Genomic DNA, 72,089 nt, shown 5'->3' with positions numbered 1-72,089 from the left:
CGGCAGATTACGCCGATGAGCTTTGTGTGTATCCGGCAGATAGCGCCGATGAGCTTTGTGTGTATCCGGCAGATGGCGCCGATGAGCATTGTGTGTATCCGGCAGATAGCGCCGATGAGCTTTGTGTGTATCCGGCAGATGGCGCCGATGAGCTTTGTGTGTATCCGGCAGATAGCGCCGATGAGCTTTGTGTGTATCCTGCAGTTAGCGCCAATGAGCTTGTGTGTATCCGGCGGATAGCGCCGATGAACTTTAAAAAAATAAATGTATTCGGCAGAAGCTATAGTCTGCCGAGTACATTAAGATTTTTTTACTTAGACGTTGCTTGATGGATTATTTTGTGGAAAAAAAAAAGAAAAATGCTTAAATTCATTGGTTTTAATTGTACTTTGCTTGAGATCTTTCTTGGTCAGGACTGACCGAGCGGTGAGACCCAGATTTTAGGTCAGGTGTGACCGAGCGATGTGATACTGTGCTGTGTGTTTTGTTCCAGAATGCATACCCACACACGTGGACGTGTGTAACGCAGGACGGCCGTGTCGTAGCGTGAGGTGGCTCCGCCACCAATTCGTAAACAATATTGTTATTTTTGTATTAACGCGTTAATCCCGCGGGTAGTCGCATGTAGACATTAGATTTGTAGTATCAATCATAGGTAGGTATAAAGTCACGAAATATGACAGTTGTAATTGATTAAATTTTGATTGTAGGTAACATTTGAGTGTTTATCATGCCATGTTATTTAAATGGCAACAATATGAAAGAATGATAAAGTTGGCTTACTTGACAATCATATCCGCTTGTTCCTATTTTCTGATTGGTCGTCAATTATGGTGTAAACATTGTTAAATAAGGTTTAAGTTGCCTAACCTGTGAAAGCATATCAATCATGTTTGAGTTTTATGATTTAATAATCATTGTTGTGAATTATTCTGTAATTCCTTTTCTTTATGAGTCTTTTGGAACGTCAAGTAGTTAACTTGGGTGAGTTCGGCACGAGGTGGCAGCATTGTTATTAACTTGAAATTATCGTTATGTTGGCAACCGAATTGTCACGTTGGTGGAAAACGGAAATGTGACCGAACTGCTGTGAGGTGGTCGGACATTCATTCTTGATTGGACCGTACTGGGTAAAGGTCGTGAATTCTAGATGGAACCGCGCTGGAGAAAGGTTGTAGATACTTGATCGGAGAGTTGTAGACGTTGACCACACTCGTGCCTAATTCGCCGCGTTCCCGAAGGCTTATACCTGTAGGACAATTCTGATAGTTTATTGAGTCTTATCGTTCTAACTAAGTGTTCTATTCCAAGTGTTATTTGACAACTTTAATTACATTACTAGTTAATTAGAAGTTTACGTTTGTAATAAAGTCGAGCTACTGTTTTAGTGTTGTCGAGTTTGTCGGGCTAGTGGTGTAGGATCCGAACCGGTGAAGCTTATTTCAAAATAAAGTCTTAACCGTTTTCATGTTGTTTCTTATTTTAGAGCAATCCGTCTTTATTAGAGCAATCCTTATTGATTTTTGGCACTGAGTAATAAATTAAGGTTAGGTTAGGAATGGTCAACGTATTTCCGATTTTATTTCATGCATTGGTAGCATACGAGTGTAGCTGTGACGTAAGTAATACATGAACCTCATGGACCTCTGGTTGTAAAAAGGTACATTTCTTTAAATTCACTTTCAATCCAGCTTGTTCCAGTCTTTCAAACACCGTACGTAATGTTTCAAGGTGTTCTTTGTCATTTTTCCCTGTAACTGCAATGTCGTCAAAATAGACTGCTACATTTGGCATTCCCTCAAGAAGCTTTTCAAGATAATGTTGGAATATTGACGGGGCCGTTGATATGCCAAAGGGCATTCGGTTGTAGACATAGTATCCTTTATGTGTCGATATTGTCAGGAACTGTTTAGAATCAGACTCGATTTCAAATTGTAAATATGCATCCTTTAGATCAATTTTCGAAAATTTTTCGCCTTCCGCTAGATTCTGACGAAGTTGATCAAATAAAGGAATGGGGTGAGCGTGTGTTATTAGAACCGGATTCAGCGTACTACGGAAGTCACCGCAGATTCTGATCTGGCCATTGGGTTTCACTACGTTAACAGTCGGTGTTGCCCACTGAATCGGTGTTATGTTTGGGTCTACTTTGGTTATGATTCCTTCTTCAACCAAACGATCTAGTTCAAGTTCAATATTTTTCTTCATTGAAAATTTAATCGATCTGGCCGGAATGTGTTTTGGTTGTGCATTGGGCTTGACATGTATGTTTACCTGATAATTTTTAACTTTCCCAAGTTTGCCGTCGAAAAGAGTAGAGTGTTTGTCCAACATCTGTTTAAGCGTTATGGATTCCTGTCGAGTTTTCTTAATGGAATAGACTGGTTTAGGAAAGTCCATCTGGAACATCTCGCTCCACTGTAGTAGGCCAAACAACATAGGGTCAGCTGACTTCATTACAACAACAGGAAGTATTTTTTCCTCGTCTTCAATTCGTACAGTAACGTTTGTTAGACCCTTCGCTTTAAGTCTTGTGTTTCCATATGCTCGCAACCCTGGAGCTTTCATAAGCGGAGGTGCTCCGATACGTGCCCGGAATCGAGTACTGATAATTGAATATAGTGAGCCAGGGTCCCAGTCCATCGTGCAGGGGGTTTCGTTAATGAAAACGTCAATTTTCTTACTGTCCTTACTTTTCTATTTCTTTATTTGACATACGACGTCGGTTTCGTCTCCGCTGTCATCTGAGTCTGAAAATTGTGATGAACTGTCCTCGTCGTGTTTAAGTTTATGCAACTTGTTTTTCTTGGTATATGTTCCATGTTTGAAATGACGGTTAGGTAAGCATGCTTTGCCTGACTTGATGCAGCAGTCCTCAAAATGGCCTGGTGTGTTGCACCGCTTGCATGTATGTGCTTTGGCAGAACAATGGTTAAGGGGGTGTCTTTCAGGTTCACCGCATCTTAAACATTGATGGGTTTGTAATTTTCGCGGTGACATGTTATGGTCCGGTTGATGGTGTTTTTTAATCTTATTGACTTTGACGTGTATATCTGCATCACTTTCTGCTCTTTCCCGCGACTGTGCAACGCTAAAAATTTGAGCGAAAGTCACTTCTTTCAGTCTACCGTCTTGAGTTTCTTGCAGGTCTGGCCATTTTTGTTTTAGGTCTATCTGTAGTTGTTCGTGGTTAAGCCCGGTTGCAAATCGGTCACGTAGTTGTCTTTCTAATATGTCATCGCTATAACCACAATCTCTACTTATCTCTTTCAGCCTGGCGTAATGTTCCATAGATTCGTTGTCTTTTCTCATACAGTTCCAAAAATCCGTCAATGCTCTGTATCTAGTGCGTTTGATCCTGAATAGGTCGAGTAGTTTGTTTTTAATATCTGCGTATGTACTGCTTTCGAAATGTGGTGTAAGGGCAACTTTTATTTCGTGAAAAGTTTCCGGTGAGAGACAGGTGAATAAAAGTTCCTTCTGTATAACTCGTGCGTCCTCACCCCAAAGTTTGCATTTCGTTTCGAAATAGTCAATAAAATTTTCAACTGCGGTGTCTTCCGGGTTGAATTTGTCGCTTTTAAATCCGTTGTAAGCATTGTTCTTGTTACCGTTAGTGTTCGAAGAGCTGGTAGACTCCGTTCCGTTTGTCGTCGGTGTGGGAGTTCTGGCTGCTGCGTTTTGCTGTAGTGTCAGCAGTAATTGTAATATGTCTGAGATTTGTTTTTGTTGTGTAGCTTACAGTGCAAGGAATTTGTCAAATTGTTCGCTGTTCATTTTCTGACGATTTTTAAATTCTCGTCGCCACTGTTATACAGGGTGTCCCAAGACCATGGGACATGAAGGGAAAGTACCTAAAATATCACAGATAGGATATATTGCTGAAAGAAGACTTTATTTTATTTGTAAAACTTGGTAAAACTGCATTCAAAAAAAAATTTTTTTTTTTTTTAATGTATGGACAAATTTTAAGGCTAAGCAGTCTGCCATGTAAAATGTTAAAATTCATGGTCTTCCTTTTATCTCCGACACTATGTTATTTAGAGAAAGATAATCTTTATGATGAAGCCTATCGATCGGTATGACAAAATTACAGGATGTTTTTTTTTTCTCGTGTAGCGGGTTTGATTCCCGGTTTAACCATGTAATTATTTAAAAATCTATGAATGGAGTTTTACTTAGTTTTAAAAATAAAATAAAGTCTTCTTGTAGCAAAATACCCTATCTACGATATTTAAGGTACTTTCCGTTCATGTCCCATAGTCTTGGGACACCCTGTATATTAAATAATTAACATTATAATTAACATTGTTTTATTGTTGACAATAAGTGACAAGACGTAAACATGATATATGATATATGACAGTCATGACATGACATAATGAATGTTCTCTATGATCAAAGATGAGTTATTTACAATGAGGTTGTAACACTGTCCTGAAAGCCCTACTCCATACGTCCTCGGGTAAAGACCGCGCAAGGCTCATGGCAGTGTCCCGGCCCGAGTTTGGACAATGGTTACATGCATACCCATCACCAAACACAGGCACATTCATCGACCCGCAAACCCTCCGAATCGCAGCAGGACTCCGAGTTAGGGCTGATGTAAGTAAGTAAGTAAGTAAGTAAATATTCTTTATTGCACCACAAGGATAACAGATTACAAATAGCAGACATTAAACATAGGTAGCAACAGGCGGTCTTATCGCTGTAAGCGATCTCTACCAGACAACCTTAGGGTAGCAGGAAATAAAGAATAGACATTTTGAAAATGGTAGTGCAAGAAATAATTAAAGGAATAGGAAAATTACACATACACTAAGTTAAATAATTATATACACCAATATTAAAAATAAAATATAAAAATAAATAAATAAAAATAAAATATCATGTACACAAACATACACATATAAGTATTAATAATACATACACAAATGCATACACACATACATATATACATAACATAACATAACATACACAGCAGCAAATTAAGGCAGAGATAGGTAATGATTCTTTAGTAAAGTTTTGAAGCTTTCAAGTGATTTAGCACACCTAATCTCTAACGGCAGGCCGTTCCACAGCCGAACCGCTCGAAACGTGAAGGAGTCATTGTAAAACTTTGTAGAGGAAGGAGGAGGAGCAAGTTGATATTTCCGTGAAGGTCTGACGGAGGACAGATAATGAAAACGCTCTTTAAGATAGGAAGGAGTAGAGGGGTTGAAAAGAATATTATAGAGAAGAGCTAAAATATGAGAATTACGGCGGAGACGAATAGGGAGCCACTTGAGCTGGGCGCGAAAGTTGGAAATGTGGTCAAATTTGCGCAGTCCAAATATGAATCTAATACAAAGGTTTTGAAGGCGTTCGAGTTTATTAAGCTGGTCCTCATTAAGATCTGGATAACAAGTGTCTGCATAGTCTAAAATTGGCATAAGAAGCGATTGTGATAGCGCAATTTTGGTCGCGATAGGCAAGAAGTTTCGTAATCGGCGAAGTGAACCCATTGACGCAAACACCTTCCTGCTTACCTCGTTAATCTGAGGAACCCAAGATAAATGACAGTCTATTAAAACCCCAAGATTCCCAAGAAACCCCAAGATGTGTGTGTTGACCACAGCTGCACCTCTTGCGGGGCCGCAGTTGATCGTCTCGGGCACCACGGACTATCCTGCTCTTCGGGCGCCGGTCGGCTGTCCCGTCACGCGGCACTCAACGACATCTTAAGGCGATCGCTCGTCAGCGCCGGCGTCCCAGCTGCTTTAGAACCCCAGATCGCGCGGGACGACGGCAAGCGCCCTGATGGGATGTCGTTGATTCCCTGGAGGATGGGCGTGCGCTGGTGTGGGACGCTACCTGCACCGATACGCTGGCAGCGTCCTACATTTCAGCCACCACTAAAAATGCCGGGGCGGCGGCTGACGCCCGAGAGCGTTTTTAAAAAAAATATATAGCTGTCTCGGCACCAATTAGGAATTTGTAGCTTTTGGTGTCGAGACACTCGGTCCGTGGGGTGGCGGTGCGCGCGGGCTCTGCAGAGAACTGGGCAGGTGGTTGAGGGAGTCAACGGGGGACCCCCGCGCGGGCAGTTTTCTCGCGCAAAAAATTGCAATAGCAATACAGCGCGGGAATGCTGCCTGCGTGATGGGTACCTTGCCACGTGGGCAAGGTTTATTATTTTAGGTTTTATTTTTAGGTAGTTTTAATAGAGGAAAACCACTTTAATTAGGTAAAAGTGTGTTTATTCCGTGGATGACATAATAAGAGTGAAGTAGAACAGTCAAAAGTAATTTCAAAAATACGTTGCTACACAAACAACCAGTAGGTAATATCTATGATATAGAACATGTAGTTTACATAGGTTCCAACACCACCCCTTAAACTATATGTTCATAGTAATATAATATCTAATACACATTACTATAAATTACCTACTAAGTACGAAGCATATAGAAGTCTCTAACGAAACGCTGGAACCTTTCTATACATAGAGGCTTTGTTAAAGCATCGGCCAGCATGTCGTCAGTACGCATGTACTTAATAACTATGACACCATTTTCAACTATCTCGCGAATGAAATGATGTCGGACGTCGATATGCTTTGTCCTTGCATGAAACATGTGGTTCTCAGACAATTTAATTGCAGATTGATTGTCATTGTAAACCACCACTTTGACATTCAACTTCAAACATTCAGACATGAATGCCCTAATAAACAATGCCTCCTTACAAGCGTCGGATAAAGCCATGTACTCACTTTCCGTGCTGCTCAAGGCAATTGTACGTTGTTTACGACTTTCCCAGGAGACCAAAGAATTGCCTAATCTAAATACATAACCGGTATAAGACCGACGATCGACTACACAAGCCGCCCAGTCTGCGTCCGCTGACCCTGTCATGTTCAACCCACTCTTCTCATATTTGATGCTGTAGTCCAATGTACCCTTCAAGTACCGAAGCACTCGCTTCGCAGCCTTCCAATGAGTTTCCGAGTAGCAATCGTTAAACTGACTTAACATACTTACAGCATGCGCGATGTCAGGACGCGTACAGACCGCGGTGTACATAAGGCAACCGATCAAGTTTCTATACTCGTAGTCTCCAGTCTTCTCAGCTTTCTCAAGTTTCAAGCCAACTTCCATCGGTGTCTTGGCAGGCTTACAGTCACTCATCTTAAACCTTTCCAAAACCTTCTTGATGTAACCAGACTGATCTAGAATAATTTTCCCATCTTTCCGGCTGACGTGTATTCCTAATACACAATTTGCAGGCCCAAGATCTTTCATAACAAACTGTTTCATCATCTCCTCTTTCACCGCCTTTTTCTCAGTTTGATTATTGCTGAATATCAAAATGTCATCGACATAAAGGCCGAGAATGACAATTCCATTGTTATTCGATCTGACGTATACACACGGCTCGGATGCCAGCCTCTTAAACTTCAACTTTTTCACAAGAACGTCGTTTATCTTCTCATTCCATGATCTACTCGCTTGTTTTAATCCGTAGACAGCCTTCAGCAAACAAAACGCTTTCCCTTTGCCGCTCTCTACCCCGAAGCCTTCAGGAATTTCCATATAAACCTCTTCTTTCAAGTCTCCGTTAAGAAAAGCTGTCTTGACGTCCATATGATCAACTTCCATATCATATTCTGCCGCCAGTGCCAAAAGTAGTCTTATTGTGGAGTATCTCACGACGGGTGAGAATGTTTCGAAATAATCTACTCCATACTTTTGTGTAAATCCCTTCGCAACTAATCGAGCCTTGTATTGCAGGAGCTCTCCATTTAGACCTCTCTTTTTCTTAAATATCCACTTGCACTTGACAGGTTTCTTTCCCTTCGGCAAGTCCACAAGCTCCAGACATTTATTATCTATGAAAGACTGATACTCATCTTGCATAGCTCCCTTCCACTGCGTAGACTCAGGACCGTCGAGTGCCTCGCGCACGGTAGTGGGCGTTTCCGCGCCGCAACTCGCGTCAGTGGTGAATACCGCACAAAACCCATTTTCGAAGTCGCTCCGTCCTCTCGATTCCTCCGAATCCCAAGATGACGAACCAGGAGCGTAATCTTCATCCGATGTACTCGATTCCTCAGTGTCAGTATCTTCCGTGTCCTGATTCTCGTTGACAAGTGCTGGCTCTTCCGTGACGTCAACGCGTTCCGCCGCCTGCACTCCTACATTTTTAGATTCATTAGTAATGATCATGTACGGTGTCGGCTCGTTGACCACAGGTTGTTGAACCTGGTCTTTGTAGAATTTGTCCTCTACAAACACGACATTACGCGAAAATATGCACTTCGAAGGATGAGCGGGATCTATGAGCCGATATCCTTTCGTATTCTCGCAGGAACTAACAAAAATGTACGGTTTACATTTCGGATCAAGTTTCTTGCGATCCTCCACGACAGAGTAAGCAACACAACCAAAAATTCGTAAATGGTTCAGATTTACCTTCGATCCCGACCACTTCTCCTCCGGAGTCACGCCTAACACTGCCTTGGTTGGCGATCTGTTCTTCAGGTAAACAGCGGTGTTCATTGCTTCTGCCCAGTATTTCTGATCCAAGCCAGCTCCCTGCAACATACACCTCGCAGCCTCAACAATCGTGCGATTCGCCCTTTCAACTACTGAATTTTGCTGAGGGCTATGTGGAACTGTCAGCTGGTGTCTGATGCCATGCTGCTTCAGAAATACATCGAACTTTTTGTTCACAAATTCACCTCCCCGGTCACTACGCAGAATCTTAATAGTTTTATTTGTTTGATTCTCGACTAGGGCCTTGAATTCTAAAAACTTATCAAAAACTTCGTCTTTTGATTTAATAAAATAACTAAAAGTCTTACGCGAAAAATCATCTATAAAAAGTAGCATATATCTCGAACCTCCGTACGATGTTTGCGGCATAGGCCCGCAAACGTCAGTATGTATGAGCCCTAAGACTTCAGTCGCTCTCGTAAACGATTTCTTCGGAAAAGGTAACTTAGGGGCTTTTCCCTCAATGCATGTAACACATTGTTTAAAATCCGAGATATTGAAATCAATGCCGTTGGCCATACCTGATTTTAGTAGGTTCATGCTCCTTGAATTAAGATGTGCGAGACGACGATGCCATACATCTTGAGAAATCGCACGCCCAGTCCCCACGTTCGCCGCGACATGTTCAGCGGACGCAGACTCAGACGATCTCGGTTTACTATTACGCGAATTCGACACGGTTTGTAATTTGTATAAACCATTTTCACATTTCGCAATAGCAAATAAAACATTTCCAAAATAAATATTACAAACATCAGAAACAAAAACAATTTTAAAACCTTTTGACGCTAAGACACTGACAGATATCAAATTACATGACAAGCTCGGAATATTAACTACGTTACAAAGAGTTTTTATACCGTCTTTAACATGCAGTTCGGTACTGCCACGACCCGCACTACAAATTTTTTCGCCGTTCGCCACCGTGACTTCCAAGCTCGTATCCGGAACGAAGTCGTCCAGGATGTCCCTCCGGTTGCAGAAATGGCTCGACGCACCCGAGTCGACGTACCAAAAATCCTTCTGCACGTCCACCGACAGCGCGCTCAGCATACTTGCCATTTCTTTGGCAACGGGTCCCTTCGTCTTCCTGTTTTCTGGACAATTCTTGGAAATGTGACCAAGCTTTTTGCAGCGGTAACATTTTATCGCCTTATCGTCACGTCGTTTCGCCACCATCACAGAACCACCGCTAGTGTCCGTTCCGTTGGTTCGACGCTGATGTTCTTGCAATAACTTTTGCTTTACCAGCTCGCTCGACAATTTCACACTGCAGTTCTCTAGCGCCATTATCAGTGGGTCGTAGTCGGATGTGAGCCCACTTAACATGATCACAGCTAGGAACTCGTCGTTCAGCGGAGCTTCGATGTCGGTTAGTTGCTGAGCGACATCACATATCTTCATTAGATATACTTCCATACTGGAATACTCTTGCAGCTTCATCCCGAACAACTGCCGCATCAAACCCAGTCTCCGGCAAAGATCCCTGTCTTCGTATGCAGCCTGAAGACTCATATACGCCTCCCGTGCGGTAGTTGCGTTACGCACGTGCGTAATCACTGATGGGTTTATGCTCAGACAGATGCGAGCCAGTGCTTTCTGTTGCTTCTTTGTATCTTCGCAATTAGGTTTCTTACCGTCATCGCTTTCGACGCATTCCCACAAATCTTCCTGGATCAGGATCATCTTGATCATGAATTTCCATGACCCGTAGTTCCCCATACCATTTAATTTTTCAATGGCAGGAACAACAGCCGCCCCCGAACTGGACGTCGCCATCACGATTTTGGGATTTCGTGCGTACAACTTTCACGATATAAAGAACAACGCACAGTAACACTCCACAGACGCTTTCTTTACATTAAAGCGACTGTAACCTAACGGTATGCTACCATAATAGAGGAAAACCACTTTAATTAGGTAAAAGTGTGTTTATTCCGTGGATGACATAATAAGAGTGAAGTAGAACAGTCAAAAGTAATTTCAAAAATACGTTGCTACACAAACAACCAGTAGGTAATATCTATGATATAGAACATGTAGTTTACATAGGTTCCAACAAGTTTTAGTTTATTATTTTAAGTTTTATTTTTAGGTAGTTTTAGTTTATTTCTTTAAGTTTTATTTTGTAAGTAGGTTATGTTCATAAACGATTGTTTTTTTTTAAGTATTAATTAATTAAATAAAGATATCACATTTATTATAACATACTTTGAATACAATGCTTATTTCCGATAATAAATAAATAGTATAACGCAAATTCTTTCTAAAGCACAGAATAAAAAAAGTACAATAAATTAGATCTATCATTTACCAGAAAAGTAGATAAGGTTAGTTCTAACCTTGTGACCCCTACACACAATACGCTGTGACCCTTAATACTTATTTGTTATACAAGGGAGCAAAGTTGTATTTTAACCGAGTGTGGAATTGCAACACGAACTAGCGAATGGATTCTAGGGTTTAACTACGAGCTAGCGAATGGACTCTATGGTTGAACCACGAGCGAAGCGAGTGGTTCGAAAATAGAATCCTGAGCGAAGCGAGTAGTTCAAAAATAGAATCCTGAGCGTAGAGAGTGTTGCAATACACACGAGGTAAAATAACTTTGCATCCCGTGTGTAACACATAACTTTTCACCTCACTAAAGCGAGGAAACACGCAATATAACCACAAAATTAAAATTTTGAAAAAACCCCCGACTGCGATATAGTGGACCGATTTTAATGAAACATGGCTAAGAACACTCCCGACTAACTCGGCTTTCAGACAAAAAAAAAATCAAAATCGGTTCATCCGTTCGAGAGCTACAATGCCACAGACAGACACACACACACACAGACAGACAGACAGACAAACAGACAGACATACACACAGACAGACACGTCAAACTTATAACACCCCTTCGTTTTTGCGTCGGGGGTTAAAAAACAACTGGAATATAATTGCACAGAAATAAGTCAATTTGCGTTTATTACAATTTCCACTATGCACCAACCGACACCACAAAAGTTTCAAATTAAGAATCAAGAAGAAAAATCTATTTGGATGCGTTCCGTTTCACGTGTTTTGAGATTGCAATGTTACTTAAGGTGCGTTCTGAATAAGTACAGAGGAAAAGTCAAAAATACAATTTTTTGTATGTTAAATTGTTTGAATTTAGTGTTTTTAGTCGGATACAATTCGATATGAAATTATTTTTACGTTCACATCACATGATTTGTTAAGACAATTTAAGCACATGGAGAAAATTGTCCCGTCTGGGACATGGCTTTACAAGAATTTATATTTAAAAAAGTAACTAATGACACGTTCGGATTTCAAATATTCTTTGCACTCTTGTGGATAAAATGCGATTTTGCTAACTGTTTTTAAAGAATAAAAAAGTCCTTTCCGAGCTAGTGAGGTGAAAACATATGTACTGCTATCAGAAAAGTAGGTTAGGTTAGGATAGAACTGTGATCCCCCCGCAGGTTGCTCACCTTGTCGTGGTGGAGGGGCTTAGTAACCATGGCTTGGTCACCCACGGTGAAGCGAAGAAGCAACCAGGGCCGGCTTGTTGATGGGCGAGCTGGCCCGAGGAGTGATTATATCCTTTAAATATATACCAAATGTTGTTATATCAAAAAAAAGTTATACCAATCATTATACACCACGTAGCGAGTGGTTTAAAAAGTGGAATCTTGAGCGTTGCGAGGGTTTCAAGGCACATTATCCTTCGTACGGCACGTTAAACATTGCCACCGAGTTTGAAACCGACGTAGTGCCTAGAACTGTTTTCCAACTAGGTGGCACCCCCCAGTGTAAACGCACCCTTAACAAATGACGTAATAAGTGTTGTGTGCAATCCTGCTTTTGACAAAAGTAACATAGTGGGTAGCTCCGATCTCGCCACGGTGACGTCGCCCGCGCCGCCGACCCCCCCTGCGCCCGTCCTCAGCAGCCGCGCGTACCGAGCAAGCGCCCGCAGTATGCGTCGCGCTCTCGACATGTAAAGGCGGGGTGTCGCTACTCTTGAGAAAGGTTCTCGAAATTGAACCGAAACATGTCGAACGCTATATCGACTTAATACGTGAGTAACCCGCTTAAAATATTTTTAAATATGTATGAGTCTCACAGGAGTTTTATAGTTAAAGTTACTTTATTTAACTTTTGTCGTGATGATTTTATCATGGAATCCATTTTTGCTAGGTAGTGGAGCCGGATGATCAAAAACTGCTCTATTGCAGATTTTATGATTAAAATCTGATGGTTGCATGAATCAGTTTCGAATCCACCAGTAACATCCTTGAAAGAAGAAATATACCCGAAGCATTTATTTGCAATATATGCAAGATTCTGTTTCCTAGTTAGGGATTTCCCAGGGTTAGTCTTTATAATATTAGTCAGTACCGCTTCTGACTTCAGGCACAACTTGAATAAACTTACTGACGGATATACCAGTCCACCAAAGTCTTTCAAGCAAATCAATTTATGGAAATAATATTTTTCATTAGCTAACATAATTCGACTACAATGCTCACAGTGTAGCCTTCAATTTTTTGGCAACAAAACCAGATATATAGCCTACTACTTGGTCTACCATGTCAGGGAGATTCACTTCGAAATCGAGCATGCTTGAAAATATATCGCAATTATTTTCAGACACTCGATCGTCGTCCACATTGATGCTCGGTTGATTTTCTAATTCAGGGGTATCGTTGCGAAAGCCTATGCAACTTTCGTTTATTTTTTTCTGTACAGTTCAATATAGGTATGTCTGTCAGGGGAATGCAGTTGCCTGTGAATTTACTTCCTAATTCCATATTTAATAAAGTTTTTTTATATATACCTTTAAACTGACGTGCGTTGGGATTGTTATTGCAGCGTCCATGATTACGTATTACCCCAAAAAACAGCTCTAAATGATCCTGACTAAATTTATAAGGCAGACTAAACTGAAGAACCATTTTGTCTACCACCAGATCATTGAACATTTGTTTAAAGCTTTCAATGCAAATTAACAGTCCTAAAAATCCTGTTTTCACTCTTGTTTCGGTGACTTTTTTTTCAGTTGACGTAACTGATAATATTTTTTTTCCATTAACTATTCGTGATGTCTGATTGCGTACTTTTATTGTAAGTCCGAGGATATATTTCTTTGCAGAATCAAGAAACTTGTATAAGTTTTGAGCATCCTTCAAGCAAACTGGTAGTAAAGTAATGAGCGAATCATAACCAATATTGTAATTTTTATTTAATTTATTATTTTAATCATTTATCAAAAATATAACGGCCTTCGTTATCTACTACTTGTCTCCATCGTTCTGGTAAAGAATGAATAGCATCGGCGAAGAAGTTCTTAGGTTTAGATTCAAAAAACTCAGCTATGTACTGTCGTAGATGGGCTTGATCATCGAACTTTTTTTCATTCAAGGCATTGCTTAGCGATCTGAACAATGCGTAATCCGTAGGTGCCAAGTCTGGAGAGTACGGTGGATGAGGTATCACTTTCCAACCTAGCTCCAATAGCTTTAGCCGAGTCACTTTTGCAATGTGTGGGCGAGCATTGTCGTGTAAGAAAAAAACTTTAGCATGCTGTGGACGATTCTGAGAGATTTTTTGGTTTAAATTTTCAAGCTGATTACAGTATACTGATGCGGTAACAGTCATTCCATTTGGTAGGAGTTCCCAGTGAATAATACCATGAATATCCCACCAAACGGACAGCATAACTTTTTTCGGGTGAGGCTCTGTTTTTTAACCGTCGCCTCATATCTCAAGAAGGACGGTTATCAAGTCGTCTGTATGTTTTTTTATTTTTTTATTTTTTATGTTTGTTCCTCGATATCTCCGTCGTTCCTGGACCGATTTTGAAAAATTTTTTTTGATTGAATGTATATACATACAGATTGGTCCCATTTTTCTCAGAACCCAGTTCTGATGATGGGATCCTGGAGAAATCGAGGGAACTCCTCAAATCTGAAAGGCATACATATGGTGATTTTTGTGTTAATAAAGGAACAGCATGCATTTAGGTACGGAACAGTGACATTTGGTGCAGTGGAACTGCTGATGATGGCCAGAACGGAACTCTTCAAATCTGAACGGCATGCTTATAGTGACTTGGGTATTTTTATACGAACAGCATGCACTTTCGTACAGAACAGTGACATTTGGTGCAGTGGAATTTCTGATGATGGTCAGAACCGAACTCCTCAAATCTGAACGGCACGCTTATAGTGACTTTGGTATTTTTATAAGAACAGCATGCACTTTCGTCCAGAACAGTGATATTTGGTGCAGTGGAACTGCTGATGATGGCCAGAACCAAACTCCTCAAATCTGAACGGCACGCTTATAGTGACTTTGCCATTTTTATAAGAACAGCATGCACTTTCGTCCAGAATAGTGACATTTGGTGCAGTGGAATTTCTGATGATGGTCAGAACCGAACTCCTCAAATCTGAACGGCACGCTTATAGTGACTTTGGTATTTTTATAAGAACATCATGCACTTTCGTTCAGAACAGTGACATTTGGTGCAGTGGAACTGCTGATGATGGCCAGAACCAAACTCCTCAAATCTGAACGGCACGCTTATAGTGACTTTGCCATTTTTATAAGAACAGCATGCACTTTCATCCAGAACAGTGACATTTGGTGCAGTGGAATTTCTGATGATGGTCAGAACCGAACTCCTCAAATCTGAACGGCATACTTATAGTGACTTTGGTATTTTTATAAGAACAACATGCACTTTCGTCCAGAACAGTGACATTTGGTGCAGTGGAACTGCTGATGATGGCCAGAACCAAACTCCTCAAACCTGAACGGCACACTCATAGTGACTTTGGTATTTTTGTAAGAAAAGCATGCATTTAAGTTCAGAACAGTGACATTTATTTAGTTATGTTTGTTAAGCATATGTTTTGAAGTCAAAGTTTGTCAAGCTTCGATTTCTTATAATATAATCGGATTCATGAGGAATTGAGGAAACTCCTCAAACCTTAACGTTATACGTATATTCATTTGTGTTTCCATCTAATAATTAAAGCATTAAAAGCAGTTTTAAAAAATACTTACACATTTCTACATAATCCAACATTCGCAAGTAGCTTTCACTAGAACCCGAAAGGCGACGGTTTTTTTTTTCTTAAAAATTATGGTGCCTCTATTCCTTTTTCGTTTGGAGCTAGCCACTGCCGTTTGCGTGTGTGATTTATATATAAGACCCATTTTTCATCTCCAGTGATAAGATGGTCCAACCAGTTGAATGTGCGGCGAAAAGACAGAAGTTGTATGCAGATATCGGCACGGCGGTTTAGTTGATGTCTATCAAGTTCGTGCGGTATCCAAACACTGTATTTGTAGTTTTTTTCCAACTCGTGTAAATGTGTTTCTATGGTGACATGAGAGCAGCCTAAGTCGGTAGCAAGAGTACGACTCGTTAGCCTCGGATCTCCTTCAATTAAGGTTTGAAGTCAGAAGTAGGCTGCCAACAAGGCGATCCCCTGGGGCCAGCAATTTTTAGTTTAGCTATAAATCCTATCATCCAAAATTTGAAATCTAAATTTAATGTTTGGTACTTGGATGACGGGACCCTAGGAGGTGACGCCGACACTGTTCTATCTGATCTTAATGTGATTATTGAAAGATTTAAATCCATTGGCTTACAACTAAATTTTGATAAGTGCGAATTATTCATTCAAAATTCCTGTTTTAACAATGATGACATTGATGACGTTATTCAAAAATTCAACTCTCTCGCGCCTAATATTAAGTTACTCGACAAGAGTAATCTTTGCCTCCTAGGATCCCCCATCTTTGAGGAAAACTTTCCTAATTATGTTCAAAATTGCGTTTCCAAATTCGAAGAACACTCTCATCGTTTACTCCAAATTAGCCCTCACTACGCGTTGACTATTATAAAGTTTTGCCTATTCGTCCCGAAATTAACTTATGTGCTTCGCTGCTGCACCTTTGGAAAAATCAAAATCTTCTCTCACAAATAGATATTTTGGTTAAAATTAACCTAGAATCTGTCTTAAATATAAAATTCAGCGAGCATTCTTGGACCCAGGGATCCCTTCCCATCCGGCATGGTGGGTTAGGGATCCGCAAAATTTCCAGTGTGGCATTACCAGCTTTTTTGTCGTCAGCTCATAGCTCGTCCAGTCTCGTAGGAAAAATCCTCCGAACAAACTGTGAGGCTGCGGGCTTGGCTGACGCCAAACATGCTTGGTCAATTGCTTGCCCCGGTCAAAATTACCCCGAACATCCAAATTCTCAAAGGAGCTGGGACGACATTATATGTAAATTGACCGTTACTTCCCTCCTCGAGCAATCAGGCACCGAGGGACGAGCCAGACTCCTGGCAGCAGGAACTAGCGAAGCCGGGTACTGGCTCCATGCACACCCTTCCCCAAATTTGGGCACATTTTTAACCCCCGATACTCTCCGCATTTCAGTTTGTCTTCGTCTCGGGGTCCCGGTCTGCGCCCCCATCGCTGCCCCTGTGGCCATGAAGTTGACCCACTAGGGCACCATGGTCTTTCCTGCCAGCGAAGCGCTGGCCGCTTCTCGAGGCATGCCGCCCTCAACGACGTGATCCGCCGGTCTCTTGCGTCAGTCAATGTGCCGGCCCTTTTAGAGCCGACCGGCATATCAAGGACGGACGGTAAGAGACCGGATGGAATGTCGTTGATTCCGTGGAGTATGGGACGGGTGCTGGTTTGGGACGCAACGTGCGTTGACACACTGGCCCCGTCTCATCTCCACCGAACCTCCGTGAGGGCAGCATCAGCAGCAGAGGCGGCCGAGAAACTAAAGGTAGGAAAGTACAGCGGTCTCGGCGCCGAATATATTTTTATCCCATTCGGCGTCGAGACCCTTGGCCCGTGGGGCCCTGGCGCTCTAAGTCTCTTCAAGGACCTGTCGAAGAGACTGAGAGACGCCACCGGAGACCGAAGAGCTGGCAGCTTCCTCGCTCAGCGCATTAGCTTGACAATCCAGCGAGGAAATGCTGCCAGCGTCTTCGGTACCATGCCACAGGGGCCGTTTTTAGATTTATTTTAGTTTAATTTTAGATTTATTTAGTTTAATTTTTATTTTAAGTTTAATTTTAGTATAACTTTAGATTTATTTAATAAATGTGTGCATTTGTATTAGTTATATTATAGATAATTATATCCTTAAAAAAAAAAATTAAGGTTTTTAATTTGGCTACATCAATCTTCACCGGTCGACCAGACTTAGGTTGATCTGATAATGAAAAGTCGCCACTACGAAACCGCTGGAACCATCGTTTCGCCGTGGCCTCAGACACAACTTCAGGAGCAACACGCTGATATATATTACGCACTGCTTCGGCGGCTGAATGGCCAGACTGAAATTCATATAGTAAGCAATGCCTTACATGCACTTTTAATTCGTCCATTTTCTTCCTTATATTAGCTCGGCGACAGCTAGTGAATGACTGACGAGAAACTGTGCGACTCGCCCTTTATATACTTTCGACCATAGAAGATTCTAGAACTCTCTCAAAAATTTTATGTGGAATTCAATCGATCGCTCATTACTTTCTTACCAACCCAATATATTTTTCGATTACATTTACCACTTCTTGTGCATCAGAATGACTGACGAAAGTGGCAGATCGATGTTGGAGTACCATCACCATTTACTACCACGCGACTACACAGGCGGGTGCGTGGCGCCCCTCGCCCTCGGCCACTTGTTCATTCGAATGAACGGCTAGCGTGTAGGTACTTAACGCGCGACCGCGAGCGAGTGACGTAGGCCTGATAATGGACTGAAAGTACTGCATGTTTAGCCTTCGGCTCTAGATAACATAAAATAATAAACAAAACAAGTAGTTATATCCTAAATTGACTACCAACTAACAAGGTTGGATTCACCTTATTTACACTTTTATTTGAATATAAGAAATAACTCAAAAAAAAATTCTAGTCTAATCTTAAAGAACTATTTTAACTACTAACTTAGCACATTTGAACTGTTGGCAATTAAACTTGCACCAAGTTTGGCATATTATTATATTTAATAATTACTTCGACGACACCATCATTAAGCCGACAACGTAGGCACGACAACACATATTACAGCGAAGAAAACATTCTTTCAACGCTTACTTGCGTTGCTGGAGATGATTGCTAAGAGGTATGGTTGGGGCTGAGTCGATTTGATAGATTTCCAAAACTCCAACACTCCAGTCGTCGATTTAACACAAAATCTCTTAGTATCTGCTCAATATTGATGCTGTATTCATGAATTAGGTAGTCTAAATTGTTATTCTTTTGTTCTTCGGCTAGACGTAACATGTTCTCTAACTCATTGTCAACATCATTTGTAGAATTGTTTACGGAGTAAGTTGTAAAGGTCTCTGAAGCAGAATGTGATGGTGTTGCAGGGTGTTGAAAACGTTGAAGCCTTTGCCACGTGGATCTCAGATGGCCAATGGCCTTATCCATTTGCGATGATGTCAGAATTGAATTTTATTGTATCTAGGGTCCAGATATATTGCACTTAAAAAGGAATCGCTCTCGAACAGTTTTTTTGTCTTATTTCCATAGCATTTACATTTTTTTCCGAAAATGTTGATATGTTTTTAGTTAGCAACTGGCACTTTGTCCACTGATACCAAAAGTCGCCAAACGTTAATTGTTCCTCCTGTAATATTTTTGAGAGAATTTTGGATGGTTTCAGGGATCTTTCAATATCGTAAATTAAAGTCCACTCGTGATCAGTAAAGTAACTCCCTACAGTGTCATTTGTCTCAGGCAAGATAAAATCTTTCAACTCCATGAGGTTTTCTATCATTATTATAAGTTGAATCCCATCTAGTTGGACAATCCAAAACTGGTTTCTTGGGCAAAAACGGCATTAGCGACGTTCTCCTTAAAATCCGAACACGCGATCGCACATCAGATAAGATTTTTTTGCAATCATTATCGCCGTCTAATAGCATCGTGGATGGCTAGCTGCAGAGTATGAGCCGCACACCTTACGGCAGAAATGGAGATCGATCTTACAGAGGTTTCTTCGTTGGCTAGCGAGAACGCACCTAAATTGTCTGCTAAATCCTCATGATCTTGTGACTCCTCCACTTCTTGCTGTGCTTCTGCTGCGTGTTCGTTTAAAAGTTTTACCATTTTTATCATGTTTGCTCCATTGTCCGTAGTAATAGAATACAGGTTTTCGAAGTTAATTTGGTATTTGTAGAGAACAGAAATAATTTTATCTTTTACAAAGTCACTTGTGTGCCTTCTGTCCAGCTGCACTACGGCCAGGGTTCTCAAGACGATGCTATTATTTAATATATATTGGGCATTGATTCCTAAAAATGCCCTATCATGACATGTCGCCGCATGAACCTTCAGACAGATTAATTTCTCCTTAATTTCATCCTTAATTTCATCTCGAACCTTATCTGACTCTAAACTTATTCTGGCACGAATGCTGCGAGAAGATATCGTTGCAGCTTGTTCTGGACCTATAGCTATTTGCAATACATTTTGAAAGGCCTCGTCATCTATAAGAGCAAATGGCCGCCCGTGCTCCGTAACGAGTTTCACGCACACGTCTATCACTTGAGCAGTTTTCGATTCCTTTTGGTTGCTGGTTGAAGCCTCATCATTTATTTGTTTCGCAATTAAATATTGACTATTATGAGAGACTTTTAGATGCGACAGTAGATTAGTTCCATTATGCCCCTGAAAACGTAATACCATGTATAATAAAACTTTTCACATCACCCTTTCGGAAAGGGGTCTTTTTTTAACTGCTAGGAGGGAGTAAAGTGGCATTTTTCCTCCCTGCTATAACGGAGCAGATACTTTTAAGTCCATAGACACATATTATAAAATCTTTCGGGTTATTGAGGCCCACCGGGTATATAAATGATCACGGTTCGCTACAACCAAATCTTATAATACCTACCATGTTCTTAGAATGTCGCAATGTTAAAACGGAATAGTGATAAAATGTCTAAAATTACAAAAATACCAATTTTCAGTACGTAAATATGCCAAAATGACATTGGCCTATTACACCCAATATCCGAAATGTATTAGTTTCATAATAACTAAAATTCAAAATGTCATTTTCTCATAATACCTAAAATTTTATTTACAGTGTGAATTATATTCCTTGCACTGTGTTTTATTATTAACTTTAGTACCTATTCATTTAGTTAATTAATGCTAACTATTTATGAAAATCTGTAAAAATACAGTTTTCATGGATACTGCATTTTAGGCATTTTGAGAAAGTGAAGTTTGGTTTTAAGTTAATTCGACTTTTAGACATTTTGGGTATACGGTAATTTGAGAAGTAGGTTTAAGTCATTTAAACCTTTAGACATTATGAGACTAATCTGTTTTGGTATTGCGACGTTTTAGGAATATGTTATTATAAAATTTGGTTGTAACGAACAGTAATCATATAAAGATTAATCATAGGTGGTTCGCCTAGGTTACAAGAGACTCGGGCTGTGTTAGATGGCGTTACATCTTCAAATTATCAGTCTTATTTTTTTTGTGAAGTCGTACAGGCATTTATATACTTTCAAGAATGCTTCGCGAACATTTAATATTAAAATTGACGTATTAAAACAAACATTAAACTTTTTATTGTAACGTAAATTCCCTTAATTGACTATTTTACACTATTTTTAAGTACCACTCACACATGCAAACAGTGTTTTTGTATGCCTTCTAGTCGATAATTTCACGCGGCGACAGCTTGTTTAAATAGCATTGCGGTAAATACGTGGCACCGCATTTGCATGGAAGTGGAGTGGGTTCGAATCCAGTACTTTTCTCTTTTTTTTGTTTTATTATTATACATACATTTGTAAATATATACTATGTACAATAGTTACTAATCGTTTTCCACAAAAAAGATTAAAAACCTATTCTCTTAAATCGTAATAATTTTTGGGTTCGTCCAACTCAGAATTTCTAACAGAATTATCCTAATCTGATATTTTAAAAATTTCGAAAAAGTATAGATAAATTTTAGTTTTCTAAATGCGTGGTTTTGTGAAACTACGATTCAAATGATTTTTTTTCTAATTGTTTATTTTCGATTGAGCAAGGGTATTCAAATTGCTTTAGTAAATGAAAATGCAATAGTTAACTGAGTAACGTAATGCTTTAAAAACTCAAGTGGACTTCTGCCTTTTTTATCTAACGAGTAATTTCGAGAAAATGTTATACCTATTGAACGAGGGTATTAAAAGTTGTGTTTTATATCTTAACTTAATAGATGGAAAATCAAAATGACAATAAAAAAAATCAATATGTTCTCTAAAATAAAATTGATACCTTCGGCTCTCCCTTCTTGCTCGATCAATAAAAAAATAGAAAATTTATATCAAAAAAAAAATACAAAAAGTTGATAGAAACCTGGGATTCGAACGCAGCTCCACGGCGTGACGGACGACTGTTTACCAACGACGCCATTACATAATACGCTGTTTCCTACGAAATTAGGCTATACAATCTATACATACATAATTATTTAAATATAAATAATAATGTCAAATTACTCTGAAGTGGAAGAATTCGTTGTTTCGCCAAAGATAATGTGTGTTTGTTTGTTTGTTTGTCCGTCTTTCACGGTCAAACGGAGCGACGGATTGACGTGTTTTTTTAAGTGAAGATAGTTCAAGGGATGAAGAGTGACATAGGCTACTTTTTGTCTCTTTATAACGCGAGCGAAGCCGCGGGCTAGTACTCCTGGACCAGATTATATTGATGATAATTTGATGATAATTATTGTTTGTAACCATTTAGTCTGTCTTCCACTTAGTAGTATTTTCTTCGGTTATCGCGATAGGTACTCATGAAATAAGACTATGAAAACGGATTAAATCGCGTATAATGAATTTAAAATTCATCCCGATGTTTCGAACACTTTACAGCGTTGGTGCTGGTCAACGGGTGACAGAGGAAAAATTACAATGTGCAAAAGCTACCCACAAACATATATATATTCTTGTAATTTTTCCTCTGTCACCCGTTGACCACGAACGCTGTAAAGTGTTCGAAACGTCGGGATGAATTTTAAATTCATTATACGCGATTTAATTCGTTTCCATAGTTTTATTTCAGCTTTGTGTGGTAGGGCACAGCACAGCGGATATCGTCTCGCTCGAATCTAGAGCAGAGCCCAACTGGGGTAGTACCTCCGCCTTACAGAAGATCACAGCCAAATAGCACTAGACCCTACTCATAGTGTTGTGTTCCTGTCGGTGAGTAAGGCTGCCAGATATCTACGAGGGTGCGGTGTGCTGATGACAGGAGTCACAGGAGGACTTACGGAACTAACTTGTTCCGTCTATTGACCTTTGGAGTGGTCGGCAACCCGAACCCTCCTTAGAACTTGTACACTCCTTTTTGCTGTGTACTTATCACAGCAAAAGGGAATGTACTAGTTTCTAATGGGGTGGCAACGCGCATGTGACACTGTTTGAGTTGCAGGCGTCCATGGGTTACGGTGACCGCTTTACATCAGGCGGGCTGTATGCTTGTTTGCCACCGACGTAGTATTAAAAAAAAATTTAGTTGTTGAAGAAAAACATTCACACAACAATAACATAGGTCAACCAGCTCAGTAAAATGCAAGGAGTAAAGCACATTACTAATACTATGCCCACACTATGACCTACTATGTACCTGACGTGTAATATTTTATTTTATCAACAAAGGCATAATAAAGGATTGTATTGTATTTTTGTATGAAAATAAAAAATAGGAAAGCAATATAGTAATAGTCAAATATTCCATAAAAAAAATATAAAAAAAACTTAATAAATACAAAAAAAGTTCAAATGATTAAAAACAACTTCGGAATGGAATTCGAGATCTCCTGCTTCATAGTTGATGCACTTGACCGAGACGCCATTTCGATTTACACTAGCAGTGTCGAAATACACGATATGTATCTTTTTCTACTCCAGCACTTAAATCTGTCAATTAGATTATTGTCAGCGGTATCCAAATTAAGTTCATTTGAGTAACGATGAGAAAGTCTATTTGTCTATAGGTTCATAGGATTACTGCTAGCAGTAATCATATGAATATAGGAGTTCTGTTAATTTTTTTTTAAAAGCACAACTTCCATTTATCAGGTATGTTTTCATTTACAGTAATAAGTAACTTTTAATAAATAATATAATATTTAGGTTCATAATTTAAATCAAGATGAAAAATAAACTTAAATGCGTTTTACATATTAGATATTGCAAAACAAAGGTAAAAATCATAAGTTTATCCAATAATTTTACATTCGACATTTAAATATTCTTGAACGCAACCACATTTTTCGTAATTGAAAACCGGCTTATTTTCTATTTCTCTTGTCTATGGTATGTTTGACATTTGTAAACTTATCACGAAACTATTTGAACTATTTCGGTGGTGTGTAGTTTGTTTTAATTCGACGTTATTGTGCAAAAACATAAGTAATTATGAGTGATTCTGGTGAAAAATGCACTTCCGAAGAAATCAAGGCTATGGGCGCTCAAAGTGACTGACAATTTGTTACATGAAAAGTCAGATAAAGCGTACCAAAAATGTTATGATTGTTTTGACATGGAAATTGCAAAAAAATGTTTCAACTTTTTCTGAAACGGCGTTGTTGGCATATTTTGAAGAATTGTGCAACAAGTTCTCGCCATCAACATTGTGGACAGAATACTCAATGCTACGACGATCCACACAAATATTCCCATTCATTACATGAAGTAAGTAACTAACCCATTTTATTATTCGTATGTATGTGGCTGTCGTAGAAAAAGTATAGTATACAATCGTAACATTATGAAGGCTATAAAAGTCTCGTACCTTACTTAGGCCACTCGGCAAGCCTTCGTGGCCTAACCGCGGTACTCAACTTTTATAGCCTTCATAACGTTACCGTTATATAATATACTATTATTGACAAAATGCGTCATTATTTCTGAGTCTGCCGACCTATGATGCTTGCAACTTTATCACTTATCTACTTGGATAAAGCATCCGTCACGTTCTGGCAAGTATGTCAGTGTGAGAGTGACAGGTGTCTTATCCACGTTGGTAAGTGATAAAATTGCAAGCATCATAGGCCTGAGGCTTGAGTTAACTAAACCAATATATCTTTAATAATTACTTGTCAAGAGCCAAGTGTCACTGATGACAATGTCAACTAAAAATGCGCGAAATATGACGGCTCTGTGTCTGTACACAAAATTTGGCACGCACATTTACGTAAAATTAATAACAAATTCACATGGATTTGTCCATGATTTCTGTATGAAACAATGTATTTCATTCAATACCGCGACGACGGATAATGTATAGTAGATGTATGCGCATATTTATATTTAGTTGTTGTGTGCGGTGACTAAATAAATGGGAGATGTTTTTTGTATGGAAAGCGAGCCACCTTAAAGCGATCTAATTTTTGACCACTCATATTTTTACGAAACACAATAAAGTTCAAAACAGAAAACTCATCCGAAAATACATAGAAGAAAAGCTCACTATAAAAGGTATATTTGTAAAATAAATAACCATAACCTAATAAAACAAATATTCCTCTTGGAGTATTTTTATTGCAGTCTGTCAAAACATTCAAATTACATTTGAAAACATAGAAAAGTTTCATACAAAGAGTATGCACCTGATGGCCAGCTTCAACATGTACGTCATCCGATGAGGAAGAAATTCTTTTATTGCTGGCATTAAAAGCTGATGAGAATATCAGGTTGGTTACCAGATCATTAATATGGAATATAATTTTTAAGAAAAAAAAAACCGTCGCCTTTCGGGTTCTGGTGAAAGCTACTTGCGAATGTTGGATTATGTAGAAATGTGTAGGTATTTTTTAAAACTGTTTTTAATGCTTTAATTATTAAATGGCAACACAAATGAATATACGTATAACGTTAAGGTTTGAGGAGTTTCCTCAATTCCTCATGAATCCGATTATAAGAAATCGAAGCTTGACAAACTTTGACTTGAAAACTCAATATGCTTAACAAACATAACTAAATAAATGTCACTGTTCTGAACTTAAATGCATGTTTTTCTTACAAAAATACCAAAGACTATGAGTGTGCCGTTCAGATTTGAGGAGTCCGGTTCTGACCATCATCAGCAGTTCCACTGCACCAAATATCACTGTTCTGGACGTAAGTGCATGCTGTTCTTATAAGAATACCAAAGTCACTATAAGTGTGCCGTTCAGATTTGAGGAGTTTGGTTCTGACCATCATCAGCAGTTCCACTGCACCCAATATCACTGTTCTGGACGTAAGTGCATGCTGTTCTTATAAAAATACCAAAGTCACTATAAGCGTGCCGTTCAGATTTGAGGAGTTTGGTTCTGGCCATCTTCAGCAGTTCCACTGCACCAAATGTCACTGTTCTGGACGAAAGTGCATGCTGTTCTTATAAAAATACCAAAGTCACTATAAGCGTGCCGTTCAGATTTGAGGAGTTCGGTTCTGACCATCATCAGCAGTTCCACTGCACCAAATGTCACTGTTCTGGACGAAAGTGCATGCTGTTCTTATAAAAATACCAAAGTCACTATAAGCGTGCCGTTCAGATTTGAGGAGTTCGGTTCTGACCATCATCAGCAATTTCACTGCACCAAATGTCACTGTTCTGGACGTAAGTGCATGCAGTTCTTATAAAAATACCAAAGTCACTATAAGCGTGCCGTTCAGATTTGAAGAGTTCCGTTCTGGCCATCATCAGCAGTTCCACTGCACCAAATGTCACTGTTCCGTACCTAAATGCATGCTGTTCCTTTAAAAACACAAAAATCACCATATGTATGCTTTTCAGATTCGAGGAGTTCCCTCGATTTCTCCAGGATCCCATCATCAGAACTGGGTTCTGAGAAAAATGGGACCAATCTGTGTGCATATACATTCAACCAAAAAAAAAATTTCAAAATCGGTCCAGTAACGACGGAGATATCGAGGAACAAACATAAAAAATTAAAAAAATAAAAAACACCGTCGTTCTTGAGATTTGAGGCGACGGCAGGGGCGGCTCACTCCGCGATTCTATCGCCGCGCTACAAGTACATTCTGGCGGCCGCGAGTTCGCGGCCTACTCAGGGGTAGCGCGCGTTCTCACGGAACGCACGTTCGCACTTTCTATTGTTACTTTACGTCGCGAGGTTTCTTTGAGCGATGTCCGCGTGTGGAATGCTAATAATACTTAGTTAAATAGACATATTGAATAAAATAAATACCATAGGACATTTTTACACAGATCTACTACTGATAAAGTCCCACGGAAAAGTTCAATAAGGCTTGTGATGTTGGAACTTGAACAAAAATATATATATACAGTACATATACCTAGAAAGTACCCAAGACTTGAATATAATAGTATAACATTTTATATGAGTATTAATTCGTTTGAATCCATAGGTAACCCTATCGCCGAGCGCCGCGCACGTGCGGCTCGTTTGTAAGAATTTTGTAGGTATTTAAAAAGGCGGCATTTCGTGAACATCAAAGCAGTGGGCCTTCTGTACTTGTACTATTATATATTCTGTGGCGACGGTTAATAAAATAAAAAAAAAAATTTAAGAAAAAAAACCGTCGCCTCTCGGGTTTTGGTGAAAGCTACTTGCGAATGTTGGATTATGTAGAAATGTGTAAGTATTTTTTAAAACTGCTTTTAATGCTTTAATTATTAGATGGCAACACAAATGAATATACATATAACGTTAAGGTTTGAGGAGTTTCCTCAATTCCTCATGAATCCGATTATATTATAAGAAATCGAAGCTTGACAAACTTTGACTTCAAAACTCAATATGCTTAAGAAACATAACTAAATAAATGTCACTGTTCTGAACTTAAATGCATGCTTTTCTTACAAAAATACCAAAGTCACTATGAGTGTACCGTTCAGGTTTGAGGAGTTTGGTTCTGACTATCATCATCAGTTCCACTGCACCAAATGTCACTGTTCTGGACGTAAGTGCATGCTGTTCTTATAAAAATACCAAAGTTACTATAAGCGTGCCGTTCAGATTTGAGGAGTTCGGTTCTGACCATCATCAGCAGTTCCACTGTACCAAATGTCACTGTTCTAGACGTAAGTGCATGCTGTTCTTATAAAAATACCAAAGTCACTATACGCGTGCCGTTCAGATTTCAGGAGTTCGATTCTGACCATCATCAGAAATTCCACTGCACCAAATGTCACTGTTCTGGACGAAAGTGCGTGCTGTTCGTATAAAAATACCAAAGTCACTATAAGCGTGCCGTTAAGATTTGAAGAGTTCCGTTCTGGCCATCATCAGCAGTTCCACTGCACCAAATGTCACTGTTCCGTACCTAAATGCATGCTGTTCCTTTAAAAACACAAAAATTACCATATGTATGCCTTCCAGATTTGAGGAGTTCCCTCGATTTCTCCAGGATCCCATCATCAGAACTGGGTTCTGAGAAAAATGGGACCAATCTGTGTGCATATACATTTAATCAAAAAAAAAATTTCAAAATCGGTCCAGAAACGACGGAGATATCGAGGAACAAACATTAAAAAAAAAAAAAAACATACAGACGACTTGATAACCGTCCTTCTTGAGATATGAGGCGACGGTTAAATAAAAAAGGATGAAGGATTTTACAGCATTTCGATACAAATGTTCTGAAATCGGTTGTAGACACGTCCGGCACTGACAGTTTATAGTGCGGTTCTCTTGTATTGATTAGTTGGTTTCGCGTTTATCCTAAGATATTTATTGTTTTTATTTAAGGTGTCTGTAGCTCTGCCGTGAAAAATATTTATATAAATAAGGAGGCCGTTCCATTACTGCCACCAATACAAAACAAGGTCCAACCCAACGCAAAAAGAAAATAAACCTTGATAACTTAGATTAAGGCACAAGATTCAAAATCAACTAAAATCTTGTCAGGCTTTTTACCTACGAATAAATAAAACTCCATAAATATTTAAAATATGTATTTTTAGTTACATGTTGTGTTTGTTCTTATATGTATATCGAGTGCACGGATTTCCATACATTTCGCAACGGTCCACACACACTCTTATTTTTTAAGATTATGAATTGTCAGATTGATCTAACAGATCGTATAGAACTCTTTTATTTTTAGATTATGAATTTTAAGACTGTCTGTTGCCGGCCTAAAGGTGGTTTCCACCGGCAGGGCGTGAATGGGCGGTGCGAGGAGCGAATCGAAATCGCCCTGACAATCTGCACAAGCTCGCGAAAATGAAAATGCGCTGGACGAGAATTGAAAATTTGCTATACAAATTTCAATTCCATCCCCGCTCTGCCCATTGAGGTCCTGCCGGTGGAAAACCACCTTGCCTTTACCAGTTGGTGTGGTGTAAATAACTATTAGCGCTCGATCTTTACTCATATCACGATTTTGGCCTCTTGGAATCTTTTATAATTTTATAAAAGACTCGGGGACTTAAGAGGATAGGTTACCTCCTACTCATTGGGATCAAATGAACGGACAAAATCACAAATGTTGCCTTCAGTGCTTGGAGTTTGAGTCATTTCATTATTTTTTATGTTTATGTCATCCACATTAAAGCGATCTTCTAAATTTTTAATTTCCTGTTCCATTACTACTTGGGCAATTTTCAATTTTGTTATAGCTTGTCTTTTTTCGGAATTTTTTTTTACTGTCTTTGCATACGCAAGGAATAGACTATCTATTTCGTCATGTTCCACCTTTTGCTTCTTATTAAGATACTGAATTACTTGTGAAACAGAGGACGATGGTGTAGTCTTACGTTTAGATCGTTTTTCATTTCTGCCAGAAACCGTTGAATTGACACTTTCTAAGCTCGTATTATTTAAAGTCGTATTCGTTTGGTGATTACAACTATCATTATCTGAAGCCACAGGTGACGTAAGAGTTAGTACTTGAATGTGACTTTCAGACATGTCACAGAAGATGATTGGTGGTCTTCTTGGCTATCAGCAGTATCTATAGCCGAAGATGTGCCGGGGGTTTCATGATCATCATTATTACTTGCTGATTCTTCAATGTCACTAACATTTGACTCTGTGTTCGCAAATTTTATGAATGGCTGCAAAAATGACATTTGATCCGCCCACAGCCATTTTTTTTTTAGTTTTATTTGCTTGACCAGTCTTTGTTTTTGTTGATCTTATATAGCGGGAGTAATTATCCTTTAAATTTCTCCACCTTTTCTTCACAGTATCATCTGAAACATTTAAGATTTAATATTTTGAAATAAAACTATGGAAACGGATTAAATCGAGTATAATGAATTTAAAATACATCCCGACGTTTCGAACTCTTTACAGCTCAAGAAATATCCAAACTTTAATAGAGAAGATGGCTTTACTTTACCACCGGCTTGGGATCCAGTAGTATATCTGATAATGGAACAAGCATGACGAAGGCTGTGAGGCATTTGTGTTGTATGGTGTTGGACATTTGCGGTTTTGTTCTTTGTCAATTTTTTGTACAGATTAATTGGTTAATGTTTTTTTTTAATATAGTAATGGTATTTTTTTTAATATTGTATAACTAGCTTTATTAATAGTGTGTGAACCTGCCTTAGAAATCTATATTATTTGTGGTCATGGTTCGTTAATATTTCTTGTATGTGGGTAGCTTTTGCACATTGTAATTTTTCCTCAGTCATCCGTTGACCACGAACACTGTAAAGAGTTCGAAACGTCGGGATGTATTTTAAATTCATTATACGCGATTTAATCCATTTCCATAGTTTTATTTCATGAGTAACTATCGCGGTAACCGAAGACAATATTATTTAATATTTTTTCAGGTTTTTAGCTACAGGCACAGAATATATAATAGTACAAGTACAGAAGGCCCACTACTTTGATGTTCACGAAATGCCGCCTTTTTAAATGCCTACAAAATTCTAACAAAGAAACGAGCCGCACGTGCGCAGCGTCGGACGATAGGGTTGCCTATGGATTGATTATTTTTCTTACAGTTAAAAGTATGCATAGGTAATAGACATCATAATAAACAATTTTTTACGAGGATATAAAAAATTCATCCCTTGGAAAGCCGAGCGTAGCGATGTCTGTTACGAAAAACAAGCAAAAGGTAGGCAGTTTTTTTATTGGATCGTCTTTCTAAGGGTTTCTAAGGAATGAAATTTTTATATCCTTGTAAAAAAATGTTTATAATTATGTCTTTTACCTATGCATACTTTTAACTGTAAGAAAAATATAATGTTTCTGACTTTCTGGCTAAGGAATTTATAAGCGACCATATAAACAAACTAAGCCAACTTTGACAACTTGCATCTTAAAAACTACTGATTCGATTTCGATTCGGTTTTTAGTTTATAATCATGAATTTATTTGTCTTTTATTTTAAAAAATTATTTATCGAAATTATACACCGTGTATACCGTTTTTTGCGGTTATTCAGTGTGATACGAAAATTAAGGTTTTTTTTTAAAAAAATCTTACATTTTTTTCCAATTTTTTTCAATATTTTTTTTTAAGTTACATAAAGCAAAAAATCGGACGACGTACAAAAAAATGAGATTTTTTTTCGGTTTTCGTAACCGAACTCGCTACGCTCGTCGTTCTAAGGGATGAAATTATAATATCCTCGGAATTTTTAATTTTATTTTGATGTGTACTGTTACTATGTATTTTTCTGTGTCAGAAAAACATAATTATTATTTCTGACTTTCTGGCAAAGGAATTTCAAAGTGGCCATATAAAGCGATCTTTCCCAACTTTGGCAACTTGTATCTTAAAAAATGCTAATCTGATTTCGATGCGGTCTTCAGTTTCCAACTAAAAATTTATCTGTCTTCGATTAAAAAAAACTCATATATCGACATTGTACATTTTGTCTGTCATTCTTTGATGTTATTCAGTGCGAGACGTAAATTAACTTTTTTTATTTTTTTCTTACTTTTCTTTCAATTTTTTTTTCTTTGTATTTTTTTTTAATTACACAAATCAATACCTTTCATTTGAGATACGTTTTGTCAAAATCGGACGATAGAATAAAAATATAGATTTTTTTTCATTTTCATAAAACACCTCGCTACGCTCGGCTTCCTAAGGGATGAAATTTCGATATCCTCGGAAAAAATCGTTTACTATGATGTCTACTATCACCATGCAAAGCGGCTTGCTTCCATCCAAAAGTGCAGCGTTTGGCCAAAAATTCTCCATAACAAGTATGACTATTAATTTTTATGCTTTATAATGTGTCTAAATATAAGACACATTATAAAGCATAAAAATTAATAGTAAATAAAAAATAAAATATATAATTTATAAACTTGTTGTATAACTTTTTAAATGTACCCATAATTAACGATACGGTCCTTATGAAATGTATGTTTAACAAACAACACATTGGATGTCCTTTTATTGTTTAATTAACCTTTATTACACAACAAAACGTGTACATATTTAGGTGAACTTAATGCCAGGTAATTATTCTTTACCAGCCAACTCCTGGATTATTGTGGTAAGTAACAAATTTTAAAATTCCTGTTATGTTAAATTATAAGGCCTTATATGACTTTGATTGTTGTAGCTAACGACGACAACGATTCAGAGAGCAAGACATGTGGCAAAATCCTCGTCGTACTGTCATGGGTCCTGGTGGTAATGACCATGCCTATATCTCTCCTCATCTGCTTCAAGGTACGCTTTTGAAATATTTATTGTCTCTTAAGCGAATGTCAATTAAGGACCACTTGCACCAACGAAAATGGAGGGTATCCCGAGGTAACCCTCGGGACCCACCATTTTATATGGAATTTGACAGTTGACAGACCACTAGTCCTGAGTTAAGTGGTTGGTGCAAGTGGGCCTTAGTGATGTGGAATGGATATGGTGGTGTTGCAACTCTAGGTCTATGGGGTGCAACCTGAACAAGTTTTAACATATATAGAGGGCGGAATTGCTCATGGCAAAATTCCAACGTCAATAGAGTATCGATTAAACTGAAATTATCAGTATATTGTTGAGTTGTTTTCGTCGTAAGTAAGACACGGATACTTCTTTATTCATCTGTTGACTGAACTTTTCTGTTGACTGTTTTTCGTTTTGGATTAACCATTTCTTTCAAACGTGAATTAGTTGCCAAAGGGCTAGTGGCAGAAATGACAATTTAATGTCATACAGTTTACTTTTAATTTAATCAAAGAGGTCAAAATCAAATATTCAACGAGGTTAATGTTAAAGTCAGAAATGTAAAAGGTGACTGAACCAACTCTATTGACGTTTGATTTTTGCCATGAGAAATTCCGCCCTCTGCTTATAATCAATAACAGTACACACTTTGGTGAACCGATCTATAAGCTTCGAGAGTTTGAACCCAAGTTTGAAAATTGTTAAAATCGAATCCGGATATAAGCAGCCTAAAGTGACAACCCTAGTCACAAGAAACTCGGTTATAACTTCTATCACTTCTAACTTTTGATTAACGCGGAATTAGCACGTGATTTTAATATGGCTTATAGAAATATGCGTAAGCTATCGTATTGTTTTGGTTTCGTGTGCTAATACGGCGTTATTCCCGAATAAAAAAATAAAGAGCTAAAAACAGAAATACGTAAATTTCTTCTTATGTATAAAGCGAAAATAAACAACAAATTGCACAAAGGTGAGGCATTATATGTATATTCAACTGGTTTAGTTAAAATTTAAATAAGTACTACAGATTTTTAGAAATTATTATTTTGGTGAATTTTATGACCCGGGTATAAGCGAACTTTAACATTTTTTTATAAAAAAACTAGAAGCCGTAGCATTGTCGGAGTTTTAGTCTGCTATTTAAAACCTTGTTAACTGTTGGATTTTGCAAAAAAAACAAGGTGAGACAAAATTGGGGTTTTTAATACACTGTGCGACGGTCGCGTCTCATACTTCCATATCGATAAGGTTTGATTTCGTATGCGTCGCATCGCCGTCGCGCGACCATCGCGCGACCGTCGCCCACGCAAGCCACGGCGCGGCGTTAAACACATCTTTAAAATAAAAGTTTTACCTTAAGTAAAAAAAAAAGTATTTTATTTGAATAAAGGTATTTTGAAAATACCTATTTTGCATTTTGTATTTCAAATACGTTTTTGTAAAACTATTTTGCATTTTTATTTGAAATAGGTAAAAAACCAAAGTATTTTGTATGAACAAGCGTCTATGACGAGGAAATGGACTCGTTATTACATATAAAACTTACGGCGAATCAACTTTTCTTGACCAACTTTTTGGTGCATATTTCCTTCGGGATTTCATTGAATATTTTAACAAACAATATCTTTGATGGTTAATCACATGTTTAGTTACGTCATCACTGATAAAATTCACTATTATTAAATGTAAAACAGGTTGGAAAAACGTATTTATCAACAAACTACGTTCACATGGACGAAATACTGACATTGACAGTTGTCAACTGCATAGCGTTCCGATATTATGTCTTGGTTCCAATTACGAGTCAGAGAGGTAATAATGACTAATATTGATTATTATACTTCCTGAATATATCATTCAATGTAACAATTAAGAACAAATGTGATCTTTCATTGCGAAATCACTTACTAAATTGATTTAAACAGTCTTTCACAAAATAATATTTACGTAAAAATATTTACGGAACACTCCACTATTGAACTACATAGGTATCAATACCAATAGCTCTGTCTCTCTCTAAAACAGCTGCAATCTGCACGTGTTAATAAGCAAACGTCCGCGTGATGATCGTGAACTTTATTGCGTAGAGCGTATGAGTGTAAACAAAGCACTTATGATCTTTTTCTTATGTGCGCAAGTTAATGGCTTTCTGTCGATGTTGTGTCGATGAAACGTCGATACTGTGTCGATTGTCGATAGTACGTCGATACTGTGTCGATTGTCGATGGTACGTCGATATTGTGTCGATATTGTGTCGATGAAACGTCGATACTGTGTCGATTGTCGATAGTACGTCGATACTGTGTCGATTGTCGATGGTACGTCGATATTGTGTCGATATTGTGTCGATGAAACGTCGATACTGTGTCGATTGTCGATGGTCGATGGTATGTCGATGTTTGAAGTTATAAAAGGGTCGGAACGAGCCGACGCGCGTCATTCTTACAATATCCACAAGACTAACAGTGTCTCTGGCTTTCGTGTGTTATACTGGTGAGTGAAGTTGTTCTGCTATTATTTCTCTGTTTGTTTTTACTTGGAAATTATTCTAAGTGATTGTAAACTTTGAAATTGTGTCTTTGTTTGGTTGTGCGGGGACAATATCGTCGTACAGTTGAACTTAGACCTATGGTGGAATTGCTTTACTGTCAGTTGTGGGGTTATTTTAGTGTTCTATTTATAGTGTAGTGTTACATTTAAATTGATGTGTATAGTGAAGTTTTCTGTGCTTTGTTTCATGAGTGCCGTTAAGCAATACAAAGACTGGGTCGATGTATGGCTGGTGCTTGGAGATAAGTCTGTGTTTGGTTTTGTAGGGAGTAATTCTTGCAAAACTAAGCTTAGATTATAGCACGTAAAGGAAACTTCACTCGTTTGTTTAGTTGGTCAGTAAAATTGAATTTAGTAATTTTCTATGGGGTTATTTTGTGAAAGTTATAAGCCAGATCATTGTTTGTGACAGACTGTTGTCCGGCTAGGCGCTTCTTCCCTTACGGTGTCAAATAAGAGGCGTTTAGGAGTCTTTTTGTTCCAAGTGGAGGGCTTGGACGCTTTTCTATACTTACAAAAGCGTATTTTCTCACCGGTCTCAAAGAGTCCAACTGTTAGATGGAAGTGAGGACTCTCACGATTGACGAAAGGCATTAGGAGTAATCCTTGCTCACTGAAGTCGGCAGTATTTGAGGCTGGGGTCCTATATATATATATATTTATTTACTCGGTGTTCTGGTCCATGCTGGCGTTGGTTGCTGGGGATTTCGGTTGTGATCGATCCACATCTAAGTAAAGTTGATTGCAGCTGGGTCTCTCATGTGGCTGGTACTGGTGTGTCCTAGAATACTGGATATATACACGGATAGGGCGATCTACTCTCTGCTACCCTAGCCTGCGGGCAAAAGCAGAGGGGGGGATCTGACCGACACAAGCCTATAGGTTGCCTATCTCAGCTTCGCTGGCTGAACTGTACAGCTCTAGTAGGGATACACTTGTGCATATTCTGAAATCAAGATCTATGGTAAGTGACGGTCTGTGTTTCAGATATGCTAGAGTAGGAAAAACGATAGGATTAGGGTAGAGTCACACACTATTTCTATGAAAGTAGAGTTCTTTTATGATTGGTCTTGGAATATAATTGGTCAACGTGTATTGTGGAGAAATAATTTAACTACTACTATTTATATGGTTTAAATGGACTTTAAATGTGGTGTTTACTATCTTAAAATATGTGGTAAAACTGGTAATTTATAAAATCTCTTATTACTTAATTTATTTGAGTGAAATTAATAATTGTGGTAGCAATTTCTGATCTTTCGGTGTGGCTGCGGGACACTTAGTGTTGCTAACTGGTTTTTCAAGGTAAATTCTAACAAGTTGGTTAGGGAAACAAACTATACTTTGGAATAAAAAAGCATAGGTTTGTTATAGGGCCCAGTGGCATGCGAGCGCCGTCCACTGATGACAAGTCAAAAGCTTCAAGGAGTTACTAGACTTACTTACTTCGTTCTCAGTGGTAGCAACTACTCGGAGCCTTGATGATACATTAGAAGGATCGAGAAGTTATGGTCTATTAGCAGTATTGGGGAAAAGGGGGGATTAGCTAGGGAAAAGAAACAAAACAAAAAGGGGGTTAGTTCGTAGATAGATAGCCCTTCAGGCTTACTTGCTTAGGATCCTGATAAAGTGGTTTGATCAGGTCAGGGGTCCCATACCGTATCGCAAGCCCTTGCCCAAGCCGGGACCACTAATAAGGCGTAGCGGATGATTACCAAAATATTTTTTAATATTTATTTCATGTATGTTTCACTCACTAACTTTTATTTTAAAATTTCTTCACCACGTCATTAATTTTCTCACATATAACTTTCTAGGCCTAAATCTGATAAAATACTCTTCTATAACACTACATTATTATGCTACAATAACCTTTATTCTTCTTTAAAATATAAATAAATAAAAATTTAAATATTAGTCAAAAATACAGCTGATACTCATTAAAGGATCTAAGTTATTGCGGATCACATCGACGGGTTCTACTTATTCACGCTAGACGATCACAAGGCCAAATTTAAGGGGTATATTTAAAGGGGGGTTAACTATACTGTTGATTAGTCAAGTAAGTAAGTAAATAAGTAAGGTGAGCGGAGATTTAGTTACAATTTGCATTTTGTATTTAAATACATTGCACTACCTATTTTTTAACATCTCTGCAAATTTATATGTATCGATGTTGGAGGTTTTGGAAAAAACAGTGACGGAGGAATTTTTGAAGCATCGAATATGGGTAGAAGATTCGAGACCGACAAAATAAATGTACCTGGTCCAAAACCCCTCCCAGATCAAAATGAGCCGACTCCCCATGTTATCATTGGGGATGAAGCGTTTAGCCTAAAACCTTACCTAATGAGACCCTTTCCGTATAGAATCAAAGACGGATATTAGGAAAGAAAATTATAATAAAAGACTATATCGTGCTGTAACAGAACAAGTGTCTATGACGAGGAAATGGACTCGTTATTACATATAAAACTTACGGTAAATAAACTTTTCCTTGACCAACTTTTTGGTGCATATTTCCTTCGGGATTTCATTGAATATTTTGACAAATAATATCTGTGATGCTTAATCACATGTCATCACTCATAAAATTCACTATTATTGGATGCACAACTTATTGGAAAAAGCTTATTTACAAACTAAATTCACATGGACGGATTGTTGACATTAACAATCTGATCTGTCAACTGAGTAGCGTTCCGATATTACATCTTGGCTTCGAGTACAAGTCAGGAAAGTAGGCAATGATTAATTTAGAACATACTCGCTGGAAAATATTTAGAATGCAATATTTAATGTAACATTTAGAAAGAAATCTGATATTTTGCCTCAACTTTGATTTACAAAACTGGTTAAAAACCTTTGATAAAGTAATATTTGCATATTTATATTTACCACGATATAAAATATTTCATTACGTAGTAGGAATCAATAAAAGATATCTCCATTTCTCTTTAAAACACGTGCAAGCATGCAGGTGTTACTACTGATAGGTAAACATTTATTTGCTGAGAGAACATGGACGTTAAATGTATAGGGCATACGGCTTAGTAAACAAAGCAGTCCACATTATGTCTGTATAGTGTCCGTAAAACGTCCGCAGTCCGCATTATGTCTGTATTGCGTCCGTAAAACGTCCGCAGTCCGCGTTATGTCTGAAAGCTATAAGCCAGATCATTGTTTGTGACAGACTGTTGTCCGGCTAGGCGCTTCTTCCCTTGCGGTTGTTAAACAAGGAGCGTTTAGGAGTCTTTTGTTCCAAGTGGAGGCTTGAACGCCTTTTATTTATACTTACGAAAGGTGTATTTTCTCACTAGTCTCAAAGAGTCCAACTGTTAGATGGAAGTGAGGACTTTCACGATTGACGAAAGACATTTGGAGTAATCTATACTCACTGAAGTCGGCAGTATTTGAGGCTGGGGTCTTGTATTAAATATAATTATTTACTCGGTGCTCTGGTTCATGCTGGTGTTGGTCGTTGGGAATTTCGGTTGTGATCGATCCATACCTAAATAAAAGGTTTGATCGCAGCTGGGTCTCCCATGTGGCTGGTACTGGTATGTCCTGGACTACTGGTTATATACACGGATAGGGCGGCTTATTCTCTGTATCCTAGCCTGCGGGCGCAGAGGAGGGAGCCATTACTCAAGCCGATAGGTTGCCTTACCTCAGCTTCGCTGGCTGAACTGTACAGCTTCTAGTAGGGATACATTTGTGCATATTCTGAACACAAGATCTATGTGTAAATGATGGTCTGTGTTTCAGATATGCTAGAGTAGGGAAAGGAATAGGATTAGGGTAGAGTCACACACTATTTCTATGAAAGTAGGGTTCTTTTACGATTGGTCTTGAAGTACAATTGATCGGCTTGTATTTTTATGGTTTAAATGGACTTTAAATGTGGTGTTTACTATATTAAATTGTGTGGTAAAACTTTGAATTTTATACATTTCTTATGACTTAATTTATCTGGGTGTAATTTATAATTATGGTAGCAATTTCTGATCTTTTGGTGAACCGACGGGACGCTAAGTGTTGCTAACTGGTTTTTCAAGGTAAATTATATCAAGTTGGTTAGGGAAACAAACTATCTTTGGAATAAAAGGATTAGTTTGTTATAGGGACCAGTCGCATGAAGGCGCCGTCCACTGATGAAAAGTCAAAAGCTTCAAGGAGTTAGTAGACTTGCTTGTTCTCATACTACACATTGGTTAGCGACTACTCGGCGCTTCGTTAATAGATTAGAAGGGCCGAGAAGTTATGGTCTATTCTCAGTATTGGGGAAAAGGGGGGTTTAGCTAGGGTAAAAGAAAAATAAAAAGGGGTTAATAGATAGATAGCCCCTCAGGCTTACTTGCTTAGGTTCCCGATAAAGTGGTTTGGTCGGGTCAAGGGTAACTACAGAACCCTATACTGAGAGTGGCTTCACATGCTCTTCACGTGTGATGTCTGTCTAATTTATACTTTGACATCATCGATCGATATCTGAGACTCTTAACTACAAAATTTAATAATAATAGTTTTTTTTTTCAAATAAGCATTGTTTATTTAGTAAATATTCTGTTAATTAACTCTTTGACCATTATTTTTTTACAGCAATAAATCGAGAACTTTAACGATACGTACAGCGTGAATGATTTTTTTTATGATTTTTAAGAAAGAGAAATATATATATTATTTCAGGGTTTCCGAATTATAAGATGGCAATATGTTTGCCGCTATCAGCCAAGGGCAGTAAGTGACAAGACCGTCATGTCAGTCTGCCGGGGGAACTACCGGGTGGCATGACCTATCTGAATAAGTTTAAAACCAATAAAACGATAAGAAATAATTAAAACCTTTATTGGACTACAAATAAATGCCATGCTAAATCGGGGTTCCGTAGCTGCTCGACCTTGCAAACGTGAAAATCTCTGAAGCATGGGACAGCACAAAGTGGGACTTTACAAGTCTCGCATCCAATTTTCGACCTTTTATTATTTTTAGCTGAGCTGCACATTCGACTACGTCTGTATGTAGCCAACTCCTCAGTAAATGCACGCCTACATTATCGTACCTACCTGAGATCATCAGGTACCCCGCATACTCGTTTTTGGCGTGAATTGTTTTCTGTTTTTTTTTTCGTTTTAAATATTTAGCAGCATTTGAAAACTGATTTTCTCTAAAAGTAAAATTGTTAACCAACTGGCTGGATAAGGCAAGGCGGAATTCTTTTTGCTTCTGAATGCTGTCATTTCCTGTCTTGAAACAATATAAAATGTACGCATTTGTAACTGCGGCATTAAAAAGGAAGTAAAATATTCGCATCCACCATTTAGTGCTACGTCTCCCAATTTCGTACACAGCTTTTTTTTGATCAAATCGATCAACCCCGCCCATTCTTCGCGTATATTGAACCACTGCTTGAGGACAAGGTATCATCTTTTTCTGAACCCAGAAAAATGGGATAAAGCATCCGTCACGTTCTGGCAAGTATGTCAGTGTGAGAGTGACAGGTGTCTTATCCACGTTGGTAAGTGATAAAATTGCAAGCATCATAGGCCTGAGGCTTGAGTTAACTAAACCAATATCTTTAATAATTACTTGTCAAGAGCCAAGTGTCACTGATGACAATGTCAACTAAAAATGCGCGAAATATGACGGCTCTGTGTCTGTACACAAAATTTGGCACGCACATTTACGTAAAATTAATAACAAATTCACATGGATTTGTCCATGATTTCTGTATGAAACAATGTATTTCATTCAATACCGCGACGACGGATAATGTATAGTAGATGTATGCGCATATTTTTATTTAGTTGTTGTGTGCGGTGACTAAATAAATGGGAGATGTTTTTTGTATGGAAAGCGAGCCACCTTAAACGCGAGTGGCCAGGTATCTATATACCTTATTAGCTAGCTACGTACTTTCATAACCGCTCTTTTTACACTTCAGATACTATTATCATATTGTTGAAGATGTATATAATGTGAATGTGAATACTTGTACCTACATAAGTCAATACTAAGAACTACAGCATATTTCAATTGATTGCGTTAGGTATTATCATACAAAATTACACTTGTAATAGAAAGAAGATATTTATTTTTTTTAAATTCAGAGGCTGAAAAGATCGCCTGCACAGTGTATGCAGTACAATGCTTGAAGTGCTACTACGTCGACGCTCTGTTGACTAATTATGTTCATTGAATCGTCACGGCCGTCGTATGCCTGACTGCAATCTTCGCATACACCTGTGAAGTTTAGCCTTTCTTCTTGGAGTGATATTAAAATGTCCGGTAAAATTAAAAAAAAAAACAAATCTGTCCAAATTTCTCGAGGAAGCATCATGCCACGTATCTCGCATTTTATATCGTGTATCTGAAAAATAATAGTATCAGCAAACTACGTTAGGACAATGCCAAGGAAATATATCTGCACACTTCGTGGAATCCTTTCTCAATGAGCTGTGATCTGTTATTGCCAGCGACGTCACTATGGCGTCCCGGTAGAGCAGGCTGACTGTGTATCCCTATCTAAATCGTTTTATGGCAACCTATCGTTGCGTTGACATTGGAATAGCCTAGAATGCCTAGATATATTGAAAAGTGTTCAATTTCAACTCTAAAGACAAGAACTACTCGTTTCTAATTTACACTTCATATTTTTTAAGAATTTCATTTATATTTGGTTCTATTATTTTCATGACTTTAATCAAACTCAGTTGATAAAGCCGTCTCGGACTTTTACCATTTTTTTTCTGAATGGCCATCATCTTAAAATTCATTTTTTAGGGTTCCGTACCAAAAAGGTACAAAAGGAACCCTTATGGTGCGACTCTGTCCGTCTGTCCGTCTGTCACATTTCTAAATATCTCGAGAACTACTTATGCTATCAACTTAGAAAGAGCTCAAATTGTACATATTAAAACTATTGTTTATATTTTTTTTGTTGTGGAAAAAACAGAATTATGAAGGAAAATGTAAAAAAAATACCGCCCCCCCCCCCCTTTATCTCCGAAGTTAACCAACATAAATTTATGAAATTTTCACCAAACATGGCTATTATAATGAATATTGCAGGAAAAATAAAATCGTACACGTATCTTGAAAACTTTTTTTTTAATTTATAAAAAAATATTTCAGATTTACATTTTCAATTTCAACGCCCTTGCGGGTGTTTATTGTACCTGTATTTTTTTAACAAAATAACAATTTACCTGCTTTCAAATAAATACAGGTAAAATGGTTAAAATCGGTTCACGCAATAATCAATTATTCCGTAAAAATCATCTTTCATACTAGCTCGCGCACATTAGTTTACTCAATTTGCCGATGGATGTCGCTGTACGTTGAACGCTCATTTCCTACATCGCGTTTTTCCTGATATAATGAGGTCGGTTCAGGAGCGTCCTTGCGACATGTTGTAAGTCGTAAACTATTGAAGTCGAATAGTCTTGATGTTATTTGAACGTTGTCTAACAATAAAATTGTATATTAAAATATTACTTGTTATGTGGGAAATTGAGTCTTGAGGGATTTAGTCAAATCTGTAGAGTTCTATGAATAACATTTTGATGATTCAACTATTGAAAGTTTGTAGGGAACCCTCGGTGAGCGAGTCCGACTCGCACTTGACCAGTTTTTTAAATATTATATTTATGACTTCCTTTAAGTAAGAAACCGACGGATGACGTGAATTATGAAACAAAAGGAAAATGTATTTTTTTTTATTTGACACTGAAAGTGAATATGCCTGAAGTGAAGGTATAAAGTTATAACAAACCTTTTTATAATATTAAAAATACCTAACCCGCGAGTTACGCAACAACAATATGTTATATTGTAAGATTATTATAAGCTTGTACGTACGAACGATCAACACTTTTTTGAATGTTTTTTTCCGTTTTCATTTCTAACACGGCTATAATTGAGCAAAAAAAAATGGCTTAGCGAAGCTATGTACAAGAGTACGGCTACGGAGCCTCAATGAAGCGGAAAAACGAAGTACCTATGCACTATTTTTCTGCAACCTAAAACTACATGTTTGTCTGTCAGTACCTACGCGATAGATCCAAAAAACATTAGACCTTATTCTGATTGCCTCCAAAGATTTGTTTATTTATAATATTTTAATATATTCTATTATATATGTAGGTATTGTATATTATTTCCAAGTAAGTATTCTAAACCCAGCAAAACTGTGGATAGGTTGCTAGCATGTACTAAAATGAAGTATTGAATTAAGATATTACTTCATAGATAAATCAATAACAATAGTAGCCCAACCTACCCTTTTTTTTAATAAACACCAAACACTTAACGGATAGTGGCAAATATATTGCCGTCTTGATTTTTTAAAATTATCGTGTCGATTTAAAACACTCCCTTCGGTCGTGTTTTAATTTATCGCCACTCGTTTCGAATTTCCTTTTTTACGCACTTGTATCGTAATGTACTATTATCTGCTTTATCTTTTTTCGTATATTGGTACGAGTATATTCTCTTACGCGAATCAAAATTTATATTAACTAACAACACATTCATTGAGAAAAAAAAAATATCTGAGTGGTATGACGGCAAATATCTTGCCGTTACCCACTAAAGGGTTAAACAGTTTCTTAGGTATTATATACTTACGCTAGTATAATGACAATATCGGCCTATATACATAAGTACTTAAAAATATGAAATAAAACTATGGAAACGGATTATATCGTCATCCATAGTTTTATTTCACGAGTAACTATCGCGGTAACCGAAGACAATATTACTTAAAAATAGTTTATAACAGGAGAAAGAAAATGTCTCAAGAATTCCATACATTTTTCAAACCTTCCATTCCGTTACTTCCATACAAAATGTATGAAAAAATGGTAACGGAATGGGAAAAAAACATTGGGACGCATTTTAGGGTTCCGGGATTTTTTAATAAAAAATAAAATCAGTCAGTCAAAAATGTAATCAGTGAGTACTCAGGCACCCGTGATCCGATTTGAGTAATTCCTTTTTTCCCGTAGTCAACTAGGAACCCTTATAGTTTCGCGTTTCGCCGTGTCTGTCTGTCCGTCCGTCCGTCCGCGGATAATCTCAGTGACCAACGCACTAGAAAGCCTTCCATTTAATTTATATCAAGTCTACTTTCTGAACAAGCTATTTTTCAATTTAATCACGGATTCCAGAGATTCCAGAGCAGTGATATCTTCGTCTTGTAGTTTTTAACCGCCGCCTCAAATCTCTCAAGGAAGGTGGTTTTCAAGTCTTCTGTATGTTTTTTTTTAATGTTTGTTCCACGATATCTCCGTCGTTACTGGACCGATTTTGAAAAAATTTTTTTGATTGAACGTATATGCATACAGATTGGTCCCATTTTTCTCAGAACTCAGTTCTGATGATGGGATCCTGGAGAAATCGAGGGAACTCCTCAAATCTGAAAGGCACACATATGGTGATTTTTGTGTTTTTTAAGGAACAGCATGCACTTACGTACGGAACAGTGACATTTAGTGCAGTGGAACTGCTGATGATGGTCAGAACGGAACTCCTCAAATCTGAACGGCACGCTTGTAGTGACTTTGGTATTTTTATAAGAACAGCATGCACTTACATCCAGAACAGTGACATTTGGTGCAGTGAAACTGCTGATGATGGTCAGAATCGAACTCCTCAAATCTGAACGGCACACTTATAGTGACTTTGCTATTTTTATAAGAACAGCATGCACTTACGTCCAGAACAGTGACATTTGGTGCAGTGGAACTGCTGATGAAGATCAGATCGGAACGGCACACTTATCTTGACTTTGGTATTTTTATAAGAATAGCATGCATTGAATTTCAGAACAGTGACATTTATTTAGTTATGTTTGTTAAGAATATTTACTTAGTTTTCAAGTCAAATTTTGTCAAGCTTCGATTTCTTATAATTGTGTTGCCATCAAATAATTAAAGTATTAAAATCAGTTTTAAAAAATACCTACACATTTCTACATAATCCAACATTCGCAAGTAGCTTTCACCAGAACCCCAACAGCGGCAGTTTTTTTTTTCTTAAAAATTATAACAACTGTTCTGCGTATCTTTTATCGAACAAAACGTCTTGCTTCTTTCTTCGGCGTCGTTGTTCGAAGTAGCAGTCGCAAAGTATTTTCGCCTGAAATGTAGCTTCTTTGCGTAGCTTGTTTAGGAACAAGAACAGATACGGCTTATTTTTAACCGACTTCAAAAAAGGAGGAGGTTCTCAATTCGACTGAATTTTTTTTTTTTTTTTTTTTTTTTTTTTGTATGTATGTTACTCGATATCTCCGAGAATCGTGGACCGATTTTCAAAATTTTTTTTTTGATCGAACCGGTATAACCCCGAGATGGTCCCATTGGCACCAAGTCAGGGTCTGATGATGGGATCCTGGAGAAATCGAGGGAACTCTTCAAATGTTATAGGCACATGTAATGTTTTTAGTCTATTTTTCAAAGGTACAACAGTATTTACGTCTGATGGTAATAATTTTATGTGGCTGAGCTGATGATGGAAGGTCAACTCCTCAATGGTTAGGAGTTAAAGGATAATTCTTTCACTACTGTACATGTATTCGGACTGATACATATAATATCACTAGGAACCACTAAAAATCAACAAATAAATAAACTTTTTAACAAAAAATAAAACCGCCTTCAAAAATAAGCGCGTTACAAAACACGGAGAAACTAAAAAGCCAAAAATAATAAACCTTTCAATTCAGATTTCTTATCGTATTGCAATAATCTAAACATCCAAATTATAAACAAATCAATTATTTTTGGAGTCGGTACCAGCCTGTGTATGGTTGGGTGGGGCAAACAGAAAATAGCAAGGCGACGAATAGGTCTGGTACCGACTACAAAAATAATTGATTTGTTTATAATTTGGATGTTTAGATTATTGCAATACGATAAGAAATCTGAATTGAAAGGTTTATTATTTTTGGCTTTTTAGTTTCTCCGTGTTTTGTAACGCGCTTATTTTTGAAGGCGGTTTTATTTTTTGTTAAAAAGTTTTTCATTCTTTTGTTTAAGCGAGCATGCCACCCTTCGAGAGCATTGTTTGTGCGATGCCTCTGACCTGCGCAACTAAGGTAGACTAGAGTTTTGCTCCTCAGCCACTCTTCTCTGAAATATTTTGCGAAAAGCTTCATTGAATCATCCTCGGGCATTTTTTTTTTCAAGAGCATTCCAAGCCTCGAAAATGTGCTCTTTAGGCAAAAGCGGCAAATAAGAGCACATTCGACAGATTTCTTCAGTTCCTTTATTAAGATCTAGATTAAGATCTCCAGCTTTCTTCCATATAGCTTTGCAGTAATGGTAAAAGCAACCTGAAACTTCGGCGTCTGGAAAATTGGTTTTAAACCCTTTTATTTGGGCTTTTTCGAAGTCACACTTGAATTTGTTTATTTCTACTCCAAATCTTTCTTTTATTAGACTGAACAGCCGAACGTAAGTTTTGGTGGTATTATCCGGCAAAAATGCGTATATGATAGGCACTATTCTTGTCGTGTCAATCATGCTTTTCATATCAACTGAAATTGTGTATGTGTATAGCTGATAGAATGGTTTCGGTGCATTTCGGAAAGCTCCGTCACCAAAGAAAACAGTATTTTTTGATATAGACTTTAACACATTTTTACGCACTAGTGCGAGAATTGGTTCATTATATGCCAGGTCGAAACTTCGGAGGCTCATCTGTACTGAAAAACGTCGTACGATACACGTGCGAAAAGGAAATTCGTAACTCGTGTCGATTTAAAACACTCCCTTCGGTCGTGTTTTAGTTTATCGCCACTCGTTTCGAACTTCCTTTTTTACGCACTTGTATCGTAATGTACTATTGTGATGTAGGTGTTGAAAAAATAAGAATTTTGTTTTTACTACCATCCTCACACACCAAAAAACTTATCTTTTAATATATTAGGGATCCGAACATCTTGTATTCGTGTGAACGTCGAATTACCGTTCATTGCACGTTTTCTGGCTCTGTAGAGTGATCGTTTTTTTGACTCAAACGATGGTAGCTTGTTGAAATATTCGGAATCCGGACAACTCAAATGTTCTTAAAAAAATTTTGTGCCGATGAATATTTTTCCGACACCTCCTTTTTGCATTCTTGAAATTTGGCGAACAATTTATTTTCCACTTCGAATGGTTCGCACATGTGGTCACTTTTCCGTAAGGTCAGTGCGGGCAAGACCGGCATAGTTTATTTGACATAAAGTTTGAGTGGATAAATCTAGATAATTAATGTAGTCTGGTCTGGCGTAATCCGCATGGTCATATGGGCTAACAAATATTATATTTTACAAAGTTAATATAATATTTTGGTGAAATAAGGTAGTTTTAAGTGATGAAAATCACATTTTTTAAGGCTCGGCCGGTTGACCGTCCCCCGCGATGAGTACGGGAAGACCGTCTAGTGCTTGTTGTCGCGTAATTTCATATGAGACTAGGTTCCAAATTCATGATCATTGTTATTTTACGTAATAACAGGGCAGAATGTGCTAGCATTTTAGTGAGCAAGCTTGGACCCAAGCCTGTTTACCGGTAAGGTTTGGCGGTTTGGGTACTCGAAACGTTGCGAGTGTCACTTTGCCAGCATTCCTGTCCTCCATTCACAGCACGTCTGATCTCGCAGGTAAAATCTTGAAAGCTCCCACAGCTACAAACTGCGAGGTTACGTTCCTGGATGGGGCCACGAATGCTTGGCTAACCGGACCAAGCCCAAACTTACCATCCAGACCCAAACAACAAAGGGCATGGGACTCCCTATCATCTGTTGCTACCCTGAACACACTCGTGGCCTCTTCATCAAGCAAAGACCTCTCGAGGCTCTTAGCTGTATCCAAACCGGAATCCGGACAATGGCTCCACGCCTATCCCTCGCCCAACACCGGTACTTTGATAGACGCAAGTACCTTGCGCATAGCCGTCGGTCTCCGGCTTGGAGTAGCAATATGCACAGACCACTCGTGTGCTTCTTGTGGAGCCCCAGTAGACCGGCTGGGCCACCACGGCCTCTCCTGCTCCTCGGGCGCGGGCCGCCTTTCTCGCCATGCCGCCCTCAACGACATCCTCAGAAGGGGTGCGCCAAAGTTCATATAAAATTGGTACATAGATTATTGGTAGTCCGAAAATGTTTCTCATACAATTTTACATTATAATGATCATTATTTATAACAATTTAATGTTAATAACTATCGTAACTTTGATGACTTATGTTCATAATGTCATTCATCATAAATACATTTTATACTAATGTTAATATTTATATACTTATTGATCATAACGATTGCGAGTAATATAATTTATCGTTATGTTATTGTTAACAGAACAGAAATCAACAATCAGAACAGATATGTCGGAAGGGCAGGCCGCATAGCTGCGTTTGTGGCCCACAAACTGGTCTCGCCGGAAGATCTGCGCTGACCCCTAGGGGTCAGCATGTACGCTGAGGCGGGACCATTTCGTGGTAAACATGACATATTTTAGTTTCTTATCTTATTTTTTTTTTGTAATTATGAATTACTTATGTAAATAATTTATGTGTTTACCATGAATAAACTATTGAATCTGAATCTGAATCTGAAGTTAGGTGCGACGACGAGCGTAGCGAGGAGGAGCGTGTTAGGTCGACCGTGAACGACTTTTTAATGTAAATTGTACATGTCACTGTAAAAACTCCAAGCGCGCTTCTATAAATGGTACAAGTTTTTAATAGAACTTCCCCAAAACTTTTTTAATAACTATATGATGAATGATTTTCTTGAACACAAAATTATGAAAATGTCAACTGTCAAGCTGTGAAAACGATCCAGTAAAAAATATTTTGCTTATTTTTCTCCTATCATTTTTATAATAGCAAATGCATGCAAAGATGTACAACGAGAAGGTGTATGAATCATAATTGCAGGATAAATATAGAAATTACCGTCGCAACGAAGACGCAACCCGCTCCGTTTGAAATGACAGACGTCAAAGAAAGAAAACAACAACAAATAAAATAATACTTATTGAGAAATATTATATATCTCTTGTGTATAAAGTGCATTTAGTATTCAACCGGTGTGCTGATATAATATTTTGCAAGTGTCCTGAAATTGCATAACGTTCCACGGGATCCACCAAACTTCACAAGCGGTTCTCTTGTCTTAAAGAGCCCCTGCAGCAGCAGCGCAGCACACAGCGGGGGCCCAGGCCCTCTTCCTCGCGCGCTGAGCCTGGGCCCGCGACAGGGAATCGCTACGTTTTGTTTTTATATTTATATCCTTTTAAGACTTTAGATATTATAATTTAATTGTAAGTAGTTTATTATACCTTTCAAGTACATAAGTACCATAAGAATTTGGTTAGTGCTATTACTATTATTACGCTGTTTGTTTAAAAAAATATTGTGTACGATGAATTCCCTGCCAGATTCGACATGTCCTTACTGTCCAAACTCTTTACGTGTTTTTTCATCGCGTGGCCTCAAGTCTCATATAACACGAATGATTTAGATTTAGATTTCTTTATTGGTAAATTTATAACAAAATTTACAGGTCAACAAAAATTAGTACATTACAATGTGTAATACAATTCATAATACAAACAATTTCAATACCCTTAGTTACAGTGTTACAACCAGAATAACATATATAAGTAGGTACATAGGTATTATTGATTTTCGGGACAACGACTCCTTTTGAGGAATTCATTGATGTTATAATAAGCAGACTCTAATAACAATTTTTTGAGTTTGCTTGTAAATATAGCATCGGAAGGTGATTCTTTTATGTCAGTAGGTACACAGTTGTATAGATTAGGGCCGACAACGTCCAGCATCGCACGGGCCTTCGCTAGCCGACGGCGAGGGGGCACTAGTAGGTCACGTCTGCGCGTCGGTCGATGGTTTATTTCGCCGTAGGTTTTATAATTGTTTAGGTTCGAACGGACGAATTTGCATGCCGTTAATATGTAAACACAGGGCAGAGTTAAAATACGGTGCTTTTTAAATAACTCCTGCGCTGGGTGATCAGTAGGTTTTCGGTCAATAATACGTAAAGCCCTTTTTTGCATTTTGAACATCTTGTCTCGGCTGGCAGATGTCGCCCAAAGATCAACACCTTGTATTAGAATAGAGTGGAAATAGCCAAAATAGGCTTTTCTGACGTTCTCACTCGTTAAGGTTGGTGCCAATCTTGAGAGAGCATAGCACGCCGATGACAGCCTGTCACACGCGTGGTCAATGTGCGATGTCCACGTCAGCCCGGAGTCGATCACGAATCCCAAGTATTTAGAGGAGTCCGTTTGGGGTACAGGAACGTTATCTGCTACTATATTAAGTGGTAGGTATTTTTTTCGCAACCCAAAGTGTATAATATTTGTTTTGTTCACGTTGAGCAGCATACCGTTGGATGAGAACCACGAAGCCATTTGGTACATCACTTGACATAACTTTAGTTTTAGAGAATCTACATCTTCTGCGTTTACTATAAGACAAGTGTCGTCGGCAAACATTACGTACTACGGGATATCACAGGCCGTTGAAATATCATTCACCAGAAGGAGAAAAAGGTTATTTCCCATTATGGAGCCTTGAGGGACTGCACAGCTTCCTATTGGATCAAGATCAGATTTGGAACCGAGGACGTAGGTGCTCTGTTTACGGTCACTCAGGAACGACGCAATGATATCATGGAAGCAGCCTGAAAACCCATAGGAAGATAGTTTGGCAAGAAGTAGCGCGTGAATGCGCAAAGATGTTGGCCATACTTTTGCGTCGCAGCCCGGCGGCAGTGTCGCTGTGCACTCTGATGCTGCACAACCAGCAACAAGCACACAGGGACACACTTGCAATATGGATCATCTCGCTTCTTTAAAAAAGTCGATTCGGGTTCTTCGTCACATTCCGAAAGGAGCTACTCCTAGCTCCTAGCAGCAGCTAAAAAATTGTGCGACATTATAGAAAATTGCATTGCTACTAATGCGGTAGACGAGTGGTTCACTCTCCTATCCTTTTCTTTTAGAGCCCTAAGGACTCCAGAGACGGGCGGTAAGGGATCTTTGACTACGAAAGTTAAAGCAAACATAGATACCTTCTCTTATCTTTCGCCAGATGCTTGCGGCGAGGCACCCCGGTCAATCTCTATTACTAGAACGATTGAGGCCAAGGTCCACGAGGGGGATTTGAGAGGAGCGGTGCGGCTGTTAATGAGTGAGGATACAATCGCTCCGGCAGGAGCGGACACTTTCACAGCTCTGCAGTCAAAACATCCGTACCCGTCCCGGCCCCTTAATTTCCCACCAGGGTCCAACGTCGACTGCCCTGCCTTGTCAGTCAAAGTGGACGACGTGTCTGCGGCAGTTAGTTCTTTTCACAGTGGGTCAGCAGCCGGCTTGGATGGAATCCGACCAGACCACTTGAAAGAGCTGACGTCTGGCACGGCGGGTGACAGTGGAATGCGTTTAATGGAAGCCCTGACTAACCTTTGCAATTTTTTGCTTAGTGGGAAGTTGAATCCCCAGGTATGCCCTTATTTATACGGGGCCAATCTTTGTGCACTAAAGAAGAAGGAGGGGGACTTCGACCGATAGCAGTGGGAAGCACTTTCCGTCGGCTTGTGGCCAAACTTGGTTGTTGGGCGGTAAGAGAGGAGATGGCCTTATATCTTCAACCACACCAAGTGGGTTTTGGAACGCAATTGGGATGCGAAGCAGCAATACATGCTGTGCGCACTTTTGCTTTGGAACCGGAGAATGCTGGCAGTGTCATTATAAAACTCGACCTTAAAAACGCCTTTAACACAGTGGAGAGGGATGTACTGCTGACTGAGATTAAAGAGAAATTTCCTACGCTCTTTCCTTTTCTTCACCAGGTCTATCATTCACCCTCCAACCTCTTTTATGGGGCAGACATTATTCTGTCACAAGTTGGGGCACAACAAGGGGATCCACTTGGCCCTCTCACTTTCAGCCTCGCAATCCAGAAGGTTATTACCGAGCCAAAGTCTCCTCTTAATATTTGGTACTTAGATGATGGCACCATTGGCGGCAAACCAGAGGAGGTGGAACAAGACTTGCTTGCCTTGTTGCCTCGACTGAAGGATATGGGTTTGGAAGTGAATACCTCCAAGTGTGAGTTTTTCCCCTGTGGACCGCAATCTTCTTCTTTTTTTTCTCGTTTCTCGGGTTTACTTCCTGGCCTCAAAGAACTGAACACTGACTCTTTTGGTCTACTTGGAGCTCCGATCTTTCCTTCCGCAGTTCCCGAGGCTCTCAAAATTCGCAAGAACCTTCTTCTCCTTGCCGGTGAACGTCTTAAGGGCCTGAGTCCACACGTAGCGCTAGTTTTAATGCAAAAGTGTTTCGCGGTCCCGAAGATCACTTACATGCTACGCACAGCCCCTGTCTGGTTATTCCCTGGGGACATTGAGACCTTTGATTTGAGTATTAGGTCGACGATTGAATCGCTGGTCAATGTGTCCCTCAATAATATCCAGTGGGCTCAAGCCGGTTTACCAATCCGTCATGGGGGCATTGGGGTGCGACGTGTCAGGGATGTATGCCTGCCGGCCTTCTTAGCATCGGCCCATGGTGTTGTTGACTTGGTGGCTAAGATTTTATCTTTAAATGGCGACCGAGTAACTATACCTTATGTGGATGACGCTATAAGGCAGTGGTTGGCAATGAACCCGAGTGAGTCCGTCCCGGTTAACCCCAAACTCCAACGCGCGTGGGATGAAGTTGGGTGTAAAGCCACCTTAACCGGCCTGATCGAGAACGCCTCGGCTGTGGACCGCGCAAGGCTGTGTCGCGGCCAGAATCAGGTGCCTGGCTGCAAGCCTTACCCTCCCCCCAACTCGGCACTTTCCTCGACGGCGATTCACTGCGGGTGTCCGTCGCTCTCCGCCTGGGCTGCGATGTGTGTCAACCTCACATATGCATCTGCGGTTCCATGGTGGGTGCTGACGGACATCACGCGTTGAGTTGCCGTCGGTGCGTCGGACGGCATCCACGCCACCATGCTCTCAATGACCTGATCCAGAGGACACTTAGATCAGCGGGCGTTCCGTCCGTGCTTGAGCCCCCAGGCCTAAATCGCACGGACGGCAAACGACCCGATGGATTAACATTAGTGCCCTGGGAGAGAGGTCGTTACTTGATATGGGACGCCACGTGCGTAAGTACCTACGCGGCCTCCCATATCAGTCGCACGGTACGCGCGGGTGGAGCGGCAGCAGAGGCTCAAGCGGCGCTAAAGCGCCAGAAGTATGCTCCTTTGGGCGGGTACATATTCGTACGGTTTGCAGTGGAGACGGCGGGCTGCTGGGGTGCCGACGCAAAAGAGTTTGTGCGCGACATAGGCCGTAGATTACGGCAAAAAGGAGAGGGCCCCCGCTCTGAATCGTTTTTGGTGCAAAAGTTATCCATAATCATCCAAAGGGGTAACGCCATAAGTATTATGGGTACTTTTGCGCCAGAAACGATAAGGAGCGGGGTTTAATAGTTAGTTTATTTGTAAATATTTATTTTAAGTTACCTTTTATTAAAATGTTTTATGTTTGTTTTATATATAATCTGTATATATGTAAATAGTTATAAATATTTATTTTAAAAATTATGAATATTATTAAATATTTGTATAGAAGTTATGATTAAAAATTTCGGCCAAATTATTATTATGAACAGTGATAGTAGTACTATTAATAATAATGAAACAAAATTATGATAAGTAAAATTATGAGAAATGATCATTCGGAGCACAAATCGGTATAAACAATAATTTTATAACAAATAATTTTATATGAGCCAATATGGACCCCCTCAGAAGGGCTCTCGTCAGCGCCAACGTCCCCGCAGCTCTGGAGCCCCAGATCGCACGGGACGATGGCAAGCGCCCGGACGGGATGTCGTTAATCCCTTGGCGAAAGGGCCGCGCGCTGGTGTGGGACGCTACCTGCGCTGACACGTTGGCAGCGTCCTACATCCAAGTGACCAGCAAAAAGGGTGGGGCGGCAGCTGACGCCCGGAAGCGGTTTAAGGCCAACAAATACAGCTGTTCATAGCGTTTGGCGTCGAGACACTCGGACTGTGGGGTAAGGGAGCCCGTGGGCTTGTAAGGGATTTGGGGAAACGGTTAAGGGAGGCAACAGGTGACCCTCGCGCCGGCAGCTTTCTCGCGCAAAGAATTGCTATTGCAATACAGCGCGGGAATGCTGCTTGCGTGATGGGCACCCTCACCCTGCCGAGGGGCCAGGGCCTGGAGGGTAGTTTTTAGGTTTATTTATTTTTTATATAAGTTATAGTTTAAGTTTTTTTTTCCACTATTTGTACTTATGTGCAATAAAGTATAAGATTGGAAGTACTTAAGAAATACCACGTGGCAAAATTGGAGAAAGAGGACAATAGTAAGTACCTACTGAGTTCCTATTTTTAATAGCCTCTAGTAATTGTATTTGTAGTTAGTACTTTTTAACCTGTAGTCTTTCCGTGCATTTGTTGTATGTGTGTTTTCCTTATAGTATTTCACCTAGTCACATTTCACTACGATCGATGTATGTTTCGAACGCTTTTATATTTGACGTATTAATAAAATTGATGTTTGCGACAATACTCTGTTGGTATCGACAACAACGTTGAGGTCACTCATACAACGACATGTCGTCTACTAAATAATTATCTCATCTATCATCTACTAATAATTCCTTTAATTTTTGGAATAATCGTAATTTATTTAGTTAAACTTACTTGCACAATACAAAATAATGTACAAATGGCCTACTTAATGCCATTAGGCATTCTCTACCAGTCAACCATAGGGCTAATTAGATACAAAATATTGGTGCGGGTGAAAGAAAAAAATTACATGTAATTATACACCGTGTTTTTATTGATTTCTGTTAATTATCAGGATCTCTATTGTATAAAAATAATTATAAGTATGTCTAAGTTATTATTAATTTATTTTATAAATTTTGTTTTAGGAAAAAAGGGATAACCGACGCCAAACGGGATTTGCGGGAGGAAAAAAATGGAAATTTGACGGTGCTGCTAATATGATCCTCGATATAATAGGGAAAAACACTCCGGTTTTAGAAGGATTAGACGTTCCTGAATCTTCTGGAACACAGCAAACCGTTCAAATATTAAATGATGAGTAGGCTTGGGACTTTTGGATGCTCGCTATGGTTCTGGCATCCGCGGAGTCGCCATGCCATGCCATGCCGATGAGGTACTGGCTTTAGGAATCAATGCGTCATAATCATCATTTAAAATGGTAGTAGGAATGGATCATTATTATTTTTTCCATATTTTGCGGGGTTAAACGGGTTCTGGACTTATCAAATACTCTTTTGTGAGTTGAAAAAGACCTTTCTACGTCCACTGATGTTGAAGTTGTATTTTCTAGAATTTTTGCCGATTCATCATCGTTGTGGTGCGTTGTGGTAAAATTCCGTATAGTATCGTAGTCGGGATTCTGGTCTAACACTTTTTCTAATTTATCTAGCACAGTATCTGTAGCACACCATTGTAGAACAATACGAGCTTCGTCAAAAACTTGTAAAGAGTCAATATGATAAATATTAGTACATTCTAATTGAGTTATAGTTTTCGGTATTATTTCGTAGACATTTTCTATAAAATCAAGTTCACTTCTCAAATTGTTGTTTAATAAAACATTTTTAGCTTTTTTAATAGATTTGGCATCTTTATTCGACCTTAAATTTGCAACAATATTTTTTATGTCCTCAAAATACGTACTATAAATAAAAAGCTGCAGTTAGCCATGTGCCCCATCTGGTAATTACAGGTTCAGGTGGCAAGGGTACGTTCGGAGCCATTTGTTTGAAAAGTCTCACTCGATGCGGTGATTTTAAAAATATTTTCTTTACATTTGTAATCAAAGTATTTACAAGTGTATGCTCTGACCTAATTTGTTCTGAAACTCTATGAAAGGCATGAGCTAGATAAGTTATATGCTTTAAATTGGTATGCCTTTTCTTTAAAAGTTTTCCAGCGGCGATCATTGTAACCAGCTGCATCCGTACAAAACACAGAAAAATTGTTAATTTTATTAAGGTAATCGTCCTGCCATAAAAATCGTAAGCTCTGTTCCACCAAACTTGACATAATTTCGCTATTTACCTTTTCAACCACTCGACACATTAACAAATATGGTCTTCGTGAATAATCATTCAAAGGCTTTGCCACTATATTTACTATACTGTTTCCGATGCTGTCCAAAGTTTCGTCCATTGAAAGCCATATATAACTATCTAAAAAAACGTTTCTTATCTTAGTGATAGTTCTCACATACGCCTTTTGCAAATAAACTTTTTTTATGACACTTTGCTCAGGTAACTTTCTATTTCCGCAAGCACAACAAATATATTTATTGAAGAACTTTTTAAATTCTGGGTGGTTAACTTTGTTCCACGCAATGTTGCAATTTACGAGAAATAAACATAGATCCAAATAAAAGTCATTCATATTTCCAGTCCTTTTTTTGTGATTTAGGCAGTTAACGTGCTTCATAATTAGCGTTGAAAAAACCGGAAAAAAACAAATGTTTTTTTCAGGAGTTTATGAAATTTTCGTTTTTTTCGGTTTTTTTCGGGTTTTTTAGGAAAAAAACGAGCACATTATTAAAATAAGTATTTATTTAGTCACTCAAATCACTGTCACTCTCATCATATACTTCAGTTATTTCTTCTTCCATGTGGTCGGTGTAGTCCGTTTGTAGGTGCAAATTCGCCCGAATAAAGATTAATTTATCCCATCAAAAACGTAAATGTGAAATGAGAGCCAAGTTCAATAATATGATAAATGCCTTGGTTGTTCACTTCGACGACTTTTTCGTCGAAGTGAACAACCACTAGAGAACGCTTATTAATTAATATGTCTATCTCGCATGTCTCAATATATGAGCCAAATTTGACACGTTTATGTAAAATAGTTTTTGAGTTATGAGGGGGTCAAAAGTGGCTCCAAATGGTTCGTGTAATATAACACACGGTGCTGCTCGCCAGTTCTGTTACTTGAACTTGGCTTGACACGCTACCGCTTGTCTAGATTAAGACGCTTTGGCAATAGCCGATTTCTGTCTCTGGTGTCCGTCCAAACAATGACCAATTTCTCTCAGCTGCGGCGGACGATGGAGGAATACTGAGCAATCTAACCGCAATATTTGACAGTAGTTTGGTAGAACATAACCCTTTCCACCAACTCAGTGGGGTTATGTTCATAACAGGCCGCCAAATAACTTCATTTGCCCAAAAGCCTTCTTTTGCTCTCTGCATACTCGGCGAATTCAGCCATCAAATACCCGTCAGTAGTAAAAAAAGCAATGTGTAAAGGTTTCAAAACCTTTAAAAAGTCAAGTAAATACTTTTTAACTGAAATTTTTAAATTGAAAACTGCATTCGGTTTTTTTCAATTCGTTTTTTTCGGTTTAAATCGTTTTTTTCCGAAAAATACGAGCCGAAAGTTTCGCGGTTTCTTTCTATAAATTTCTGAAAAAAAACAAGTGAAATGGAAAAAAACCGGGAATTTTCCGGCTTTTTTCATCGCTATTCATAATTGTCGACTTTGTGTCACACGCGGGTCACATAAATGTGGGACTTGTCTTCACTTACTGCTAGTTCATTGTAAGGCTCTATCCAATCTAACAACAAGCTATATTTACCACAGTTTTTTTGATGGGATACACTTTTAATATGGTTAGCAAAAAATACTTTTTTTCCGGCTTTGAGGCAAAGTTAACCTTGTTCCACGCAATGTTGCAATTTACGAGAAATAAACATAGATCCAAATAAAAGTCATTCATATTTCCATTCCTTTTTGTGATTTAGGCAGTTAACGTGCTTCATAATTGTCGACTTTGTGTCACACGCGGGTCACATAAATGTGGGACTTGTCTTCACTTACTGCTAGTTCATTGTAAGGCTCTATCCAATCTAACAACAAGCTATATTTACCACAGTTTTTTTGATGGGATACACTTTTAATATGGTTAGATTTTTTACGTGGTAGCAGGTCTGGGAGGATTTCCTTAACCCATCTTCGCCAATATAGGTCAGCCAGTCGTTGGGCTATTCTCCACTGCTTTTTCAAAAAATATTCGGAGTCATTATAAGCGCCAAGGTGAGGTAAGACGGAAGAGGAACCAAGAAGAAAGTGATTTGGAGTTAACGTTTCTATGCTTCCAGGTTCGACGGAGACGTGCGTGAGCGGCCGGCTGTTCACTATGCTCTCGACCTCTGCCAAAAATGTACACAAAGTCTCCTCGCGGGGGGCTCTCTCTTTCAGCACGACTTTCATGCAGTCTTTTACGGTCCTTATTTGCCTCTCCCAAGCTCCAGCCCAATGTGGACTTCCAGGTGGGATAAATGTCCATTTAGTCCCATAGTTTAACGATTCACGCTTTAGATACTCCTGGTCCAACTCCTGGATTGACTTTCGCAGCTCTGCATCCGCTCCTCGAAGGTTAGTACCGTTGTCAGAATATAGATACTGCGGCCAGCCGCGTCGTGCCCCCATTCGTCTGAGAGCCATAATCAAAGAGTCGGAGGTAAGTGAGTTAACTACCTCTATGTGCACTGCCCTCACTGTCATACATGTAAACAACACTCCGTACCTTTTCTGTCTTCCTCTTCCCACAGTTACTTCTAGAGGGCCGAAGAGGTCAACGCCAGTGTAGGTAAAGGCGCGCTGATGATGAGCTACGCGGGCAGGCGGTAAGTCTCCCATTCTTGGGATTTCTTGTTTACATTTTCTTATTCTACATAGCATGCACTTTTTTGCAACATTTTTAACCGTCGGTCGTAATCCTAATATCCAATATCTTTGTTTCAGGTTATTCACGACAGTTTCCTGGTTCCCGTGGGCTGCGCGAACGTGATGATGCTTCACTAGCAGCCGTGCTATGTAGTCTCGTCCGTCCAAGATCGAAGGTCGTTTTGTTTCAGGTCCAACTTCAGCAGCGGCGTCGATGCGGCCTCCGAGGCGTAGGACTCCGTGTTCGTCGAGGTACGGCGATAAGGTAAGTAATCTACTTGTTTTAGGTAAGTATGATCCATTTTTCAGTTTCAGTATGTCTTCAGAGAACGTCTGTGCTTGAGAATATTTCATAAGTAAGTTTTCAGCTTTCTGCATTACGGCGCCGTCGTCTTCATTTATGTGTCTACATTTATTTATAAACGTTAGCATTATAAAAGTGGCCCTGAGTAATCGCAACCACGATGAAAACTTTGTCGGTTCAGGTATAGGCACATTTACCCTATTGCATGACGTCATCATCACAACACATTCTAAATCGTCATTGTTTACGTCGGCGTCCAAAATATTCTGTGGCCACTCGTTCTCACTTTTTTGTAGAAATGCAGGTCCTTGAATCCATTCGGTAGGTAACACACAACGGTCGAATGACTCCCTGGTAGGTATATCGGCGACGTTTAGGTGCGTAGGTACATATCTCCACTCGCTCGCATTTGTTAGCTCATCTATTTCACCGAGCCGGTTCGCGATATAAGGTTTGTAGGTACGCGCGTTGTTTCGTACCCAATACAGGACCACTGTGGCGTCACACCAAAATATTCGACTATTTGGTTTTATTCTGTGTTCCTTAATTATCGTGTCAGCTAATCGAGCTGCCATAACTGCCGAATTCAATTCTAAGCGTGGAACACTCGTTTTCTTCAGTCCTGCAACACGACATTTACTAGATATGAACGCCGTGCGGACTACGTTGTTTTCTTGCCAACGCCAATATGCCACCGCGCACATAACTTGCACTGATGAGTCGCAAAACACGTGAAGTTGTAGATCATTATAGTTGTTTACAGTTACTGAGCCTTGTTGTTGTGCGGGCGCATCACCGCCGACCGCCGCACTGATAACAGGTACTAGCCGCGTCTCGCTTGCACTCGCGGTATCCGTGGCTGTGTCGCTCACACTTGTAGGCGCGGTGTCTATCTCGCTTGCGCTCGTAGACGTTGTGACTGTCTCGCTCTCACTCGTAGCAGCATGACGACGGTAGTGTCTAGGTAGACGTATCTCTCTCATCAATTCTAATTGATTAATCCATTTTAGCCATTTTTCGAAGATAACATCAGGTATTTGTTCATCCCAAGTTACAGCCAATTGCCACGTTAACTGAACAATTAATCTTCCATTTATAGTGAAAGGCGACAAATATCCATACACGTCAAAAATTGACATTACAACTCGCAGAATATCTCTTTTCGTAGGCCTTTCTTTTCCGTTGATAATATTTTCAGATAACTTTTTTAGCGATACATCGAACCCCAGCGTGTCTTCACTTGGATTCCACAGCAGACCAAGTGTTCGCTCGCCCGCGTACTGTTGTCCGACTTTGAACCTTACAGCGCTGCTTCCCAAAGTCTCTTTTGGAATGCTGTTGATGACGGCTTGACTGTTGCTATTCCAATTGCGTATATGAAAATCGCCTTGCGCATGAACATATGTGACGTCACGAACCAGCTTAATTGCAGATTGGTCATCAGGTAAGCTGTCAATGTAGTCGTCGACGTAGTGTTGCGTGTATATAGCGTTAGCCGCCTCTGGATATGTAGACTCGAAACGTCTCACATTTTTATTTTTTATGAATTGCGCTATGAACGGCGCGCAATTCGCTCCAAATATGAGTGACGTCATCAGGTAGGTATCTATAGGTTCTTCGGGGTTATCTCGGTATAGAAAGCGTAGGGCTTGCTGATCCTCGGGTTTTATTTTAACTCTGAGAAACATGTCTTTGATATCGCCAGAGATCGCAACTTTGTTTTCGCGGAATCGCCACATGATTCCTATTAACGGTACCAGTAGGTCGGGGCCTTTATATAGGTAGCTATTTAAACTGAACCCTTTTGTTTTAGCTGACCCATCGAAAACCAGACGAAGGCTCTTCTTATTTGGATTATCGACGCCATGAGTAGGTAAGTACCATGTTCTAGCAGATGTGACTTGATTTTCTAACTTCTCAGCATATTTATTTCCTAACAAATGTTGTATGCGTTCTTTATACCTTCGTGCATACTCTTCACTCCTTTTCATTTTCAGCTCAACTCCTTTCAGTCGTGACAGTGCATTTGGATACGAGTCGACGGTGACACAGTGAGGATCCTTCCAAGGTAAGCCGACTTGCCACTGGCCATCGATAAGTTCAGAGGTTTGTTCCAGGTGCTCCTGGGCCAGTACGTCCTCCGAGTTCTGCCGAGGTTTAGCAGATACGCCCATAGAATCGATGGAGAAAGATCGACGCATATCTTCTTGCAGTTCACGTAGTATTTCATTGTTTTCAATTGCCATATCTTGCTCATAGGTATAACTGAGATGTAATGAAGTGTGTATCTTCCGTTGTTTCATTACAGCTGCACGTTGGCACGGGCCGTGCACGCACCAGCCCAGCGGAGTACGCGTCGCGTAGGGCTCATTTTCGCTGCCCTCTATGATCTCGCGTGGTACATGCAAATGATAGTTATCTTGTCCGATGAGAATTTCAGGTTTCTGATTTTCAGCACACACATAGTTCATTATACGGTCTAGGTACTTATATTTACCGCACTTAACAAGTCCGGGGTTTTGCACAGGTAAGTCCAGGTGGGGTGCAATACGCGCGGTTAAATTGAACTTTGTCCCGTCACTATTAGATATCGAGCAGTCGATCAGCTGTGTTTCGCACTGTTGTTCTGAATTGAGCCATGCGCCGCGCACATTAACGCACTGTTTGCGCCCGCGCAGTCCCGCGCGCTCCGCGAGTTCCGTACTTATGAACGACACACCACTGCCATCGTCAAGCATACAAGTCGTTTTTATTTTACCGTTAGGTCCATGTAGGTATATCGGCACAACTTTTAATAACGATTCGCGCTGGTCAACGTCTATATGCGTCACAGTTTCAGTCTGAGCACTAGTGTCCGACACTTCCACAACGTTATAATGGTTCGAGCGCGAACTTTGACCCGGTACGTAATGCAGGAGCCGGTGATGGGCCTGCCCACACCCCTCCACGTCACACGCGGCGGCCGTGCACGATTGTCTATCATGGTGCGATAATAAACACTTATAACACAAACCGAATCGTTTTACGTACTGCCAACGATCCTTGCGTAGTGATTTTTTAAACTTTTTGCAGTCCGGTAAATCGTGTTTACCTACGCGACAAAGGCGGCACTTATTATCGGTACTGTTCGTGTGCGCACTTTGAACTAAAATAGTCTGCGGTTTATAGTCACTATTTTCACTATAGTTTTTACGTTTAAAGTCTGATCGCACTTGCATAAGAGAAGCACTGCAGGTTGACACTTTCATAGCTTCTTCGTGGAGAAATTCGGAGAGAATATCGAGTTTAGATTTATTTCCTTCTTTAATCAGCGCGTAACTGTAGTCATTCCACTTGGGTAGCAACACCGTAGGTAACTTCGATAAAATAGCGCCGACGATGCTAATTTCTTGCAGGTACTCTCCACGACCTAGGGCGCGAACAGCTGTGACGTAATTTTTAATCTTCACGGAAAACGTAACTATTTCTTTGTGGTACTCCGGTGGCAGTGTGTAGTTTTTTAATCTCCATCAACATGCGCGATATTATTAATTCCGGATTTCCGAATTGTAACTCAAGTGTTGACATAACGGTTTCAGTCGACGTACCACTAATAAGCAGCGCGTTTACGGATTCCTTAGCGGGCCCACGTAGGCACTTTCTTAAACGCCACATATTTTCAATATCGCTGAAATTACACACTCTGGTCGATTCTTCGAAAGCTTGTTTGAATTGCAACCACTCCATTGGTTCACCGTAGAACAAGGGCAGTTCCTTCGGGGTGCTGATGCGGCTCAGCAGCCTGGCGTTTTGGGTATTGTTGGATGCAGATACGGTGGCCAATTCCTTTAGTGCGCTGGCTAACTGCTGAACTGGCAACTCGGTGCCGGCGACCACTGCTGCCGACGAACACAACGCGTCCGGGTTATTTCCAGTCTTGGGGACGTGCTGTGACTCCAGTTCCAGCTGGCTGCGCTCAACCCACCTGGCGACATCACTTTTAACTGACTGTTGGTCTTGTTCTGACGGTACAGATTCTTCAGATGGACTGTATTCTTCTTCAAGGTTGGCGAGATCTACTTGTAGCTTTTTTTCTATCAAGTCCATTTGTATGCGAGCCTTTGCTTCAGCAGCTTCCAGTTCCAGCTTCTTCCTTTGTGCCACAATAGACGACGAAGATGACTTTTTCGAACCGTGGTAGCTAGTTTTACGCGAACAATGACTTAACGGTTTCGCGTCCTTTGTTTGTCCGGAATGTTCTGGTTTTATCTGACTACCCGTTTCTAAAATAATAGTCTTATCTACCAATTTCTTCGAATCTTCATCTTTTACAGGTGTTTGCGGCTGCTGCACTGTAGCTTGCTTCAATTCTTCTTCTTTTCTTTCCCTTTCACGTCTTGTAGTACTACGTGTGTTGACCATCTTTGGTGTACGAATCATAGAATCCGGCTTCGAAGACCACTTTGTTATAGTTTAAAGTGGTTCTTTTTAATGAAAATGGCCAAATTATGCACTATACTGTTTATTTCACGTATACAGCACAATACAGAGTACATATATAGGAAATTAGCGAAAAAGATAATTAAGTAAGCAAATTAACGTCCGGTCGGCATGACTCGCAATCGGATCTCTGTTTGGTGGGGTCATCCCGCCCCGCGCGCCCTCACCCCGAGCGGCGATCGGTACTTGTCGGCAACAGTTAGCAATAAATACTTTTTTTCCGGCTTTGAAATGAACATCACATAAAGAGCAAAATATACTAGACTTTTCTTCATCATATTTTAATTCCTGATACGGCTCTAACCAGGATTTAATTTCGCAAGTCGTAAAATTATTCATTTTAAAATTTTGTTACAAATTGCGTAAACGATATTTCATCTGAACTGACAACTTATTACTCAAGTGTTTTTATTGTTATTTGAAATAGATGTCAGTAGTCTGTCAAACAAAACACAAGTATCAAAGAGGATGCATAGTAAAGTAAATCGTAGGTACGTATACCTATAGTATATATTATGCATATCGCGTCAACTGTGAACTTCGACACGTGTGTGTAATAGATTTGTGATAAAATTAATTGCATATTGTTATAGGTATACGTATAGATCATGACATCTAACATGTTTTATTTCCAGGCTTTGACTTTGACTTCGAAAAAAATTTTTTAACATAATGGCGATTCTGTGGATGCCAGAACCATAGCGAGCATCCAAAAGTCCCAAGCCTAATGATGAGCCTACACTGCAAGATTCACGTTGTGAAAATACACCTCAAAATTCGCAAAATATATATGACACAAACGTAATAAGGACACAGTGTAAACCTATTTATCGATTAAAAAAGGAAAAGCTCGAGGCCGATATATTGCTTACTAAGGAGAAAATAGAAATAGCAAAACGGGAAAAGTACAAACTAGATCTAGAGTTATTTAAATTAGAAAAGGCTTTAAACAGTTTAAACATACGAAAAATTTCTAGTTTCACTGAACCTTATTATAATCAAAATATTATTGAAATTAATTTAGTTAATTTATCAGAAAACATTGAATTTCAAGAAAATGCTCAACTCTCAAGAGTAAGTTCTATTTAATTTGTAACTAATAACCCGCTATTTCTTTCCAAATCAAGGATCACAAAATAATACAACTATTACTTTCTTTAATTATTACATATGTATGTGTTTAGAATGTTACGACTAAAATTAAAATGTTATAACTGCAATATAACTAGTTACTTAATAGTTAATATTTAAATAATTTCTCTTATGAAATTTTCATTGAACTCTAAGCTTAACTTTATAATGTTAACAAACTGATTGCAATAAAACAGAAAAAATAAAAAATAAATTAGGAATACAACAGTGTTTCAATTAAAGTTTTGTATCAATTCCCATAGTACTTCGATTGCTTCAGGGTCAATTGCTTCGTTGTTGTCCTCTTCAATGTTATCTCGATTATTATCACCATTATATGGTAGATAATATATATTATATATATTATAGATATATTAGATATATTCATCATTTGCATATTCGTAAGGTATGTTAATGTTCCGATCCAAGACGTTTCTCTACATTGTCAAGGGTAACACACGCTAAGAACACTTTGCACGCAGACAGTGGTTGTAAACGGAGATAATAGAGACAGGGAAACTTCACCTTAAATATACCCAAAGAATTTTCAACCATTCTTCTAATATGTTTAAATTCTCTCAATAATCGCATTACTGCTTCCGTCCTTGGTATGTCTATAGGGATGTTCGATGTTATTAGCCACTTCTTCATACCATATCCGCTGTCTCCTAAAAGTAGGGCATTTGGAAATGGCCTCCAACCATTTTCCCACTGCTGTGCTAAAGAAAACCAACGCAATACTCTTCAGTCATGAACAGAGCCCGGTCATCGTGCACTTGCATAAAAGAACTCCAAATTTGGCCCACAAACAACCATGGTATTTATTGAATGGTCACCTTTACGGTCCACATACAAATACATGTATTCATTCTGCCGAGGTGAATCGATAGGTATTAACGATCCATCAAGAATGCCACCAATTCTTGGAATGTTACCATTTTCCATAAATAATTGTGAGATAGAGCCCGTGTTGTCGGGCCAACGTACTTCGTTACCAAATATTCGATTGACTATTGCAGTGGTACCCCGCTTAACACAACGATGGATTGTTGCCTTCGAAACGCCATGGTTATCGCCACTAACATGATATTGAGATCCCGAACCCATCCAATGTAGCGTACACAGTATTTCGATACCTCCTAAGTATACTGAGCTAACTGCAAAATCACAATTTTACAGGAGAGGCATTCAAAGGTATAATGTGTTGTAACTAAAGTATGCGTAAAGATATCTTTATCAAACTTATAAGTATTTTATATGAATATATCCTAGTCTTATCTGCATTCATAGAATATAGCTATAAATAATAGTTTTTGAGATAACTGTAGATACTCCAGTTTACGTGTAATCGACTTGCTGTCATTCTTGGTATACTGGATCAAGTACCACTTGCTCCAATATACGTCGTGGCATAATAATAGAGGATAATCAATATATTTGTAAAATAAAATACTTTTTTTACATAAAATATATGACAAGGTACTTTGTTTGATATATATACTTGTATAGTAGGTAATATACTTGTATGTATAGTAGGTAAGTACTCGTTTTCCGTTGATGTGTTATATCTATAAAGATTTATCTGTAATGTGAAACAGTAACTTGTGGGTATTATGTTATTTTTATTATATTTATATATATGGGTGTGTATATACAGATATGTATATTGAATCTGTTTCTATAATATGTTTTTTTTAATAAGTAAATGTTAAAACACGAAATTATATAGAATCAAAATCATTTTTTATTATGTAAGAAAATCAACACATTAATCACATACTTCATACATCATTCGTATGGTTGCATTTATGTTTTATAACAAAAAAATATATTTAATCAGATACTACCTACATATTGTTTTCTTAAGAACTGGATTTCTTATTTTAGTCAGTCAGCGGTAGGTAGCTACTAAAAAATACAACGCAATTCACTTTTGGACTGTATACATATAAATCAACAAAAAAATATATCGTTACTTCGAAACTAAACAACAGTTTTGCCTACATTTAATAAAGATATATTTTCTTATAAATAAGAATATAGGAACTGTTTTAATGGTTTAATTTAGGAATCTCAAAAGAGATCACGTTTTTTCTATAATATAGGTACCTTAGTATACTTGGGTACCTATAGGGTAGACCGAGGCTATTCGGATGAGCGGGCAAATCGGATCAAGGTCCGAAATCTCTTAGTATATTGCAAATTTTTTAAAAGTAATCGATCGAAGACAAAGAGGGATAGTGTGGCTCAACTGAAGTGCGATTAATTTGAAGAGATTTTCAAAACACTAAGAGATTTTGGACCTTGATCCGATATACCCGGTGATCCGATTAGCCTCGGTCTACCCTATTGAAAGGATTGAAAACATAAATCTTTGTTAATTGTTTTAAACAATACATCTAACTTAAAGGTACTATAACTTAAAGGTACGTACCCTAAGAATTTAATCAGTCTTATTTGAGTATTATAAAACAATAATTATGGCACTCGATAGTAGGTAAATTACCAATCACTTTCGTTTTCCCACATGTTTGTTTTTAATCTATGTAGGTAATTAAACTGTTGTAAAAATCATGATATTGAGTTGGAATAGTACCACGTTGACATAAAATTTATTACTGGCGACTTTTCTTTTTGAACATATCGTTTTTCCGACTCAAGTCTTGGCTTGATCGATTTTTGTTCATGTACATCTGCAACTACCAATAATTTTTCATATTCCACTACATTTAGGTGAGGAACAGCTGCGCTCCACTGAAAAATCATCGAAAAGTACACTTTCAGAAAACTCCACTGGCACTAGAGGTTCCAACTCAATTCCAAGTCTTGGCGAGTTTTGCGATATACAGCTTTGATCTGATGCTATATCTTTGAAAAGTGTACTTTCAGTACTCAATACTCCCTGTTCTATATGATCTAAGTCCATTTATTCTAATAATGAAATTTCGCCTCGAAAACCTTCAGTTTCTAGAGGCAGTGGTGACACTAAAACAAAACAACACTGTTACTTCTTAGAAAACATTATTATAAAACAAGCCATTGACAAAGTTAAATGCATAAAAAATAATCTAATTTAATTACTTACAACTCGATTCACGGTTTTGAGTTTCATTTAAAACCAATGCGACTAAATTTCTTCGTGTGTGTGTGGATTGAGTGAGCACCTTCCGAAAATAAAAAAAAATATGCTGATCATTTAGTAAAAGTTCTAAAACAATTGTAAAACGAATCTCTGAATTTGTAAAAAGATAAATCAAAAGATACAGCCATTAACATGTGCTCACTCAGTTCTCACAAACTACCAACGAAAACAGTGAATATATTCATTTAACATATAATATTTATATACTAACATTTAGTAAAAAATAGGCCAACCTACCTCTATAAATATTAGATCACCTAGTGACGTATTTAATTTTTTACAAATAGTTTCTTATGCTCACTCAATCCACACACTTTTGAAAAGCCGAATTTTGATGAAAAACATAAGATTTAGACCGCTATTATATGTGTATAGTTTAGTAAAAGTGAAATGGGAATTTGTAAAATACAAAACGAACCACTAACGTGTCAGGTTTTTTTATAATAAATTTTGTTGACACGGAGTTAAAGCTTTATTTTTTGTAGTTGGATGATCTATAACTGCACCGATTTCATTTATTAAATATTCGACACTTGTTTTACTTATTCGAGATTTTTCCTTGAACGCAAAGTCAGTAATGTCAAAGGAGAAATTTATTCGTTCTTTATATATTCTCCTATATCCGAACTCACCTAAATCGCTATCATTGTCACTACTACTGCTTGCGAGAAGAGCCATTTTGTAACTAATAACAAAAATACTACAATTGTAATGCTAACCTGACACAGCCTCGACCTCATGTCAAAATTTACCGACAAATCAACAAATATGTCAAGTTATAAAAATTATTATTGTTTCATAACATAATTGTCATTTGATTAATATGAGGATAATTGTAACAAAATGCTTGTCCTTTTTAAGCATTTCTATACAAAAAAAAATACGAAATTGTCAGTTGTCACCTGTCGCTTGACAATAGTCAGCGACATATGTCGAAATGTCGGCTGACATATGTCGCTGACAATTGTCAACTTGGTGAAATAGGGGCCTGATGTCTTTTGAATTTTATTATGTCTTCGCTTAACACCTCTTTTACGGTTTTGGATTGCGTGATACACAATAAGATCAGCAATATTGTGACATGGAACATCGTAATCGAGTGTCGTATTTATTCCAAATAAAAGCATTTTTATCAAAGCCTTGAGCGATAAAGACGCTTTGGAGTCTTTGTTTTCAAATCACATAAACCTCTCTCTCTTCAAACAATTTTAGCCACTTCGGAAAAAGCGGCCTCTTTCTGAATTACTTGATTTTTCCTTAAAAATGACTAGATTTGGAAAACCTGGTCTAGTTATATCAACGAGATCTGGAAACTCTTCTAGCAATTTTCAGTATGTAAGATTGTACTTCATGCTCCACCCCTAATTCTCTCATTGTCTGTGTTTGCTTTAGTGTAAGCTCAACTAAATTAAAAACTGGAATTTCATCTTCATTTTCTCTTAAGTCCTTCATGTACGTAACGATTTCCGAAAATGTGATGACGTGGACTTGACGTTTTAAGTTGGTTTCATATTTGACGTCATTTTGAGTAGGTTTTTTTAAGGTGGCTCGCTTTCCATACAAAAAACATCTACCATTTATTTAGTCACCGCACACTACAACTAAATAAAAATATGTGCATACATCGCGGTAGTGAATGAAATACATTGTTTGATACAGAAATCATGGACAAATTCATGTGAATTTTTTATTAATTTTACGTAAATGTGCGTGCCAAATTTTGTGTACAGACACAGAGCCGTCATATTTCGCGCATTTTTAGTTGACATTGTCATCAGTGACATTTGGCTCTTGACAAGTAATTATTTAAAGATATTGGTTTAGTTAACTCAAGCAGACTCAGAAATAATGACGCATTTTGTCAACAAAAATACATATCGTGTATTTCGACACTGCTAATGTAAATAGAAATGGCGTCTCGGTCAAACGACCGACTATGATGCAGAAGATCGTGGGTTCGATTCCGAAGTTTTTTTTAATCATTTGAACTTTTATGGATTTATTAAGGATTTTTTATTTTTTTAATGGAATATTTGACTATTACTATATTGCTTTCCTATTTTTTATTTTCATACAAAAATACAATACAATCCTTTATTATGCCTTTGTTGATAAAATAAAATATTACACGTCTGGTATAATACATTATACATAGGTCATAGTGTGGGCATGGTATTAGTAATGTGCTGTACTCCTTGCATTTACTGAGCTGGTTGACCTATGTTGTTGTTGTGTGAATGTTTTTCTTCAACAACTAAATGGTTATATACAAGAATATAATAGCAAGAATATGGGTAGCTTTAGCACATTGTAATTTTTCCTCAGTCACCCGTTGACCACGAACGCTGTAAAGTGTTCGAAACGTCGGGATGAATTTTAATAGTACATTACTACAGAGGCCGGGACAAAGGGGGTTGCCGGCCGAAGACATATAGACGGCCGAGCGAAGCGAGGCCGGATAGGTCTGAGGCGGGCAACCCCATTTCCCGCCGAGGTATGTATAGTGCTTTTCTCAAACATGGTATGAAATAAATAAAGTCTACTGAAAATAGTAACTTTGGATGGCTGTATCTCCTAAACGGTGCGTCGTAGCGCAAAAATAATCGAATTTTCGTTCCCCTTTAATACCCCGTATACGCCTATAAAAAACAAAAAATTAAAAAAAAACGAAAAAAATTTTTTTTGTATAAAAACGCACCCAAAATCAAATATTGTCTAGGGCCCGTACCAGTTGCAGTCAGCACGTCTATAAAGACCCTTATAGTTTTTTTTTAATTGGCTAAATACCTGGATGCTATGTCACAATTATCTGTGTTTGGAATTCTCGGAGATATTAAAAATACAAAAAAAAAATAAAAAAAAAAAAAAACATTCAGTCGAATTGAGAACTTCCTCCTTTTTTGAAGTCGGTTAAAAAGAAGACTTTGCCGGCCTTGGCCTGCAAGGTTTGTATGAAATTCCATTATCTATCAATCGTCCTAGCCGTACCTGCAACGTCATACTTCGCTGCCAATTATAAGGCACATAACATCAATATTTCATACCATGTTTGAGAAAACTCATTATACGCGATTTAATCCGTTTTCATAGTTTTTATTTCATGAGTAACTATCGCGGTAACTGAAGACAATATTAACTAAATGGTTACAAATAATAATTATCATCAAATTATCATCAACATAATCTGGTCCAGGCAGGCGATTAATATTTATAGTCGCGCGATAAATGATAAAACATCTGGCCGTCCCTATAATCGCACTTACTAATAGTGCGACAGGGACGGCCTGATATTTTATCGTCTATCGCGCGACCATGCTACCCGATCTGTACTAGCTTTTGCCCGCGGCTTCGCTTGCGTTAGAAAGAGACAAAAGTAGCCTATGTCACTCTCCATCCCTTCAACTAAATCCCCTTAAATAATCACGTCAATTCGTCGCTCCAGTTTTGCTGTGAAAGACGGACAAACAAACAGACACATACCCTTTTCCATTTGTAATATTAGTATGGATTTGACATTATTATTTATATTTAAATAATTATATATGTATAGCCCAATTTCGTCGGTAACAGCGTGTTATGTAATGGCGTCGTTGGTGAACAATCGCCTGTCACGCCGTGAAACTGCGTTCGAATCCCAGGATTCTATAAACTTTTTGTATTTTTTTGGATATAAGTTTCGTATTTTTTATTGACCGAGCAAGAATAGAGAGCCGAAGGTATCAATTTTATCTTAGAGAACATATTGATTTTTTTATTATCATTTTCATTTTCTATTTATTAAGTTGAGATATAAAACACAACTTTTCAATACCGTCGCTAAATATAATATTTTCTCGAAATTATTCCTTAGATAAAAAAAAGTCCACTTGAGTTTTTAAAGCATTACGTTACTCAGTTAACTATTGCATTTTCATTTACTAATTTAAGATTTCAAAAGCGATTTGAATTTAGAAACTAAAATTTATCTATACTTTTTGGAATTTTTTAAAATATCAGATTAGGATAATAATTATGTTAGAAATTCTGAGTTCGACGAACCCAAAAATTATTACCATGTAAGAGAATAGGTTTTTAATCTTTTTTGTGGAAAACGCTCAGTAACTACTGTACGAGTACATATACATTTATGTATAAATAATAAAACAAAAAATAGTGTCTCATAGTGTTGTGTTCCTGCCGGTGAGTAAGGCTGCCAGAGCTCAACGAGGGTGCGGGGTGCTGACGACGGGAGGACTTACGGAACTAATTTGTTCCGTCTATTGTCCTTTGAGTCGTCGGCAACCCAAACCCTCCTTTGAACTTGTACACTCCTTTTTGCTGTGCACACACAGCAAAGGGGAGTGTACAAGTTTCTAACGGGGCGGCAATGCGCATGCGACACTCTTTGAGTTGCAGGGGTCCATAGGTTACGGTGACCGCTTTCCATCAGGCGGACCGTATGCTTGCTTGCCACCGACGTAGTATTTAAAAAAAAAAGAGAAAAAGTCCTGGATTCGAACCCAGTA

At 38.6% G+C, this 72,089-nt stretch overlaps 2 protein-coding genes across 2 annotated transcripts; one reads left to right on the top strand and one right to left on the bottom strand.

Moving 5' to 3' along the window:
• The first annotated feature begins 31,995 nt into the window (after positions 1-31,995).
• On the top strand, positions 31,996-53,817 carry LOC125240431. The gene is made up of 5 exons (XM_048148322.1): positions 31,996-32,002; positions 32,110-32,219; positions 46,322-46,373; positions 47,409-47,855; positions 53,585-53,817. Exons 1-5 carry the CDS (start codon positions 31,996-31,998, stop codon positions 53,815-53,817), a joined length of 849 nt encoding a protein of 282 aa, XP_048004279.1.
• A 3,820-nt stretch (positions 53,818-57,637) lies between these two features.
• Positions 57,638-63,233, bottom strand: LOC125240430. Its single transcript, XM_048148321.1, has 2 exons — positions 62,420-63,233; positions 57,638-62,256 (listed from the first exon to the last, which is right to left on the bottom strand). The coding sequence occupies exons 1-2, from the start codon at positions 63,231-63,233 to the stop codon at positions 57,638-57,640; spliced, it is 5,433 nt and encodes a 1,810-aa protein (XP_048004278.1).
• Between the last annotated feature and the right edge of the window lie 8,856 nt (positions 63,234-72,089).

This window comes from Leguminivora glycinivorella, chromosome Z (genome assembly GCF_023078275.1).
Source record: "Leguminivora glycinivorella isolate SPB_JAAS2020 chromosome Z, LegGlyc_1.1, whole genome shotgun sequence".
Classification (NCBI taxonomy): domain Eukaryota; kingdom Metazoa; phylum Arthropoda; class Insecta; order Lepidoptera; family Tortricidae; genus Leguminivora; species Leguminivora glycinivorella.
The sequence above is the reverse complement of the archived record's forward strand: the minus strand, read 5'-3'. Positions and strand labels throughout refer to the sequence as shown.

What these genes read in the sequence shown, in the direction of transcription:
- LOC125240430 (XM_048148321.1), bottom strand. Translation starts at nt 63,233, where the DNA reads ATGGTCAACACACGTAGTACTACAAGACGTGAAAGGGAAAGAAAAGAA. An exon ending in AAACGCGCTGCTTATTAGTG is followed by an intron (nt 62,257 to 62,419) that starts GTACGTCGACTG and finishes ATTACGTCACAG; the next exon opens with CTGTTCGCGCCCTAGGTCGT.
- LOC125240431 (XM_048148322.1), top strand. An exon ending in CTCCGTCACCAAAGAAAACA is followed by an intron (nt 46,374 to 47,408) that starts GTATTTTTTGAT and finishes CTGATCTCGCAG; the next exon opens with GTAAAATCTTGAAAGCTCCC. An exon ending in CAACGACATCCTCAGAAGGG is followed by an intron (nt 47,856 to 53,584) that starts GTGCGCCAAAGT and finishes CCCTCAGAAGGG; the next exon opens with CTCTCGTCAGCGCCAACGTC.